The 71,079-nt window shown below is 48.4% G+C and overlaps 3 protein-coding genes and 2 long non-coding RNA genes across 5 annotated transcripts; 4 read left to right on the plus strand and 1 right to left on the minus strand.

Moving 5' to 3' along the window:
- The first annotated feature begins 37,625 nt into the window (after positions 1 to 37,625).
- On the plus strand, positions 37,626 to 38,184 carry LOC135374396 (uncharacterized). Its single transcript, XR_010416881.1, has 3 exons — positions 37,626 to 37,696; positions 38,012 to 38,071; positions 38,135 to 38,184. It is a non-coding gene; the product is annotated as an uncharacterized LOC135374396 (long non-coding RNA).
- An 808-nt stretch (positions 38,185 to 38,992) lies between these two features.
- LOC135374375 (uncharacterized) lies at positions 38,993 to 43,924 on the plus strand. The gene is made up of 6 exons (XM_064607359.1): positions 38,993 to 39,373; positions 40,318 to 40,491; positions 40,816 to 41,025; positions 43,304 to 43,354; positions 43,432 to 43,490; positions 43,879 to 43,924. The coding sequence occupies exons 1-6, from the start codon at positions 38,993 to 38,995 to the stop codon at positions 43,922 to 43,924; spliced, it is 921 nt and encodes a 306-aa protein (XP_064463429.1).
- Positions 43,925 to 45,029: 1,105 nt separating this feature from the next.
- On the plus strand, positions 45,030 to 47,411 carry LOC135374365 (uncharacterized). Its single transcript, XM_064607356.1, has 4 exons — positions 45,030 to 45,249; positions 45,573 to 45,744; positions 46,921 to 47,069; positions 47,167 to 47,411. Exons 1-4 carry the CDS (start codon positions 45,141 to 45,143, stop codon positions 47,349 to 47,351), a joined length of 615 nt encoding a protein of 204 aa, XP_064463426.1. The 5' UTR covers positions 45,030 to 45,140; the 3' UTR covers positions 47,352 to 47,411.
- A 9,384-nt stretch (positions 47,412 to 56,795) lies between these two features.
- LOC135374394 (uncharacterized) lies at positions 56,796 to 58,072 on the minus strand. Its single transcript, XR_010416879.1, has 3 exons — positions 57,615 to 58,072; positions 57,033 to 57,162; positions 56,796 to 56,905 (listed from the first exon to the last, which is right to left on the minus strand). It is a non-coding gene; the product is annotated as an uncharacterized LOC135374394 (long non-coding RNA).
- A 4,971-nt stretch (positions 58,073 to 63,043) lies between these two features.
- LOC135374377 (uncharacterized) lies at positions 63,044 to 64,211 on the plus strand. The gene is made up of 2 exons (XM_064607360.1): positions 63,044 to 63,431; positions 63,481 to 64,211. The coding sequence occupies exons 1-2, from the start codon at positions 63,044 to 63,046 to the stop codon at positions 64,209 to 64,211; spliced, it is 1,119 nt and encodes a 372-aa protein (XP_064463430.1).
- The last annotated feature ends 6,868 nt before the right edge of the window (positions 64,212 to 71,079 follow it).

Raw genomic sequence — 71,079 nt, forward strand, 5'->3', positions numbered from 1 at the left:
GGTTACGGAAGTCACCTCTGGGAGTGTCAGCCGAGGTCCCTACGCATAAGTTAGCACCTCAGGCTTGGAGTAGTAATGAACCTTCCCTGTTGGAAATTCCTACTTGACTCCATATGGTAATATGACACCAGGCCCTACATGATGAAGGAACCTACATACAAATAGCATACTGTATAATTGTGGGTCCTACATCCAAATGCGATCGTACATATAAACATGACCGTATTTGGTTGTGGGACCTACATGCAAATGCGATACTACATATAAACAGGATTCTATTTGATTGTGGGACGTACGTTGGGTCCTATATGCAAATAGGTTCTTACATATACGCTAAAATGGCGGAATACCAAGTCTCTCGTGGTGATCCTGTATAATTTGTGCACCCTATTGTGCTGTGTATATTAGGAAATAACAAATCATGCAGCTTCTATTTCTTTATTGATATGGTTCATCATCCATCAGGCATGTTTGTTGAACAATCACACTCTTGCCTGATGTACAGCGTCTTCAACACCTTTACAGATCATGCTACATGATAGCTCAAAGATATATTTCTTGGAGGCATCTGAAACAATAAAGCGAGTTAGGAAGCTAGATTTAACAAGGGATAATACATTATGTGTCACATAAAATGTGCCAAAACTCGTGCACAGGTTAACCAGATTTCCCACACATGCTGCTACTTGAGGTCCAAAGACAATTGTTTTGTTTGTTAGCAGCAAGATCAATTAACTATGACAACTGGGGCTACAGCAAGGGTGTCAGTAACGCAATGCCTAAACAGGGTGAAAACAATGCACGTTGAGTTATAATATCCGCGATTATTTACATTCTGTGCATATTTCTTCCACATTCGAGGAAAATATGCATGACCCAAGCTGAGTTATTATGAATTAATAACCAAAAAAGGAAGATCTGTATCTTTAGAGCACCGGTACCCTGTAGCAGGGCCGCTGAAGCATCACACATGATATCAACCTGATGTTAAGTGATGATACGGGTTAGGCAACAGGGTAAGAGGATACAGGATAAAGTGATAGGAACCCACACGCTAGGAAGAATACAAAGCGAAAGGTGCAGGAAACATGGCATTACGTGTCACACAACTAACCTTCAATTCACAAAATCCAACAGCTTTCGTTCTTCCATGGTACACACACAGAAACAGGTCCAGATACCACTAGTAAGGCATGAAATACAGTCCCAGCACTCCGGGGCACCAAAACCACCAAACCTACGACGAAAGACGCTTCCCGAACGAGAGCTCTCTGGACATGAGTCCGAACGCTTCTCAGATTTCCCTTCCAAATGAGCTGGAAGAATTCCAAGCTCCATGGGCGCCGCCTGGCTGTAACGGCTCTCCTCCATGCTCTCCTCGCGCCATTGGAAAGAGGACGTTTTCCCCGTCAAAATAAGTCTTCAATCACATTCCTACGCCAACAAACAACCGACATCGAAAAAAATGCCCCCAGCCCCATGTATAACGAGCCGCTGTTGCCATGTTGTCCTCACTCGAGAATGGAGAGAGATAGAAAGATCCCGCAAGTTTGTAGCCGTTCGGTGTTCGGAGTGCACGAATCCGTTAATAGGTGATGCAGATCTCCCGCAGGGTTCAAACCTAAAAACAGGGACCAAGGACCAGGGACCAAGGGACCAACACGCATCCAAAATTTCCAGTACATTGGACGTTAGGTAAGCGAGATTACGGCACTAAAGGAATGGCACCCACGGAAGCGTCTCCGAGCGGCGTCAGCCAGACTTGCTGGTGCCAGCGCGATGACCCTCCAACTCCAAAGCCCATATCTGGGGAATGGAGAGTCGCGCGCTTACGAGATTAAAGCGGTTGGAAAGAGCACGTCAAGAGCTTTAAAACTATGTCAAACACGACTCTGTAGGTGCAATGAAAACGTTTTCAGGAAAACAACAGCCGGCAATCCCATGCATTGGGAGGAGTGTAAACACAGAAACCGGTAGCTCGAGAACCAGAAGACTTTGACAGCTGTAGTAAATATTGCCACCTTCACCGAGTTGCGAGTACACTCCAGAAAGATGAAAACTGTCCGACGCGGGCTTCCTTCCGAAAAGGGGCCTCAAAGTTTAGAAAAACAGAGTTACAAACGCGTCTCTGCCCACAACCCCCGAACCGCTAAAGACCGACCCATGGTTCCATTTGACCGATCGTAGAGCGACTCAAGTCCTACTAGGACTGAAATTCTGGCGTCGACCTGACTAGCGGGGCGTATGTTACGGAGCTCCGAATGTATCGGAAGTGCAGACGGAGGCCTGGAATTTCCAAGTATCTCGACTACTTTTAGGATTTCCTGCGAGCTGTGAGCGTGCACGTGAAGGCGAAGGATTGGGGAATCCGTCACAACAAACCGCGTCCTGATAGAACCGGTTTAGTCGTAGATATTAGACCGAGAACCCCATCGACACCGCAGTGTCGCACGATGGGGTTCAACCGCCACCTCGACCGGTTGCGCACTGCTGTCGATGTTTGTGCTTAAATAGCACTCAAAGGAATGCACGCATCATTGATGTGATTGATATGCTTGATGTTTCGTCGACTAGTAATAGACATACTCTATGCACGTTCCATAAATGAATGCAACCAGACCATTCAGTTGTTTTCAACCTAAAAAAACATATTCATTTGCAGTGGTTCTAATAGAATTCGCACTTGATAACCAGCCGTATGTGTACGCGTTGGCAAACATGATTGAATATGACTAGTTCGTTCTGGTCCCCAGTTTTGAAGGATATAGCTCATAGCCCATAGCTCCTTTTTGATGCCTTGTAGAATCCTACAAGTCTGCTACGTAGTCGGATATAGGCAATGTAGTGTCCTACAACCCTCCTATATTCCTATATGCCGAATATGGGACAAGTAGGACACCACAACTCTCCTACATAGCCTAATATGAGACATGTAGGATCCTTTGACTCATCTATATGTGAATGAATATAGGACATGTAGGATCCCACAACATTCTCACGTGATACAAAATAGGACATAAAGGATCCTACATCAATTTGTATAGGATAAATAGGATCGCATACAACCTATTTGGCTTTTTTTTCAACAGGGTTATCCGCATGGGCCAGGGCAAGGTTACGTGATCCGGAAATGATCTGAACATCAATGATGACTTAGTCCTCAGCACGAAATGCGACCACATCCGGCTTCCTTCTGTTGTGGCGATGGTGGGCTCTCTAGTAACGTCCCATCCTGCCTGCCGGAGACGACCACATCAGTACCCTAACACGTTATCGTGCCGTTGCACGCGCAGTCCATGGGTTCAGTGGTATTTTTGCAGCACGTGCACGAGGCTTTCTGAGATTGGCGTCCTTGATCCCGACAGGAGGCATCCCGCCCGGCAATCCCTGATGTAGTCCTGACCCCTGGCCGTCCGGGCCCTTGTAGGGATGGCATTAGCCCGAATCCTCACAGTATCCACAAACGCCAATCCACGCATTAGCCTCGAGCCATCAGACGCCCAGGAATGTGCCACCGGGACCTTTGAAGCATCGCGCAGAGCCACACCGTCGCAAGACTGGCAGAGTCGACGAGCCCAGTATTTCTTCATTTCCTGCGTTGTACGTATCTCCATACCGTCCTGCCTGACCAGGTTCTGGGCCCTCCGCATCTCCACCTACCGTCGTGATGTCGCCACGGCCTCTCGGGTCGCCGAAATGTCCGAGTATTGCATACGTTCCAGCCGCCGTTGCAGGCGGAGTCGAGGGATTAGCAGTTCCATTGCCGGGATACCTAGACCCCCATCCGCAACTGCCGCATGGAAAAACGGCACTGGTATATCGTGTGGCACCTTCAGCCAAGACCTCACTGCCGCTCGAATGCGTAGGTCCAGGCCCCTCAGAGTCCCCTTGGACAGGCGGCCGAAGGTCAATGAAGGTCACTGATCCATCCGACAGCCAGGCAGAAACTGAACGAGCGCGGGGACTGCAGAGCGCCCGAGGACACGTCTGCTCTCCGCGACAGCCAACGAGCAAGTGACTGGGGCGCCGCGCCGCGGCCGCTACGCATGCGCGCGCTCTTAGCGCCTTCTGCGGCGACCACCTGCAAGAGGCTGAGAGAGAAGAGCATTCCTGCGCCATCTTCTTGCGTTGCTCATTGGTCGTGACGTCATTCCATTGTCCCAAGGCTACACCGTTTTTTTTATTTCACACGGTCGACACAACTGGACAAGGTCCATCTGCAATGAAGCCATGGCATGACGTCATTATGCACCTGCGTGGCTCAAGGACGCGTACGTTCTACACAGGGTACCTATTATTTATTGAATCACTATCCCAAGATTACTTCTTTTATTCTTCTATAACGATTGCATAGGAAACTATTGCGAATTCCAAAGTCTTACTAAATGAGACTTGCAAAAGAACAAAATATCCTAACACGTAACTCCATCAATGGCTAATAAGAGGAATAGGCACTCAACAAATCAACACAAAGTACGGGTAACGAGGAGCGCAGAACGATGCGTCTACTCCATCCGGCAGCCAGGCACGGGACTGAGTCGTAATGCTTTTTCTCCTCTATAAAGTCATGCATCTGTCCCTCTTGCGGCTGATTTCTGAACTAATTTAATTGCAAAATTATTAAGAATTGTTCTAGAACTATTCCCATTCATGGCAGCACTATCGACATCGTCAAGACAAGAATGTTCCTTGTCAAAAAAGAACAAAATACAAAGCGTCAACAAAGGAGAGCATGCATGTCGGGGCGTGTCAGGACACGTCAGGCCAAATCGCACGACTGCTGGGCAACAGAGGAACACAAACACAGAGACACTTGAACAGAGTGAAAAAGTCACTCACCATCATTTTTCACGTTCACCGCATTCCCTCATTGTAAATCCGTTCGTCACAAAATCCACCACAATCGTCACACACCATTCACCAGTGACGAACCACACATGCGCACCCCATCAGAGGCAGACGGAACCCCACCGAAGCTACGCTCTTCCACTAACGGCCAACGCAACTGCTAGGAACAGAATTAATGTGTCCACACCCGTCAAGTGTGGACCCGTGTCCAAGAGAGAAGTGCATCATTGCGTCCCCTGCAGGCCGTGCTCATTGGTCGTGACGTCATCCTATTGTCTCAGGGCTACACTGTTTTTTTTTTTTCACTAATGCTCCTCTGGACAAGGTCCACCCGAAACAATAGTGTGGCGGTATTACATCATCATGCAGCTGCGTGGCTCAAGCACGCGTACGCTCTAGACAGGGGTCCGAGTAGAATTGACTTTTCCTGCTCGCTCAAGATAAATTGAGTGTCCTTTTTCTGCGCTTTCCTCACGCAGGGACACTGCAATTGGGTATTTAGCATTATGCAATAATTATCTGATTGCAGAAATGGGTGTCTTTGTCGCAGTTTATTTGAGTGTGCCTCGTTCTTTTTTTTTTTTTTGTCTCTTGTCGCTACGCGAGCAAAAGTGCGTGTAATGTTTCGCTGCGCTGTTTTATTTTCTCTACTTTTACGCAGAAGAAAGCTTCCTGGTAAAAGCTGAAGAGTGCTCTATGAGTGGAAGCGGGGTTGTTTGTTTGTTTGATTTTATTGGGTGTTCGACATGTTGACGAAGTAAGCAGTGCTTAATCTTGCAGGTTTTTGAGCAGAAATGCTGGTATCTGAGCACGGAGTAGACATTCCCTAAGAAAATTTGTACGTCGTTTTCCAAGCAGACCGCGTTTAGTTTACGCGAAATAGAAAAATGAACTTGTGTATGCTCTATGATGATCCGCCGCAGGCTTAGCCCTTTTCCCCGATCACCAGTGTTTTCGCATTCGTTGTTGCATGTCTGCACATGTTCAGTAGTGTCTTTCTTGCTGCAATTTGTACCCTTCGCTAATATCTTGTTGCTGTCATGTTGTGCTAGCCGCGTAGCGATAGGCGGTGATTCTCCGATTTTCCTGAGCGGTACGACTTAAGCCTTTTCCCTGCTCACTTAAGGAAATTTGTGTATCCCTGTCCTGTGACACAAATGCGTGTAATTTTTTGCGGTTATTTTCTTCTTTCACTGCTTTTACTCAGAATGTAGATGAGAGGGAAAAGTCAGCATCCAGGTAGAGCAGGAGAAAGCCGCTTGGCAAAGGAGAGTTCATGAGAATGAAATTTGTCTGTTTTTGTTATATGTTGTTGAGTGTCAGTATTCACTTTGCTCGATATGTTGATGGAGTAAGCTGTATGCAGTAAGTTATAAGTATTTGTGCAGAAATGCTGGTATCTGAGTGTGGAGGAGAAATTCCTATAAAGCACGTCTCCTTGTGCATTCCTGAGCTGCTGCCTGTGTTTGCGTGCTTTTTTCCTGGTTTGCGACGTCATCATGGCATGTTGGGGCTTGTTTAGCAGTGTTGCAATTTTACCCGCCGCTATTATCTTGTTGTTGGTATCTTGTGTTAGCCGCATGGCGATGTCCGGTGTCTCTGCTATTATTCCTGAGCGCTCCGTCTTAAGCCTTTTCCCTGCTCGTTAAAGGAATTTGTGTGCCCGCCCTTGTCCTGTGCTTTCTTTACGAAGGGACAATGCGGCTGTGTATGTTGCATTATCTGATACCTGACATGAGTGTCTTTTTCTTAGTTTATTAGCATATGCTTCAGTTTTTTGAAGTGAAGCGCAAGTGCGCGCAATTTTGGCTGCTCTTTCCTCAAATCAATGCTTTTGTGCAGAAGAAAGTCGCATGGTAAAGCTGAGAAGTGGATTTCTCTGCTTGTTTGTTAGATGTTGTTAGGAGCCCGCTATGTTGAAGAAGTAAGCTGTTATAATTATCCGTGCAGAAATGCTTGCATCTGAGCGCAGGATAGGAATTCCTGAAGCACGGCACCCTCAGTGTAAATTAATTATTTTGGATGTGAGTCTGGTTGACTGCATGACAAGGCTGAAATGGGAAGAGAGAAAAAATTGGAGCGCTTTATTAATAGCGATCCAAGTAATAGGGCAATTATAGTTTCCATAGAAAGTAGAATTTTAATAGGCTCCTAAAATTATAGTTTTGTAGTAGTAGTTTTTCTAAACTGCAATGCAAGATAGAAAATCACTAATATGGTGGGAATGCCATCATGTTCCCGTAAAGGCGTTCCGTCTTGTGCTTTGTCGTGCGCGAATGGAACTTTCCTCCCCCCCCCGGCTTTAACGCCTTTTTGCTTGCTGGTGTAGCCTCAGACAATGAGTATACGAGCATAGGAAGGGCCATGTATTACATAAGCCTGGTGAAGATGTTGGGTGGTCTCACTTATTATTTTAAAAGAGCAGTGGTAGTTTACTGGTGTTGTAATTCTAAGGACCATGATGAGCCTTTGGGGTGAAAATCGCTAATATGCACCGTGCTTTTTTTTGTTGAATTGTATTGTAAAAGTGAACGTCATTAAGAATCGGACAAACGAAATAATCTTGTGATTCAATAAATAATAGGATGATGATGATTGAGGTTTTTATGGCGCACGGGGATAAATAATAGGAGTCTTTGTCTTTGCCATTTTCTTCTTCAGACAGGATGTGATGACATTACGCAGTCTGTAGCAATGCATTGACCGTTACTGGAAAAAAGTGTAGCAATAGAAAAATGGTGTGTATTCTCCTGGACGGATTTATGATGAGCACTGTTTTTGAATAAGAGGAGTGCGTGTGCTTAGAAATAGTTTGATGTTGGTTTTTCTGCTTTGGTTCGAGTGTTTCTCTTTGCTTTTTTCCCTCTTGTCTGACAAACATGCGCTGACATGCCCTGACCTGTTCTGTCATCCCGGCGTCGGGAACTTGGCGCCCCCATCGCCCGGCAGCAGCCGCACTAGCCCCCTCCTGCACTGACGGTTGGGTCGCGGCAGGAGGGAGACCCCCACGTATAGCTGTGCGTGGCTTTCCCGTGTCTGGGGAAAGGGGGATCCTGGCGGTTGAGTGGACCCGGAGGTTGTTTAGGACCCTTCGGGGCCCCTCCGGGAAAGCAACACACCGCTTTGGCCCCTGCTTCTCATAAACGGGTGGTCCTGGAAGGCCCGGCCAGGACTATTCAGCTAGTCGCCATCTCCCTTTTCATCACTTTCTCTTTCTCCTTTCCTCTTTTCACCTTCTTTGGCGGCAAGGGTCAACCTTGGGCAGTCTTTCACTCTCCAGAAGCTGCGCTTGGGTATAGTGTAGGCGTACCTGCTACTGCGTGAAACGCGGTCCCCTGGTTGGGCTCCGTGGTGGGCGGCAGGACCCTTGCATCGAATTGTATTGTCACCTTTATGGCTTCATCTTCCTTAAAACCCCGAGATCGTAATCGGAAACGGTTCCGCACCGAGTACCAGCAAATTGATTAAAATACCTCATCACCCGAACCATGGTTTGCAAAGTTTCTCGTTGTCCACTCGAATGACGACACAAGACCACTGTCAAAGGTATCTCCTTTTGTAATAGCGAAAGCACTTGAACAGCTGATAGGTAAAGAATACAATGCCAAGAAACTGGGCTCTGGAGATATCCAAGTCCACGTTGAAAAGCGAGAGCAAAGCAGTGCACTTCTTTCACTGACAAGCATCAATGGGATATCTGTCACAGTAAGTTCACACCGGAGTCTCAACATTGTTAAAGGAGTAATTTCTGAGAGCGACCTTCTTGACTGTTCGGAATCGGAACTTCAAGAAGGCTTACAACAGCACGGTGTGGTAGCTGTAAAGCGAAGAGTCATGCGTAGGGATGGGAAAGAAATCCCAACACAGCACATAATCCTTTCTTTCAAGCTCCACAAGCTACCAGACACAATCAAGGCCGGTTAGCTCAGTTGCAATGTGAGGGCTTACATCCCCAGTCCGAGTCGCTGTTACAAGTGCCAGCGGATTGGCCACGGTTCTCAGGTATGCCGTGGGCAGCCCGTCTGTGCTAAGTGCTCCGGCAAAGACCATTCGTCAGAGTCGTGCAGCAATGATTTTCAGTGTGCCAATTGCAAGGGTAACCACCCTGTTTACTCCAGATCATGTCCTTGTTGGAAGGAGGAGAAACAGATCATCAAGCTGAAAACTGAGCAAAATATTACATACAGTGCAGCAAAGGCACAATTGGCGTTCCAGAAGAAAGGAACCTTCTCTGATGTGGTGCGCAGGGGAGTGGCACCACTCAGAGTATCGGTGGAGACCCGGACCTCTGGGGCTCCCCTCCACACTCCCCAACACAAAGAGAGGGACACTGAGGGTTCTCCTCCAGTGGCCTCTCAGACGAACAGCCAGGGAGATGCAATGTTAACCTCAGAGGAGGTTGTTGCATCCCCTTCCGTTTGGGACGGGATTGCCATGGGCCTGTCCCAAAACACGAGTCAGAGCATGGATCTCGATGACGACGACTGCTGCTCTCAGAAGTCGTCTTCGAGTCTACCAAGTCTTTCCATGGGCAAGGAACAGAGAGGGAAAAAAGCTGGCCGAGGACGAGGAGGAAAAGCCAAGGAACAACAACAAAGGGTTCCTCCACCGAGAATACAAGCTCCTTAATCCCTCCGCATTCATGGACAGTTGTCCCACAAGGTCTTTACGCCTTAAAGTAGTCGTTCAATCCATATTCTTTTTCCTCTTCTGTGCATTTCTTATGGGTTCCCAGAGCATTATTCAGTGGAACTGCAGGGGTTTGCTGAAAAAGCTTGATGATGTCCATGATTTGGCAGACAAACATCATGCTGTCTGTTTCTGTCTCCAAGAAACAAATTTGATTCCAGACACCCCTTTCCACCTCCGACGGTGGAACGTTTACCGTAAGGACCGAATAGACACGGCACGTGCTTCCGGAGGTGTGGCCATTCTCACGGCCAGAACACTTCCCACAAGAGACGTTCCACTTTCCACAAATCTTGAGGCCATTGCTGTACAGATCTGCACTGACCGTGTAGTGACGGTATGCTCTTTATACCTACCGCCATCAGTCAGGGTCGAACAGAGACAGCTTGAAGACCTTATGAATCAGCTCCCATCGCCTTTTCTGCTACTGGGAGATTTCAGTGCGCATCATTTGCTCTGGGGTTGTTCCAGAGTTGACACCCGAGGCAAAATGTTTGAGAAATTATTAGCATCCTTGCCAATCTGCCTGCTCAATGCAGGAAACGCTACTCATGTTAATGCTGCTTCGCAGTCCTTTTCAGCCATAGATATGTCGCTGTGCAGTCCATCTGTATTTCAGGACATTTCATGGACAGTGGACGAAAACCCCTATGGTAGCGATCACTTCCCTGTCGTTTTAGAGATCAATCGACCATCAGCTGCTATTAGAACCCGCCCAGCTCGTTGGAAGATACAGTTAGCAGACTGGAACCTCTTTTAAACAAGAAGCCACACTTTCTGTAGAGTCCCTCCTTGGGCTGAACATTAATGACGCAAATAACTATGTAACAGACACTCTTGTAAAAGCAGCAACCAAGTCCATTCCACAGTCATCAGGTCAACTGCCCAGGCGTTGCAAGCCTTGGTGGTCAGAGGACTGTGGAAATACACGAAAAGAGCAGAACCGTGCTTGGGGCAAGTTCCGGCGGTATCCAACCCCAGCAAATCTACTGGCGTTTAAGAGAGCTCGAGCAAAAGCGAGGTAGACACGCCGACAAGCAAAGAGTGAATCGTGGAAGGGTTTTGTCTCCGCCTTGGATAGCAATACCCCAACTAAGGTTGTGTGGGATCGATTAAAGAAAATAAAGGGCAGTTACACAAGCTTCTCTATTCCTCTCTTGGAGAGGAATGGTACGGTGTGCCAAACTTTAGAAGAACAAGCAGGTGTGTTGGGAGAACATTCCAGAGCGTTTCTTCCTCCTCTCACTACACTAGGGATTTCTTAAAAGTCAAAGATGATGCTGAGAAATTCAAAATTACATATGGCACCAATGACAGACATGCTGTTAATAAACCATTTTGTTTGATGGAGCTGCTGCGTGCTCTGTCGTCCACAAAACAAACAGCACCAGGGCCAGATCGAATCACGTACAGCATGTTGCAGCACTTATCAAAAACATCGCTAGAAGTTCTTCTGCACTTTTTCAATTCAGTTTGGAATCAGGGTGAACTCCCATCTCGTTCTAAAGTGGCGACAGTCGTTCCACTTTTGAAGCCAGGGAAATATCCTTCCAACGCATGTAGCTACAGACCTATACAAGCCCTTACAAGCTGTTTAGGCAAAACCTTCGAGCGCATGGTTAACTATCGCCTGATGTACTTCCTCGAAGAAAATGGATGTCTCGACAGGTATCAGAGCGGATTTAGAGCCGCCCACTCAACCACTGATCATCTGCTGCGGCTGGAAACTGTCATCAGGGAAGCGTTTGTCAGAAAACAGCAATGTATTTCCATATTTTTCGATCTTCAAAAAGCGTACGATACAGCATGGCGATATGGTATCGTTCGCGACTTGTACAATTTCGGTGTACGCGGTCGTATGCTCCGCTGCATCGCAAATTTTCTACAGGACAGAACTTTTAGGGTCCAGTTGGACACATCACTCTCACGTTCTTTTATTCAGGAGAACGGTGTGCCACAGGGTTCCGTTCTGAGTGTCACACTCTTCATAGTCAAAATGAACTCTATTGTGCACGCTATTCCGCCATCTGTCATGCACTCACTATACGTTGACGATGTTCAGATATCTTGTTCGTCGCCAAGCATTTCAAGAATTGAGAGACAACTCCAGCTCTGTGTGAACAAATTAGCAAAATGGTCATCTGAGAATGGGTTTAATTTCTCACCTGAGAAAACGGTTTGCGTACCCTTCTCACGAGTAAGAGGTATGTTTCCTGAGCCACAACTTAAAATGAATGGCCAAGATGTTACGGTCAAATCTGAGCATAAATTCCTGGGTATACTTTTTGACCGCAAGCTCACTTTCAACCCTCACATAAGGAACCTAAAAAGTAAATGTGGGAAATCGCTGAACATTCTCAAGATCTTGTCACATAGATCCTGGGGTGCAGGCCGTGAGGTTCTGCGTCGCATCTACACATATTGCATCCGTTCCAAGCTTGACTATGAATCTGTCGTGTACGGCTCTGCACGAAAGTCCGTCTTGAAAGCTCTAGACCCTGTCCACCACCAGGAACTGCGACTGGTCTTGGGAGCGTTTCGCACATCGCCGGTCGAGAGTCTCTATGTGGAGTGCAACGAGTGGTCATTAGAAAGGCGGAGATTTTACCTTGCCTCCACATATGCACTAAAAGTACGAAGTTATCCACAGCACTTAGCTTTCTCTTGTGTTACTCAGACACGCTGCAAACAGTTATTTCTTAACAAACCGTCATGTACACCTCCTTTCAACTTGCGAATCCTTCAGGAAATTGAAACACACAGTTTTTCAGAGTACGATTCTACGCCTGTAGGAACTAGTGGGAGGATTGCTCCTTGGCAACCACCGCCCGAACACAATACATCTTTATTGCAGTACAAGAAACACGAAACCCCCACAGCCGTACTCCTGCAAGAGTTTCTGTCTATAAAAGAAGGTTTTGGGGACCATGTCGCATTTTACACAGATGGTTCCAGAACGGACACCGACGTCTCATGTGCAATGGTTACAGACACATCTTGTAGATCGCATCGATTGCCAAACACAGCTTCCATTTTCACCGCAGAAGTCTATGGCGTAATCTTGGCACTTAATCATATATTACGACTTTCCATCAGGTCATCAGTTGCGTATACTGATTCACTTAGTTGCCTGCAGGCTATATGTAGCCTGCAGCCACCACAAAACCTGCTCGTTCTGCGAGCAAAACACCTGTCTAGCCGCATAATAAACAGAGGTCTTTCCTTGGCACTTTGCTGGGTGCCCAGCCACGTCGGTATACCCGGTAACGAGCTCGCGGACACAGCGGCTACCAACGCACTCTCAGGTGGCATAACCCCCTTTGACGTACCAGCACAGGATCTGAGGTCTGCCTTGCGTAGAGCAATTAACTTAAAATGGCAACACGACTGGGACACACAGACAAATAATAAATTACATTTGATAAAGTGCAACGTAGGTAAGCCTGCAGGAGTTTTCAAAGAGAGGCTTTATGAAGTAGTCATGTCTCGTTTGCGTATCGGCCACACATTTCTCACACATGGGTTTTTAATTCTCCAGAGGGACCCACCTCAGTGTGTGCACTGTGCTGAGCAGTTGTCTATTCTTCACATTCTCATCAGCTGCCCTCTCCAGGAACATCATCGCCAAACTCATTTTTCTGAGTTCTACCGGTATAAAATTCCTCTGCACCCAGCCCTTTTGCTGGGCGATGAGCCGCTTGTAAGTTTTAGCAGAGTTTACAAGTTTTTAGGGACACTGGATACCTAAGAGATATCTGAATTCACATAATTTTTTATGTATATATCAGTTTTAAATTGATCGTTATCTTTTAACTGGAAAAGAAATCATATATCACAGTATTGGCGCATTATAGCCTTAGTTGCTCATGCGCCATAAAAACCCGAATCATCATCATCATGTTCTGTCATGTTTTTCTTCATGTAGTTTTTTTTTGTTTTTAACAAGGAACATTCTTGACGATGTCGATAATGCTACCTTGAATGGGAGTAGTGCTATTCTTAATAATTTTCAGAGAGTAACCGCAAGGGGGACATGTGCATGGCTTTATCCAGTAGAGGAACAAAGCGACATTATTCAGTTAACTGCCTGGCTCTCGGTAGGGATGGACATGTGTCGATTAGCTCGTTGTATGTAGGCATTGAAGGTGTTAGGATATTTTGTTCTTTTGCAAGACTTTGGGAATGAAATGCTTAATTCCTACAATCACCTCTCATGTATGGTGTTTTTCTGCAGTGTTCCCTATGCAATCATAGTAGAATAAAGAAAATAATATTGAGATATTGATTCAATAAATATCAGGCCCCTGTCTAGAGCGTAGCCAAGCAGCTGCATGATGACGTAATACCGCCATACTATTGTTTCAGGTGGACCTTGTCCGGAGGAGCATTAGTGAAAAAAAAAAAAAAACAGTGTAGCCCTGGGACAACAGGATGACGTCACGACAAGGTAATCCAGGAAGTCCGAGGCCAGACCAGCCGATTCAGCAGCTTCACAGATGGCGTCATTGGAGACTTTATCAAAAAGCCTTTGCTAGATCGACGACGGCGAGATAAAGATATTTTTTCTGTCTTCTCGCTTCGCTCAGAGCAGTCAGTAGAGTGACATTCTCGCCGCATCCGTCTACGGAAAGGAAGGCTAGCTGCCGGTAGTTAAATTTTAAGTGTGTCGAGGCCCTCTTTGCTAAAATGCGGTGAAACAGTCGTAGTATAACCGACGCCACTGTAATGGGTCTAAATTCACCAGGATCCTTTGCGTCAGGCTTCTTTGGTATGAAGATAGTTCTTGCATTCCTCAGCGAGGTAGGAACTGTACGCTGCAGCATTATTAAGTTCAATAGAATCCTGGGTACGACTGATGGAACTGACCGCAGGCATCGTGACGTAAAGTTATCAGGTCCTTCTGCTGAACTGATGAACTGGCGGAGTTCTACTGGTAATTTTCTCCACCTCTCGCAGGATGGCGTGATGTGTTGATTGGAGTGGTTGGAACTCCTCTTCTTGAATCGGAGGTGGCCCCGAAGTAGCCGTGTCAGGATCTTCACCATTTGGCGTTGTACTAATTCTGGCGGTCGGAGGTGCAGGCTCCATCAGTCCTAGAACCAGCTGTTTATAAGCGGGGTCTCGGCTATGGGATTTAATTGCATCGAAGGATCGCCCAGGAAAAAGAGACTGCAGTTCCACGTTGACGGAGCTCAGCTGGTGAAGATCAGTACGTAACCGTACTTCTGTTTGGGCGAGTAGAAGGTTGTCTTCGGTAGACCACCGCGGTCGCACCCTCTTCGCCTGGATGGCTTTCTGGTACTGGACCGGATGGCGGGCCTTACAATGAAGACCTGGACCGTTCTTTGTGGTGAAGGCCGCATCACAGTAACTGCAACGGTGTCGACCGATACCCGATACCGTCCCAGGGGCGGAGGCAGCAAGCAGCAGGTCACAGGGGTCAGCCGTAGAGGAGGTCGAAGAAGCCATCACAGGAGCCGAAGCGGTATAAAGTTGGTCACAGGAAGTAGCCGTAGCGGAAGTTGATGGAAGAGGTGAGAACCATGACTGGTGCCCCACTGAAGTTGCAGGCAATGTCGAGGGCCCCGGCGTAATGTCTAATTCCAGATCAGGAGCTTCACTGTGGGATACAGGAACCACTGAGTGTGGAACAGCAGGGTCTTGAGTAGTTACGATCTGGACTTGAACATTCGAGGTGCTTGAAGTCGTCAAGGTTTGGGTCAGAGAGTGTTTCTTTAAAGAGGCGTGGACCTTGAGGCCTTTAGTAGTGGTGAAGGTCTTTCCGCAGGTGCACCCGAAGGAAGGGGCCGGTGCAGGATCCTCTTCGTCAGGAACCGGAGAACTGGGGGAGTGCAGGTTGGCACCAGGAGCCGGCACCACTCGGCGTCGGCTTCCTCTTTGATTCTTTTGTGTCTTCACGCCTGGCAGCATTTTCACTCAACTGGGGCGGCAACCCCAGAAGAGCGGGGGTGGTGGGACAGAGCTCCGTTCGTCCCCGAGGTCTGCGAAGACCAAGGGTTATCAGGTTGCACCACGAGAAGGTGGAGTTGACCACTTTCGAGGGAGAGGCTACGTGTTGCGCATCCACCCGGCTTGTGACGACAGGCTTAGTCAAGCTGACCCTAGTGACCGGGCCCCCCCGCGTCCAATACGCTGGGTTACGGGTGGCAGCAACGCACACCCGGCGACAGTGGGAGGCACAGCCCATAGGCAAAGGCGAGACCAGTACCAGCGTCAGGCCCGGGCCGAACCTGGCGCCCAACCAAAAGCAGGGTATTCTTACTTCCGCCTATCACTCGTCTTTGAATGGATTGTATTTCAAACACATGGTGGGCATTATACTTGGTCATCCTTTGTGGCATTTAGCTATTTGTTTCTTTAATATAACTCTCTTTGCATGCTTATACAGGGAAGAGAAACCCAATAGAACAATGAGAAGAAACAAAATCCTGCAACCACCCAACACGTCAATGGCACTCACGGTTGAATTGAATCACGGAGGTAGTCCTATTAAATACTCTGAAACAACGAACACCACCCTGCAAACACCTGATTGTCAAAAGTTTAAGATCTTGCTTGCTCATACCAAGGTCTAACAGACTGGCAGCGCTTGACTTAGACCACACACCACAAAAGTTCATTGTTACAGAAGTCACTGTTAGGGCCCGCGCACGACCCTCACTCACGGCCTCCAGTACACCAGGCACCGTATAGTCCTGAACTTTACTGGCGTGGGCACACTCACTGGGCAGTCCACACCCCAGCACCTGGGCATCAATGATTACTGTATCTTCACCCTTATGGGCCACAATGTCCGGAACGTAGAGCTGGCCAGTAGGTGTTCTTATCCTCGGCTCGACCTTGACGTGCCACTGGAGTTGGAGAAGGCAGTTGGAGACATACTTCACGAAATTGTTATGTCTTTTTATGCGGACCTGGTGGGTTCTATGGCATTGCTGTAAGACATGGGAAAGTGTTTCATTTTTATCGCAGCCGGCCCGGAAGAGGGTTGACGTTTCTCTACCCCGCTTCGTCCTTGCCAGGGTAGGAAGGGCATTAATGCGAAGCTTGTTGATGTCAATAAACTCCTTACCAGGAAGGAGCTAAGTGCCCTCCCTAATAAAACGTTGGGCAGCTGGAACATCTTTAAAGTTCTTGAGTGGCCTGCCATCATTTGAAGAATGTAAGGATGCAGACCATTATGACATAGCCCTTCGCTTCGAAGATAAGCAACTTCCTTTAAATGGCATACAGCGCTTGGCATGAGATACCGTGTTACACAACAGGTCGCATTGCGTTGTCTTCCTCACTAGCTCCGAAGTGGAGTCCTTCATTCTCACCATGCGGTCACGTGTTATGTAGGGTATGGCTGTTCTCAAACATGGGATTCCAAGTCCCCCTTCAGCTACTGGAGCATAGAAGTAACCTACGGGCGTATCGTGTGGTAACCGAACTTCTGACAGACGCTCGCACGGTGGTATCGATTTTCATTAAAAGGGCAAAGGGCTCTCTTTCTTTCGTTATTAAAAGGGCAATCTTCCAGGGGCCCAGCACCAAACGATGGTTTAACCGTGGTAACAGATAACCTCGCAGGGCAACAAGGCGCTGCTGGGGTTTCAACGGGACCTTGTGGAGTCGTCCCAACATGCTCACAACCTATTGAACGAGGGGTATTGGCTTCACAACACCTGTTATAGAATAGTGCACCCCCAAGTACCGCCAGATACATTTGTGTGACATGTGACATTTAGCTATAATCCCTTTATTGCACAAGGTACAAATAAATCCTTCTCTTTTATTAATGGAAAAAAGATTAAAAACGATTTTCACGGAAGGTTGCCCGATAGAATGTGCGGAAACAGTATACCGACATTAGCGCGGCAGTTAGCGTAAGAGAGGTCACCATTCTTTTGGACCATCCGAGAGAATGAAGAAAGGCAGCCCCGATTTCTCCATAATCCCCCGCTCGCTGAACGTAATCGGTTGGTGGACCACCACCTGGCAGTCGGTTAGGTCCCCTATCTTTTCTTCTAGGCTAGGGACTCCATAGTTTCTCTTCTCGTTGGCGAAGGAGGTCAGCGTCTTAAATTCTCCTCGCACCTGAATATCCACTACGAACGCCTGGTTGTTCCTGCAAAAAAACAGATCTGGTCTGAAGACAAGGTCGTTCACCTTAATTTGGGGTTCTTTGTAGACTCTCGTGCCGTCCTCCTCAATCTCCTTCTTAATTCTGTTGACCAGGTTATCATGGCGCTTAACCCGCGCTCCATGGGTTCTCGGGCAGCTCTGGATGTCATGAGACATAGATTCGGCCATGTTGCAGCCCGCACTGCATCTTGTGTTCTTACTCCGACCCCTGGAGCATCTGAGCCGAGTAGGAAGAGCATGCGCACGGAGTTTCACGAGGTCAATGTACTCGGTTCCCGAAACAAATTTTGGTGGCTCACGGATCCATATATGCTTTGGTCCCTTGGCTGCCTCGACGAGTCATCTACCATCCGCCGTGGCATACAGGGTATTTCTCCAGTAGTTACGCTGCGCCATCGGTGAATCCAGGATGGCATTCCCCCGCAGTAGCATGTTCCGAAGTTTGGTGATGTCCTTCAGGTATATGGAAGACGTTGAAACTTCTCCCAGTAGTTCGTCGTCCCTTCCTGCCACCCTGTTTATCCTTCCTGGCCAGACGATTCTTGGGAGGGCCAACCTGAAAGATGGTACACCGAGACCTCCATCACATATAGCACTATAAATACATTCATTTTGCACGTCATGTGGAAGGTGCAAAAATGACCTCACGTAGTGCGTAATACGCCTGTCCTACAGTTGTAGCCTGGCAATGTCCACCTCCGAGACGGAGCAGTCGTCGATGAGCCGAGGAAGGAGGTAGAAGAGAAGCATAGTCGTCTTTTGGTGGGGTTTTAGAGGGCATCCGCGCAGTGCATCAAGTTGATGTATGATTTCATTGATGCGATGGGAGATCCTAGCAAAGGAATTTATATCCACGCCTAGATATCTTAGGTTGTCGCAGACTTGCAAGACTGGAATCTTCTCGTCTGCCACCAAGTACTTCCTTGGGACTACCTTTGTCAGCTTCTGCATCCCAGAAGGACTGATAGAGAGCGGAGCGCACTTTCCGACGTTGATGTGGAGCCCCCTTGCGCTCGTAAATAACGTGAAGTTATCCAATAGGGTCTGGAAACCTTGAGGAGTTCGCGCAACCAGGATCACATCGTCGGCAAAGGCTAACGGCGAGGTGTTATGGCCCCCAATATCCGTACCGATATCCGATGGCATTCCTGCAATAAACTCATCAAGGACCTGGTTAAACAGGAGCGGGGATAACGGGTCCCCTTGCGGACCCCCTTTGCCGGCCGGATAGTCCTCTGGGTATTGCCCATCTCTAATATCGTTGCGCTACTCCCGTAGAATGCCATGAGGTAATCAAGAAACACGCTGTCCACACGTCTCCCTGCCAGCGAAAGTCTTGCGCGTACAGGGAACTCGCGCAGACACTAGGCCGCGCCAAGATTAGCGACCCGACGGGTGGTAGTACTCTTGAAGGTTCTCCAGGCTCGGACGGTGCCCTCCAGAATCTTCAGCGTCGCAATCTTGAGTTGCAGGGTAGAGGCCGACTCGAAGACCAAAGGCCACGGAACGAGGCTGTTGCGGACGTGAAGCAGACAGGCGTCTCAGGAGACAATGATGCCCTCAGCTGATCAGCGATCTAGGAGCGCCTTATCACGATGCAGAGTGTCGAGAGCCCGTCCACAGCCAATCACTTGTACGTCGATGACGTGGACTTCCCCTCGCCAGTATAGGATGAGGTCGGGTTTTCGCAATCACTGAGACGTGGCCAAGTGACGCTCCCGCTGCACATGCCAGCCCTTCCTCCTTAGGCAGGATGCGATGAAGATGGCCACGCCATCGTGGCGACGGTGGCGGGAGCCATTCGATGTGGGGCAGTGCTGGACGGCGTGTGCTAACGTCTGCACAGCCCGGCAACCCGCTCGGCAGCGGCGGTCTTCTTCCGGGCGACGCCTCGATGATCGGGACCTGGTCGGGATGACATTCCCTCTGACCTTAGGATGTCAATAAAGTCTCTCCCAGAGACCAGGGACGATCGGTGATCCAGGAATGGACGAAGGGGACCACCGCCGCCCCACGCAGCCCTCTACCGTCGACGCAGAGGCCAAGCTTTCGTGCCCAGTACTGACGGACCTGCGGGGAGTCCGGAGCAGAAGGCCATCCCAGGTGGCCGCACGACGTGCCCAGGAGCATTCAGAGCGTATCGGGGGGAGGCGGTATGCCTCCGAAAGCAGATTATCCTTACTTCCGCCTATCACTCGTCTTTGAATGGATTGTATCTCAAACACATGGTGGGTATGATACTTGGTCGTTCTTTGTGGCCTTTAGCTAACGAAAGCAGATTATTCTTACTTCCGCCTATCACCCATCTTTGAATGGATTGTATTTCAAACACATGGTGGGTATTATACTTGGTCGTCCTTTGTGGCATTTAGCCATTGGAACCTTTTATTACACTCTTGACGTACTAACTAGTACAAGGGAAGAGGAACCCTGAAAATGAACAACACAGATGGGAACAATAAAAAAAAATACGCGACAATACAATGCGCGTCAGGTACCTGCGCGAATGACAACGCGAACAAACGCGAGACACAACGCCCAGTACAATGCACAGTAAGAACGGCCCTCCTCAACCATGCAATGCACTCAATGCTCTCTGTGGAACCTACTCACAGCAGTCGTACGATTAAAGATTCTAAAGCACCGCAGACCACCTTGCAAACATCTTACAGTCATCAGTTTTAGATCTTGTCTCGACAAACCAAGGTCCAGGAGACCACCTGCACTGGTCTTGGCCCACACACCACAGTAATTTAATGTCACGGACATCACCCTGGGGGGTTCAGCACGGTCACCTTTCACTAGATCAAGCACAGGGGGCACATCATAGTCTCTCACTTTACTTGCATGTGCAAGTTCCAGGGGCAGTCCACACCCGACCACCTGCGCGTCGATCACTACAGTGGCTTGTTCTTTGTATGCCACTATATCAGGGACATACGTTTGCCCGTTGGAAGCGTGAAGGCGTGCCACTCCAGCTGAAGCAGGCGCTGGGAAACGAATCTCACCAGGTTATTATGCCTCCTTATCCTGGCGTGATGGGTACGATGGCACTGCTGTAGCACATGAGACAACGTCTCATTCTTATTGCAGCCGGCTCTACAGGCGGCCGATGCGTCCCTGCCCCTCTTGGTCCTGGATAGCGTTGGGAGGGCGTTGATACGCAGCTTATTGATATTAATAAACTCGCTGCCAGGAAGGAGCTTCGTCCCTTCCGCGATGAACCGCTGCGCACAGGGGACCAGAGAGCAGTCACGAAGTGGTCTTCCATCGTTAGACGAGTGCAGGGAAGTCGCCCAATAAGCTAGGGCCCTTTTCTTCGAGGTAAGGGCCTGTCCTTTGAAGGTCGTACACTTCAGGGCATGAGCAGTCGAGTTCCTGATGAGGGCGCAGGACCCGCCTTCTTCACTATTTCCGAAGAGGAATGGCACAGGCGGGACAGTCTGTCATGTTATAGGTAGTGGATCACCGTTCGCAGACAAGGGATTCCCAAGCCTCCTTCAGCAACTTGGGCGTAGAAATAGGCAACAGGCGAGTCGTGCTGTAAGCATAACCACTTCCGGACCGCGGCCATAATGGTGGAATCCAATTTGCCCAAAAGACCACAGTTCCAAGGTCCCAACACCAGTCTATAATACAAGCGGGGTAGCAGAAAGTGACGTAGATGTACTAGGCGTTGTTGCGGCTTGAGGGGAGCTTTCCGCAGCCTGTCCAGAAGGGCATTCAGCTCTTGCACCAAAGAGACCGGCTTTTCGCGGCCACCAGGCGAATATCGCACCCCTAGATAACGCCAAACACTTGTTGTATGAAGCGACGGCAGGGCCAGGCCATTCACCAAAAAGGCAGTATCCACCCATTTTACTTTCGACTCCCGTCCCGAGGGTACTAGGGCCAGGGTAAACGACTTAGCCGTATTGATCTCTAGCCCTTTTGCAGAGAAGAAGTAGTAGGCCTCATCGAGGCGAGCCTGCAGGCCTTCTGCTGTTGAGGCGAAGATGAGTAAGTCATCTGCGAACGCAAGAGCGTCCACAGCCAGGTCGCCACTTCTGAAGGCCAGGTCCCCCATCCCATCATTAAACAGAGCGTCAATCACTAGATTGAATCGGAAGGGGGACAGGGGATCACCTTGACGCACCCCCTTTGATGGTTTGGCCACTCTAGATTCACCCATAAGTGACAGTAAAGTCGAACAGTTCTTGTAGGAGAATTCGAGATACTTTAAAAAGGCCTCAGCCAAACCCCGCCGTCGGCCAGCCTCAAGAATGGCTTTGAGGGAAACACTGTCGAAGGCGCGCCTGAGGTCCACGCTGGCCATAAAGAGCGGTCTGCATTTGGTCTTAGCTTCGTGGAGCACAGTAGCCAGAAGTAGCACATTCTCGCAGCACCCGTCCAGAGGCTGAAACGCACGTTGTCGGATGTCAAAGTCAATCATCAGCGAAAGTCGGCGAGACAACACCTTATGGAAGAGTCTCAGTAGGACATGGCCCACCGGGATTGGCCGAAAGTCTTTAACCTCAGTCGCGTTGGAACACTTTGGAATAAACACAGTACTAGCGCCGAGAAGACTCACGGGGGGTTTGCCACTCAACATTATCAAATCCAGTACCGTCTGTAGTACCACCACCGGAGTTTTCCTTAAGTCACCCGGCGTAAGGACATCAGGGCCTGGTGCACTGTTATTCTTGGCGTGTGCTTGGTGCACTTCTTGGGCAGATACCGGCCTGAAGGGGTCCAGGATGTGACGTGGGGATGCAGTGTCCTCTGAAGGAACTGGAGGCGTTCCCCCTTCCATTACTTTGCTCCATTCCCTCAGGAGGTCCTGCGGGTCGCTAATGGAAGCCTCGTTCGGGCCATCCAGGATACGACGAATACACTCCGCCTGGCGGTGCTTATACAACTCCTGGATTTGAGCGTATTGACGTCGTTTACGCTTCCTCCAGCTGAGCTGTCCAAAATGGTCAGCACCCTCCCGTCTTGGGTTCCTTCTAGCAGGTGGAGTATCCCGGAAGAACACATCACGGATGTAACCGTTCAGTAAAGTTTCGAAGGGGTGTCCATCGACAGCTAGTCTTACGACATCCCAGAGTCTAAAACCCTGGGCACCTTCCGGTGGGGTTCTCTCAAGACGACCCCTCAGGGCCATAATAATTGCTTCTCTTGACTCAATTCCGATAGGGGCCTCTGCTACGGGATGATCTGGTTGAACTTCATCAACCTCATCTACTGATGGCAGCACTGCAACCTCCATCTGGGAAGACCCATCAGGATCCCGTTGGGACAAAACAGGCGGGTGGGGTTGAGCTGACAATTCTTCCAGCATCGCACGGTAGGCGGTCTGTTTCCTATGTGATTTGTTGCTCTCCAACGATCTACCAGGAAAGAGCCTCACAAGTTCTTGGTTTATGAAGCGTACGCCCTCCAATTTGAGGCGAATTTCCTGTCGCGCCAACCGACGCGACTCCTCTTCAGTCCATCGGGGCCTCACACGTTCCGTCACGATCTCCATGTTAGCTTGCGCCGGATGGGCAGCCCTCTTATGCAGTCCCAGACCAATAGACGATGTAAAACTTCCTTCACAATGAGGACAGGCAAAGGGTAAGCCTCTGGGCGGACCCGCAGAAGCATGAGGAACTTCATCTTCCAGTGGCGCATGGCCGGCATGTGTCATATGGACGCTTCGTCCGCGCTGAGTGGTAAAATTCCTTCCACAGGAGCATTGAAACATTGTAGTAGTCACTGCCGCACCACAACGGGTGGGTTCCGGTTGAATGCAGGTTATTCTTACTTCCGCCTATCACTCGTCTTTGAATGGATTGTATTTCTGGCACGTGGTGGGTATTATTCTTGGTCGTCCTTTGTGGTATTTAGCTATTTCTTCTTTTATTCCAAATTTCTCCACTCGGTAGGAGGCAACCAACAACCAGCAACTGTACAACAATGAAGAAGAACGAAAACCTATCATTAACAACATGCTCTTTCCAGGCTACGCCCCCTTTAAGCCCTTGACCTTGTGGGCAACGCATTTATTCTGATACGAATAGCATCAAGGAAGGCAGCTCCTGTCATCAACCTGGTGCCGTCCGTAACCCAGGAATGCACGAAGGGAACTTTCCTGCACTCCCTCAGACTAGTCCCATCAGTCGAGAGATGGAGCCTCCTGGCCCAGTAAGCTTGTTGCTGTTTTATCGTATATCTTGTAAGGTCTGCCTGGATCGCCGGAACAGCTACTGCCTCACGGAAGAGCATCTCCTTGCTGTTGGCCAGTCGTTGAATCCTTGAAAGGCGCAGCCTCGGAATTATAGTAGCTCAAGACATGGGACACCAAGGCCCCCGTCCCTACAGGCTGCATAATAATAACCCAGAGGCGTATCGTGGGGTAAGTGAAGCCACTGCCGAACCGCCTTACGTGTCTCCAGTCTTCGCACAAGGCTCGCTGACGTTCTCCCCATGAACAATTTGTAATAAATCCTCGGCATCAAGAATGTCTTTAAAATATGCAGGCGCTGTTGCGGTTTCAAAGGCGCCACTTGCAGCTGATGGAGTAGACTGCTCAATTCCTGGCAGCCCTGCACCGCCACTCCTTCCACTGTGTGTGTCAGGCCAAGATAACGCCATTCATCTGTAGTGCCCGTAACTGGAAGGGGCACTCCACTGATGTAGAATACGTCACTGGTAATCTTTACTTTCTTTTCCCGTCCAGTTCCAGACGGCACCATGGATAGGGTTAGGCACTTCGCAACTCCGAACTCTAGACCACGGGGGGCAAAGAAGTCCACCGCACGGTCGAGAAGGAGCTGTAACCCCTGCTTCGATGCAGCGACCAGCACGAGGTTATCTGCAAATGCTAACGAATTAACGCGAGACTGGCCCAGATTAAAGCCTATTATATCCGGCAGGCGCTCGAGGAATTCATCAACTACCAAATTAAATAGGTATGGAGACAGAGGGTCACCCTGTCTTACTCCTCGGCTCGGCGTTACTGTCGAGCACACTCTTCCTGAAGAGATGATGGTCTCATTCTTCTCGTACAAGTGGCCCAGGTATTCCCGAAAGTCCGGTGGGAACCCTGCCCTGATGATCGCGGCCATGATTGCTGGGGTGGAAACCATATCAAAAGCTTTTCGTAGGTCCAATGTTGCCATGTACAGGTGGGAGAGACGCCTCCTGGACTCCGTTATGAGCGCCTGCAGGCGAACAAGGTTTTCCGCGCAACCGTCACTACTAACGAACCCTCTTTGCTTCTGATTCAGATGGCAAGCTCGGACAATCCTCTTCGCTCGAACACTGTGCAGCAGCCTCAACAAAACTGGCGTGATTGATATCGGTCGATACTGGGCCGGTGACTGGGGATGCTGCGTCTTTGGTACAAAGGTGACCCTCGCCTTTGTCATGTACTCTGGCAGCCTCCGGTTCTTAAGCAGTAGATTAAAGATGAGTGGAATTACATCTGCCGGTAGCCTCCTCAGGTCCTTTGCTCTAAACCCATCAGGACCCGGGGCCGTCTGTCTTCTCGGAAGGTTTTCTTTAACCTCCGAAACCGTGACAGGGACCCAAAGCTCCAACTTCACAATTCCCTCCCTCAAGGCAGGGCAAAGGGGCTCAGTAGGTGCAGGTGAGGTAAAAGTGGCAACCCACTATGCCACAAAATTGAGGTCGTTACGATCCTGGTCCTCACGTGGCCCATCCAAGATGTGGTGCGCACATACCCTTCTATTCTTGACGTACAGGGTTTGGCTCCTGGCATAATCTCTCCGGCGCTGCTTTCTCCTGCTCTGGGTTGGCCGCGATGTAGGATTCCGGCGAGGCCGAAACACTCTTCGGGGTACCTCCCCCATCAGATGACTGTCAAGGAACACTCCCAGCTCCTGGTTATAGTCCAGGTCCCAGATGGCAAGGGTGGCTAAAGCCCGTAGGTCTGTTCCAAGAGGAGAGTCCGGAAGGTCATCCATCAGCTGAAAGATCGCCTCGTCCAACTGTGAGCTTGGTGTGATCGTCCCACTGACAACCAGGCCCACGTTCTCCCTACTGGTCAGGACAGGGGATGACTCCCACCCTGTGGGCCTTGCGAGCTGTTGGGTCAGTGGTTGTGTCAAAGGATACTCCTCTTGGCGTTCAGAATATGGCGACTGCCTCGACGACTCTTGACGAGAGCCAGAATAAGATTCACCACTTCGATTCCGGTTGTCTTGGGGACTTGATCCCCCTAGTTCCTCATCGCTATTGGGATGCAAAAAATCCTGATCACGACCAGACCCTCCAGAAGCTGATCGAAGCAGTTCCTCCACAAGACATTTATGTTCCCTATTTTCCTCGTACTCTTGAGGGCTTCAAATGATCTATCAAGGCCCAAACGTTGAGCTGCCTCAAACAGAATTTGATTCAGATTCGTCGGCCGGACCCCCCGGCGAATGGAGTCCGCTTCAAGCTGGGCAAACATGCGGCACTCTTCCGGCGCCCACCTCGCTTTCTTTCTTCCAGTCACATTAGCCGCATTCGCTTCTGAAGGGTGGGCTCTCCTCCGATGTTGACCAAGCCCCTGAAGAGGCCTGAAGGCCCTTAGGCACCCCGGAACGTCACATACAGCAAACTGTTGTTCAGGCCGCGTCTCAGAAGTCACATCTTCTCCTTGATTCCCAGGATCCAAGCCATTGTCATTGCCATTATCACTTGTGCGAGGCTGGATTGGAGGGGGTGGAGGTTCAACCACCGGGCAACCCCTCGTGTGCGCCCATCGACGATGCTCGGCTAAACTTCTTTTGCTGGGGAACCACCGATCACAGGAATCAATCCCGCAGCTGAAGCATTGGGTGCCCATAGACGGATGGCTCGGTGAGGGCGCTGACATAGGCGCAGGCAGGGAGACTCGGAGACCTCGCTGGGCAGCAGGGCCACAAGCTTCAGAGGAAGCAGCGGCAAAATCTCGAGCACTCATATATCGACAGTCCATAATGTGCCTGCTGATGATGGGCGACGGGATAGGCAGCCCCGTTGCCCCAGGGTAGGCCAGAGCTCCGTTATTTCCCTGGCCCGCAAGCGGTACAGGGGTAACAGGTAGCACCGCGAGAAGGTGGAGTTGACCATTTCCGTGTGAGAAGCTGTATATTGCGCATCACACGACTTGCAGCAAGGAGAATCGTATAACCACTACCGTCAGCACGAACCGGCAGCGCCCAATACACTGGGTAACAGATCGCCGCAACGCAATCCCGCTAAGGCCGACAGGCACCTCAGGGCCCTTCCTTATCCCTCCACACCAGCCTCCAAGTCGGTAGATGACAGGGTGAAGCCACTCATCCCCAGCTATGAGGCAGAGGTCGTCACCTCCCTCTGCCGGGCCTCCATGTTGCTGGATAACAGGGGGAAGCCACTCGCCCCCAGCCCTTGGTGAGAGGTTACAGAAAGAGAGTCATAGTTACTCCAGCCGTTTACCCAGAAAGCAGATTATTCTTACTTCCGCCTATCACTCGTCTTTGAATGGATTGTATTTCACTCACACGGTGGGTATTATACTTTGTCGTCCTTTGTGGCATTTAGCTATGAAACTGTTTATTCTACCGCGAAGGACACGGTGTCACCCAAACACTAAAGAGCGTTCAGCGCCCAAAACTCAAAACATGCAACGCCCTAACATTCACAAATACCCCACCAGCCTAAGACCCCCAACGGGCGGCTGATGCTGCTCGCTCGGTGCTTCTATTAAACACCTGCCAGATCCTGGCAGATTATAGCCTCCGTTGCTGCTGCGCCATTAAAATACCAATCATCATCATCATCATCAGATCCTGGCAGATCCCTCCAGGGCTCTCACTGCTATGATGGTGAGGTCTCTCTTCTTGAGTCCTAGGTGCAGCAGGCCATCCGCCGACGGACGACTCCACACTCCTCTGTAGTTGACAGTGGCTGAGCAGAGCAAGGGAGGCTCAGACCTCGAACCCTGAGCGTAGGCCAAGACCTCTGGCTTGAAGTAGTATTCTGTCTTGTCCCGATGAGCCAAACCCAGGTCCCTTGCTCCACCCACCACTTGGACGTCGAGGATGATGGATTGTTCTCCCCTGTTGGCCATGGTGTCCGGATTCCGGCTGCCCTCCACTGTCCTGATGACGGGTTCCCTGACGGCATCTGAACCACACTGGCGCAAACGGCTGCAGATATAGGCCAAGATGTTATCGTGCCTATTCACCCGCAGGCCGTGGGTGCGATGACATCTTTGAAGCACGTGCGCCAGGGATTCCAGGGCTGGAGATCGGGAGTCATGGAGAAGACAGCCGGCTCTACAGTTCCGCTCCCGATACTGGCCCCTCGAACATCGTGACCGGGTGGGCAGCGCATTCACCCTGATCCGAACGGCATCCACGTTGGCGGATCCCCTCTTGAGGCGGGAGCCGTCGTCTATCCATGAGTGCGCAGCTGGTACCGCAGACGCCTCGTTAAGGGCAGCACCATCGTAAGAAGCATAGAGGGCATCCACCCAAAAGCGCCTGGAGTCCGCCACGGATTGTAAGGTCCTCCCCTGGTGGACCAGCATTCGCTGGACATTGCGCCTCTCGTTCTCCTGGGAGGGCGTGTGGGACATCTCTTTGAAGGCCTGGACCTCTGACGCTCGCATCCTGTCCACGCGCAGGAACTTGTTCCGGGGGATTGCGTGTTCCAGCGATGGGATGCCCAAGCCGCCGTTTCTGGTCGCCGCATAGAAAAATTCGAGTGGGACGTCATGCGGAAGCCGGAGCCAGGCTCTGACGGCCGCACGGACCCGGGAGTCTAGGCCACGTAGGAGACCCCGGGATAGCCTTCAGCGGGTCGTGAAGGCGGAGCAGGAGATGCCTTTTAAGGATGAATACCCTCTGCAGGTGGTGCTTTTGTGAGCCGGCGAAGCATGTCGGCTAATCCGCAGTCAGAGGGCGCCTCCAGTCCACCCGTCCCGAAGTCGATCCCCAGGTAACGCCATGTCCCATCCCAGTCCATGGAAGGGATGATCTGTCCGCCCAGATGGAATGATGTTGGCATAGCCCGGATTTTCTTCTGCCGGCCTGAAGGAACGAGAGACGGGTCCGGCACTTGTCAATTCCAAACACCAGGCCTCTGGGCTCGAAATAGTGAAGAGCCTGGTCCAATAGCATCTGGAGACCTTGCGCCGTCGAAGCAACCAGTACGAGTTCGTCCGCGAACGCCAGGGCGTTCACCCTCGCATCGCCGATCTGGAAGCCGATGGCCTCTGGCAGATTCGACAGGAGCCCGTCCACCACCAGATTGAAGAGATACGGAGATAGGGGGTCCCCTTGGCTGACTCCCCTGGACAAGACCACTGTGGTTGTGTGGCTGCCAGAGGACAGGGCGACCTCTCCTTGGTACATATGCCTTGTAGGTAGGTCCGCATGGCGAGTGGAATCTTACGGCTTGGAAGGCGTACTCCAGCGCTGACAGGGAGACAGTGTCAAACGCCTTCCGGAGATCCAGGACGGCCACGTGTAGAGGTTGGAGCCGCCTTCGTGATTCCTTGATGAGGGCTTGTAGCAGGGTCAGGTTCTCCGCACAACCGTCTGAGTTGACGAAGCCCCGTTGGCGATGGTCCAGCTGCGTGGCCGTCGCTAGGCGTCGACCCAGGAATCGATGAAGAAGCCGCAGGAGCACCGGGGCTATGGCAATGGGTCGATAATCGCCATGGGAGACCGGCTGTAGAATCTTGGATATAAAGGAGATCCGGGCCCGTCGAAGATACACCGGAGGATGGCCCACGTTCATGATTAAGTTACAAACAGTCGCCAGGACCACGGGATTGTAGTGGCGTAGCCGTCCAGCAGTGAATAAGTCAGGCCCGGGAGCCAACCGACTGTCCGGCAAAGCCGCCATGACGTCCTCGCAGGTGACCGGAACCCACACCCCCGCGAGCTCTGGACCCGGCTCCGGGAGATCCAGTGGCGGTAGAGATGGGGAAGTGAAGATGGAGACCCAGTATCCAAGGAAGGCCCGGTCGTCCCTCGGCGGGAGCTCCGCTCTTCCATCCAAGATCTGATGGGCGCAGGCCCTCCGGTCCTTATGGTACAAGGTCTGCACCCGAGCATACTCCTTGCGTCGTCGCGCTGTCCTGCCCAGAACTGGAGGGCGATGGCGTGGAGGACCGCCTCTGGCAACTAGGCGGCGTGGAGGCAGCTCGAAGAACTGCCGCAAAAAGTCCTCAAGGAGGTCGTCGAAGGGTTCTCCGACAAAGGCGAAGGCCAGAATGGCCCTAAGGGCAGGAGTCGCTTCATGGTTCACCGGCAGACGATCCCACAAATCTTGTAGGGCAGCCAGGAAGGGGTCGTCTAGGCGGTCACCGCTTCACCCAGGGCTGTCTCCAGGCACTGGCTGAGGAGGAGTCGGGCTCTCCATGTCGGGACCCTCTTCACGTTGAGTAGTAGCAGGGCCGGACGCCTCCCACGTCACATATCTTTGCTCCACTTCGTGGACAAGTTGTCGATGTTGAAGGCAGCGCCGTCGCCCCTTGACTGCACCCAAAGTTCGAGGAACGTTCCTGGCCCGAAGGACATTCCAGATGGCTTGGTTGATCGTAGCCAGCGGAGCACCGTTCCGCAATAAGGCGACCTCCGTCTCAACTAAGAGTCTCTGCTCTTCCTGTGACCACCTCGCCTTGCTTCGGTCGACTTCGACAGCAGCGTTGTAGGCCTCCGGGTGTGCCCTCCGACGATGTTGGCCTAGGCCGTTAGAAGTTGAAAAGACCCTGAAGCAGTCTTCCACGGTACACCGGAACCCAGATGCAGCACCAGCTGCAGGTGGCCCGGACAGCGGAGGTCCTCTCGAAACAGGGATTGTAGCATTCTCCGAAGTAGGACGACCCGCAGAATCCGCCACCACAGGACGGACACCGGCCTCAGGAGTCCGAGGTCCAAGAAGGTCATCAGGCAGCACAGGAGTAGTGGCAAACGCTGCGGCACCGGTAGATGTTGAAGGTCCTGTAGGCGTTGAGGGTCCGGAAGTCGGCCCAGTAGTTGTTGTTGGCTCAGTCGTTAATCCAGTATTAGGCATGTCAGTCAACGGGAACCCCGTGACAGCTTGACTTGGTGATCCCACGGAAGGATCCTGAAGGTCCACAGGAGGGTCCCAAGGGGGGTCCTGGGGCTCAGCACGGCGACGAATACGGCACCACCGGTGGTGTTGAGACAGGCTCCTCTTAGACGGAAACAGGCGGCCGCAGCCTAGCTCACAACACAGGCCCTGAAAATGGCCGTGAGGTCCTGATCCGACAGCAGAAGGAGGGGCAGTAGCAGCATCAACAGCATGAGCAGCAGCAGCAACAGCACAGGCAAGAGAGTCAGGCAAAGAACGCTCGTGGACTCGCTCGCGTGGACTCGTGGAACGCTCGTAGAAAGCAGATTATTCTTACTTCCGCCTATCACTCGTCTTTGAAGGGATTGTATTTCGAACACATAGTGTGTATTATTCTTGGTCGTCCTTTGTGGCATTTAGCTATGTATGCCTGGCGCGGAGCGCCCCCACTCGCAGTACAGGACCACCGGGAGACACCCCTTGCCATCTTTCGCACACTTGATGACTCGGCAGTGATGACAGGCAGACCCTGAGAGAGGCCCCAGCTGGCCGAGATACGTGCCTGGCTCCGGCCCAACACCGGCTAACGCCCTCGCACCACACCACTCGATGGATAGCGCCGGGGGTTGCCAAAGCCCCCCGCACCCCTCTGCTTACAGGCTGGATGACAGGAGGACGCCACTCCTCCTAGCATCCCTGAGGGCCCCTGTGGAACGGGGAAGGGGACGGAAAAACTTTCCCCTCACCACAAAGCGGTCCCGGTGAACTTAAACCCAGCAAAAGGAAACTGGGTTTTGCCCCAACAGCTGCTGCTACAAGAGGCCGCCACACCTCCCGGTATTCGTGTCTTGCAGGCTAGGTTCTGGCCCCCAAGAGGCTTGCTACAACCACACGCCACGGAAGTTAGCCACAGGAACTGTGCCCGAACACCGGGTACCACCGGGGAGCGCCGCCGTTGGCGACGTGAAAGGACACCAGTGATGAACACTAAAAGAAGCCATCACGTTTCCTGTCTCCCGGCAGGGAGATGCTGCGAAGCACGTCGCCTGACGGCCTGTACAAGGGTCCACTCCCTTTCCGACTCAGGTCCATGTGGAAAAAGCAAACCAGAGATGGGTAGCACAGGGATAAACCCCATACCCCTCAGCCTCCAAATATGCTGGATTACAGGAGGGTAGCAATACCTCCCGGCTTCATCCGAGGGCACCGTTATAAAAAAATAGTTAAAATCATAGTTAAAGTCCGGCATAGTTAAAATCCGTAGGCACCGTTACAGAAGGCTGCCATAACATCGGACGAACCGAGACCTCCCAGTACTGGTATCCCGCAGGCTAGGTCCCGGCCCCCAGGAAGCTGGGTTACAACCACACGCCACTGAAGTTAGCCATAGGGACTGTGCCCGGGCGCCGAGTACCAATGGGGAATGGCCACTCCGGTATATACCCTATCACGACCCTTCGTCATCCTGGAGGCTTCACCAGTTTCGGTTGTCCCATTGGGTACGCAGCATCGTAGGGCAGCTACCTCCCACTGCTCATTCGCCTTCCAGAGCCCCTTTAGCCGGACAGGGCGTAATGCCTCTGTGCGTTGCCCAGGTGCTACCACGTGGAGGCGGGGTTGGTTGGCCCGGACAGTCCGTTTCCGTAGCTCACCTAGAGCTTTGCCCAATAACGGGCCCTCAGACACCTCTGAGGACACCAGGACCCAGGAAAGCAGATTATTCTTACTTCCGCCTATCACTCGTCTTTGAATGGATTATATTTCGAACACGTGGTGAGTATTATAGTTGGTCGTCCTTTGTGGCATTTAGCTATCAACTCTTTATTGCACATAAATACAATAAATTCTGAGCTCTTTGTAGCGGAGCTTGACCCTGATTAGTAACGGTTGGTAGACCTGTGGAAAAAGTTAAAACAATGTAATGACCCTAAGCATACAAACAAGCACAACAGGGCCAAACAATGCTCCGTCAGTCCTAAATCTTTCAATACCTTACTGGCTTTCTTTTCTAAGCATCCTCTTTCTGAAAACGTGATTGGTACATGGACTACGTTGGATACCTGTGTTAACTCAATAATATTTTCGTTGAACCCTTGAGTACAGTATTTGCGGATCTTGTCCTGTGCAAAAACAGCAAGAGGTTTATAATCACCCCGAACTTGTACATCCATGATGTACGCTAGGCCGCCCTTACACACAACAAGATCTGGTTTATATACATTCTCCTCAACAATAATCCTAGGTTCCTTCCGAACTACAGCCCCCTTCCCCACTAGCCAACACTGAAGCTTAGTAACAATGTTGTCATGCCTTTTTACGCGCGTGCCATGGGTCTTTGGGCAACTTTGAATCACGTGCGCCAAGGTTTCGGAGTAGTGACAGCCAGCACTGCACCTTGTGGTTTTAAATCTTCCCCGAGCACAGCGTACTCGCGTTGGAAGGGCATCAATTCGATGTTTCAGTAAATTCAGACAGGCTGGAGGCTCCCTGACCCAGAAGGACGATGGAGAGTTCTTCATTTCCTTCAGGCCCTGTCCATCCGTGGTGGCCAGAAGTCGGTCTCTCCAGAATCGTTGTTGTTACGTTTTTGTTGTGAGGTCGTGGCTCCCATTCTGCAGCCTATGAGTTAGTAGCGTAGTGGAGCTGTTGTTGTAAAAGCTCTCTAAATACTCGATAAGATGGGAGTCGACACCTCGTGCACGTAACGCCCGGAAAATTACGGCGAACGGGACGCTATCGAACGCCCGCCTAAAGTATATCGTGGCGAGAGCAAGGCCCCTGCATTTTTTACGGGCTTGCTTGATAACATGTCGTAGTAGTATCACATTTTCAAACGTGCCGTCTGTAGGCCTAAAAGAAGCCCTCTGCTGGTCACTTAAGGTCGCAAACTTGCGAAGCTTGATGTCTAGTATCTTGTGGAAGACCCTGATCATCATACTTGCTATCGTAATTGGTCTATAATGCAATGGGTCAACACTTATGTCCTTTCTTGGAAGAAAAATTGTACGCGCCGATGTCAAGGAGGGTGGTAACTTGCCTTGCAGCAGAAACAAATTAAACAGCGTGGCCAGGTCGTCACAGGGGAGGCGTCGTAGATCATCACCTGTCACCCCATCGGCTCCGGGACAGGACTTCATACCGGCGACTGCTGTCCGTACCTCATCTGCTGTCACAGGGTCCAGATGCATCATTGTTGTGGGTTCGGGCGTCGCCTCCATCAGCATCTCCTCCGGAGCATCTGTTAGGATCTTGGTCCAAGCACGTAATATTTCCTCAGGATCTCCTCGACTCACCTTCTTCCCTTGGAGCAATTCCGCCGTCAGCCTCCTTTTGTCCTGGTTGAATAATATCTGACATCTGGCATATTCTCTTCTTCTCCTTGTCCTTCCGGATGTACCAGGCCTATTGTTTTCCAAGGTGACGGGATGCTCCGGCCTCGGCGGTCTTGGCTTCATCAGGCTTTGTACCCAGCGGTCAAGGTCTGCATAACTAAAATCATTGCGTAGAACATGATTAGTAATTCTCTTAAGCTCTCGTGATCTCTCCCGTGTGGTTACCGTCGCGCAGTATTCACTGAGAGCTTCTCTTAGCCTTGCTTCCGTTCCCACTTCCTCGCTGGGGATGCCAGATAATGGTTCCGCAGAACAGGTTGCCAATGAGTCAAATCTTGAATCATAGGTGTTCGTGGGGCTTACCTCCCTGCTTCTCGGTAAATCCGTGCTTGTACTCTGAGTTGATTGGCATTGATCCTCCAGAACGAATTCTGCAATTTCTTGAGCCAGGTTCGAGAGATCTGGAAGTTCTTCTGGTCCCCTCACCCTTCAGGTTGTCCTTTCTTGGTCCGTTAGCTCGGTGCTGACAGTCGTGCACATCTCCAGCCCAGTGATCGGTCGTTCCGCAGCTATTTGTACGGGTGTGCCACCTGGCTGACTGGTCCTTCCTGGGCACTCTTGTCTAACGCTACGAGCACTGTTACTCGCGCTAACCCTAGGTTGTTGAGGTGTTACGATAGCTGTAGCATTCCCTCCATCACTGTCCGCTTCACCTCCATTGTCATTTTCCGCTCGTACTTCAGCAATGATAGCATGATAAGCTGCTGATTTCCTCGATCCTGTTTCTGCGGCTTCTCCATGAATTGGATACCCTGGTTCGGGCTGCGATTCGTCGTTGGCTACGCCTGCTCTTGGACCTGGCGGTGCCTCTTATACCTAATTTGTTCGGCCGTCCGCGTCACAAATATTTCCGCCAACGCTTGATTGATGAACTTTGGTGGCGACGGATTGTTCAAGAGCTTTAATTCTTTCCTGGCCATTAATATCAGTTCTTCCCTGCTCCATCCCCTATTCACTCTTTCTAAGACTACGTTAGCATTGGCTAGCTCTGGGGCCCAAACTCTGAGATGTAAAGTAAGTCCCCTTTTCTTGTATATTCGACTACAATTGGGGCACTCGGCGGTCTCCGCAGGACCCGTCGCCTGACGGGCTGCCATAGTTACAAGGCTAACTGTACTGCCTGCGGTATTAATAATACTAACACACAGGCCAAAACCTCTGGACCACTCAGGTCCATCAAGGCAAAATGGCCATACCAAATATCTTGCATCAGTGGAAAAAGGGGACGTAAAAGCCACAAGAAAATATGCACACAAAACATACCATGCACAACTCATTTATGCTAAGCACTGGCGTAGTCTGGTGGGAACAGTTGGGATCAATATTCAAGTTAAAAAAGTGTGGTACCAACCTGTAAAAAGCAGACTTGTGTGAACACACAGCGGCGGGTAGCCTCCCACCAGACTACGTCGGTAGAACGGTGCGTAGCTCTTAAATGGATGTCGCGAAGCACACGATTGGTTGGTCGTAGATATGTAAATGACTTGTTTGCAGCGCCCTCTAGGCCTTGCAGGCGTAACTCCACCTGGCGGTGACAAACTGTACTTCACGGACCCTGCGCCTTCTGGTGGCCACTGTGGCCAATATGACGTATACGCCACCCTCCTATCTTCGGGATTCACCCCACTAAGTGTCCGTTACAATAGGCCACCAGGGACAACGTATAGCGGCTGTTTACAAAAAGAAGAAGATCCGCTGCCACTTGAGGCTCCCGTATCCGACAGCCGTTGTTGCAGCCTGCTCCCAAAGTCCGGAACACCACTGAGTCACCACGGGCCACTCCAGGACGTAGTCCGTCTTCACTGCATCAGCCGATGTTGTCCAACCTTTCCACACCATCCACGCACCAATCTGTAAAAAGCAGACTTGTGTGAACACACAGCGGCGGGTAACCTCCCACCAGACTACGTCGGTAGAACGGTGCGTAGCTCTTAAAGGGTCCCTGACCAGTGATTTTGGAGCCGCTTTCGCGATTGAGATCGATGGAAGGCATCAAGATGAGCTTCTCCACCAATTTGCGTGCTTTCAAGCAGAGTAGTTTTTCTAAAATCGAATTTCCAAAATCCTGCGTCAATCCCGTTCAGCACGCCAAGCGTCAAACCGAGGAAGCGCCCGCGTATAAATTAAAACATATGCAAGTGACGTGTGCCGTGACGTCGAGCCGTACCCAACCACAGTCTGGAATTACGTAGGTGTGGTTGTGACATCAGCATGAACTTGTAACCCATTATTTGTACAAAATGATCCTTGTACGTGCATTTTTAAATGTTAAAATGTGCAGGAATAAAAAGTATACCCAGTATCTCACATCTTTGTCGTGCGTTGTAATTACTTCGACCCGCGCTAATCCGATTAGCGCGCGACGGAGAAGATTATTGCAGACGCTACTTTCGGAAACCGCGGTGCTTTGTTTTGGAGTTTGTGTCTGCAGTTTCTTGCGTTTCTCACAGTTGATCGTTACTGATCATACGTGATACGATAAGTGATCGTGCTGTGAACGCTCACTGTTCGCCGAATATGCCTGGTTACGGATCTCTGGTTGAAGGGTGTCCGAATGCGGCGTACTCATCGGATATTCGGTTTCATGGTTTACCGAGTTACGACCAGCGGCGGCAGCAATGGCTTGCGAAAGTCCCGTCACGACTCTGGCAAGGTAGAAAGCTGGAGAACATTCGGTTCTGCGAACGGCATTTTACACCTTCCGACTACGTGATGCACCCCTCTGTGTCACGACGACTCGGACTGCAGCGACAGATGTACCGCCTGGAGAAGACGGCAGTTCCTTCTTTGAATCTAGCTGCAGTTGCAGAGGTTAGTGTTTCGCCTGATGCTGTTGTGTCTCATCAGCACAGTATGGACATTTCGCGAACTATTATTCGTCAGTCTCGTTCACTTCAAACAGCTAATCATCGGACGTAGAGCAGATCATATGAAAGTAATCATAAAGTATAGTTCTCCGTGTTATAAACACGCAATTTATAGACGACGGAGGTTTCGGTTTTTAGGCTAATACAGATGAACACTTCCAAGGAGGTCATGCTGTTCTTCTAACTGTACTTTAGGTGAAACATCAGACTTGTTATGTTTTCCCTAGGGTGAACAATGAACAACATGGAAAATGTAGCACATAAGCTCTTATTTGTCAGATGAAGAATAGGTAAAGACCCTTGTCGTCTTTTTGTTCATGGTTCTCAATACTCAGGCTGATCGTCACATGGAAGTCGAAGACTCTCAAGCTGACTGGCCGGAAGTGGTCACATCTCGTGAGTCTCATCAGGTACGCATGGAATGCACTGAATTGATGTGACAAAACAAGCAATGCTTGTAATAAAGTGTGTTCTCTGTATGTCTAGACTACTACCACTAGCCAAGCTGCCTCATTAGTGGAACTTTCCCACCTGGACCTTCCTGTTGGACATGAGGTATGCAGCACATATCCTTTCACATTGTGCACTTGAATACGTAACATTTGTGATGATGAAACGTTTGCCTTCTGCCCACAGGAAACTGCAGGCGATGCAAGTCCTTCTGACCTCGAGATGGACTACTACGATCTGGCAATCCCACTTGAGCATGAGGTCTGTGACAATTTGTGAAACTTTGTGTTTCTGATACATGTGGCTGGCATATGTCTGCACATGGCCCAATATTGCTGGAGTATCTCCCCCTCTCGAGGGAGAAAATAAACTATGGAAGGATAAGTGCATGACAGTAAGCAAGAGGGTGGGAGCTGAAGTCGAGGGGAAAATGACAGGCAGAGCAAGGAAGATGGCTGAAACAAGGACAGGGGCACTCCGCACATAAAAAAAATTGTTCCATTTGAGAGTCAGACCAGTTTCACGTGGGTACCCCTTTGGTTATTACATAATGTGTTCTTGTTCATTCCATTACAGGAAGTGGTATCTGCCAGCCATGACCTCCCATGCTACTCAGGAGCTGCATCTCCAACTAAGGTAAACGAGCTACAGCAACAAACTCTTTTTCTTCATTGAACACTAATTTCAACCTCCAAACAGCACTGGGCAACGGCAGCACTAGAGGTCCCGGCTGATCCCTCTGCACGTATACATGAGGGAACTGAGGTAATAATACTGAGAGTGATCACAGGCAAAATATGTGACAAACAATTTCAATCACAGCTGACATAAATGGAATAAGCATAAGTATACCACAACTTTATTGTCGTTTCATTTTTACTTCACTGTGTTGACCGCAATTGTAGCAGTCGTTTATCACATGCACAGGTAGTCTGGAGTGCTTTTCAATGTATACACACTAGCCACAAAATTCTTCAACATTTCTAGTACCAAAAGTGCCTCGGATCATGTGGTGCTTGTTGTACAAGACGGAAGGGAACAAGAGTAGCTACACAGACAACAGCATCGGACTTCAGATCTGCTGGCTTGGTCAGCACCTGTGAGTGTAAACATATTTTCTATTTCACCAACAAATAACAATGACAATCACCACTGTAAGCTTCACTGTACGATCTTCTGTGCAGCCACCCAATGCAACATGGAGCTGGAGCGGTTGGTAGCTCTAAGGTCGACCGCTGTGCAAACGGATGACGCCACTCCTGCCATGGCAGCCCCTCTGACACCATCACCAGTGCGTCCCCGTTCACAAGAGCTTCCACCATGCCCAGAGTCTCCGATCCTGCATTCTTCACCAGCTGAGGCAGGTGGCAGTGAAGATGAGGTCGACGAAGGAGACCGGACATATTACCCTTCAATGGATGGGAGCACCTTAGAGTACGTTGTGAGCAGCAGATTATGCTGTCCCTCTCTGACGTTTAATTTTTGCATAACAGTGAATGTCACTATCCATTTCCTGCAATGTTATGACCATGCTATTTCCTGTGTGACGGATGTGCAATGTTACCTCATTCCAGGGAGACACAAAGCGAGACAAAGCTCTACGAGGAGCCAAAATACATTGTTTTCGAGAGCTGCCTCACCGAGCTGTTCAAGACATGCCGGGAGTGCTTCCAGCCCTGCAGATGCTCCTTTACGACCAGTGGAACACTGGTGACAGTGCTGGCGGAGTGTCACCAGGGTCACACCTTTCAGTGGACGAGCCAGCCACACATAGGCAAAAAGGCAGCAGGGAATGCCTTGCTTTCTGCTGCACTTCTGTATAGCGGCTCGAGCCCCACCTGCACTTTACGCATGCTGAGGCAAATGCGTGTCCAGGTGCTCACAGACCGCCAGTATTACCGGTATCAGGGTGCATACCTATTCCCTACGGTCAATAAGGTATGAATAGTTGGCATAAAAAGCATGCAAGCATTTTTGTTGTTCATCATACGAGGGTGACACAGATGAAAATGATGAAAGTGAACTTCCAAAAATGACAGTCGTCACGAGTCTTGGTAACGATGTAGCCTTATCTTCAAAAAGCGATCACTATATAGGTGGTTGGAACACTATGCCACGGATCTGCAATCATTTCGAGATGGCTTTTTCTTTGGACTCACCCTCAAAGAAACCAAACATCCAACGCAAATACACGTCACTAAATAACACAGAAGTAAAAACTAATTTTGGTGGAAATAGGACTTTGCGGCTCCCACAATAAGCCACCACAGCCGACCATGCTCAAGGTGATGGGAGAAAAAGCTTAGGCACCTGTCACCTGAGTATGTCTAATTTATATACTCCCATATATTTTCACCAGTTATCTTAGGTGTAAGCTGCAGGAGTGACATTTCTAGTACACGGAGTGCAAAGCGCTGTTAATCCTATTTTGCAGTGACAGTAGTGCATACATTTCTTGTCTTCCAGGAGTGTTTTCAAACTCTAGTTGCACCGGCCTCGGTGGCTCAGTCGGTAGCGTGTTCGCCTTCTGATCCCGAGATCGCGGGTTCGAACCCGGCCGAGGACGCCAGCAACTTGGCGGCAGGGTACAAGTTGCTTAGACACGCCGTCTTCCGCAAGGGACGTTAAATACGGGGTGCCGTGTGATGAGCTTTCATCGCACGTTAAAGAACCCTCAGGTGGGCAAAAGCAATCCACAGACCGACCGCTGTGGCGTCGCTCATGATCTCAGTTGTCTCGCGACGTAAACACCCAATTATTAAACTTTAGTTGCCCTGAAATCTGCAGCTGTAATTGAACTAAAATTTTTCCAAAGTAGGGTGTTGCGTGTGGTGGTGCAGGACAGTACCCATTAACGAAAGTGCAATGCATTTCTGCCGCAGGTGTACAAACAACAACAGCAGGGGCTCCTCGAGGACCTGGGCACCGACCCCACTTCTCTTGCCTCAGATGGCAGGTGTGACTCGCCTGGCCACAGCGCAAAGTTCCTGACTTACAGCTTCTACTCTGATAGGCTAAACAAAATTATACACTTTGAACAAGTTCAGGTGAAGGAGGTATGTGCCGTATCATCTTTTCGACAAAGCACATTGCTTGAATTTTCGAGATAGCATAGCTTTTGAAGATTGAAAGGGCAAGCAGGGTTCATAACACATTATTCATTCTCCAGAAGTATAAAGCCACCATCATATTACCAAGTGACTGGTCAGGATATTTACTGTGCCAAAGTACAATTCAATGCAATGAATTTGATGCCTTCACTAAGTTCCCACGATTATTGTTGGTGTTGGACCCGCACTATTGCTAACAGTTAGAGTAAAAAAAATTATGGTAGGAATAGACTACTTATTGTAAAAAGCTGCTGATATCTTTGATTGCAGTCCACGGAAGTGCAGGCTAGCAGCCATATGGAGAAGGAGGGTCTTGTGCGAGGACTGAAGTTTATGGAGGACAACCATGTCCATGTGGCCTCTCTGACGACTGACCGGCACCCGGCCACAAAAAAGTACATGCGCACCGCCAAGCCAGGCATCAAACACTATTTCGACGTGTGGCATGTGTCGAAAGGTGGGGACAATATGAAGAACTCTGTATTACTTGGTCATTATGGTCATATTATTACTTGGCGTTTATGAATGGGCAAGGCCCTTCTTTTTCTGCTGCGACAAACCTTGACCTTGAGTTCCTTAGCAGGACTCCATAAATACTGCAATTTTCTGCGGCAAAAGCAAAAATAAGTGCTTGTCCAAAATGCCTTATGGTTTTGCAATAATAGCACTGTGCTTGCAAATATCAGTTCATCTGGACAGAGGAAACATACAGCTGGTTCCGTTCCCCTCCCAATACCCAGATGGTGCTCCTGCTGTTTCGGTTGTATGAGCAGGATGAGCACTGGTACACGTCACGCACAGACCCAGCAGTTTAAATTCATGCTTCATGACTCCTAAACAAGTATAAATTACCAAAATTATTTTAAAAAATGAATCCATTGGATGCAAAGGTATGACTAGAACAGCTGGAAACTATTCTATAAAGATGACTTCCTACAGTGCCTATGTGCACGAGGTGAAGCATGCTTTAGCAAATACTATCGGGAACGGATTCCAGTAATGTTCAAGAAAACCCAATCAATTCAGGAAGACCGCATCCAGTTCTCTGCTGTGTGAACTAAAATATAAATTTATAATGACTAGAAATGTCATAATGTGCTAAAATTCGGCTCATTTCTCATTACCATACCAAGAATTGTGCAATCACAAAAAATTCCACCACGCTGTACCTCACATTCTGTGGCAGACCCACAATTCCACAAATTTTTATGAAAAAATGAGGCTTTATAATGGGTAAGGCCCAAAGTTTACTGCTGTTCCGAATTGCTCAGTGGGACTTGCCTCTGCCCCCCCCCCCACACACACAGACAGAAAAAAATCACGGTGGCACCCCTGTGTAATAGCAAACATTATTTAACTGCCTGCATCAGACCCATTTTCACCGGCTTAGTCATTTACAGCCATGCATGAACATTAAAATTTTCCTTGTTTGTTGGAAGAAGGAGAGACTGTATGCAATCTCTCCAACCCTACTACATTTTTTACCATCATTTTAAACATCTTTCAATGTTTTTTTTTAAGTTTAACTAAACATATTTGTAACGTCTGTAAAGTGGGCTTCGACCCCTGCACACAAGCGTTGGGGGAAGCCCACTTTACGAAGCTGCTTGGAGCTCATCAGGTCATTATACTTTGTGTGCAACAGCCAAGCTGTAATCGTTTTGCCTTTTCCTTTTCATTTTTCTTTTTTTCTCTGAATTTTAGTGCATGGTGCTTGGTAGACAGTCATGATGCACAAATTGAAACTGCTCAGTCCTCATGAAATGCATAACCACCCAGTCAACACACATTGTTGGTAGAATGCAGGAATTAACGTTGAATATTGCTGAACAATGTAGAACGCAAAATGCGAACATTGATTCCGCGCTGACATTACGTAGTCAATTCAGCATGTCAAATTTTTTACGTGAATATAACGTGGATTTGTTGCACACAAATTAACAGTAGATTGTCATACGTGAAAACAGCGTCGATAACTGTAATGGAAAGTCACAGAAGGACAGACGTCGAATATACAACGTTGCCTTTGCGAAAATTTTGCCTTATGCCTTTAGCAAAAAGCATGCTCAAACAATGGATCCGCCGCGCAGGCCGTTCAACAGCGCTTTACCGTGGTTGCTTTTGCGTGACTCTACTACTGTTAACATTGCAAAAGATCGTACAAAGAAAATATTAATATGGTAGTAATTCGATACGTCGGAAACCTACAGCTGATGGACAGCCAGTAAGTGCTCACCCAGTAATCCAGGACGGGTATTTTATCAAATTCAGAGCATCTTGAAAACCCTACCCATAATCAAATTCTATTCATTTCGAAGAAGAATAAAAGTTTGGGCGTTTGAGCCCCCTTTTCTCCGCCATCCGCCTTCACCCCATCTTCTTAACTCTGCCCCCGTGCCAGCTGAGACCCCCACACCACCGTACCACCGCCATGGCGCCCGGCCAGCCGGTCACAGGAGAAATCTGCGCAGAAGGCGTATTTTTTCGTCAGGCGCAGAAGAGAGAATCACGTGATGCCCTCGCCCGTTGCAGCGGTTAATTTCAAACTGTTCGAGACACCGCTGGAGGATGGAGCAGAGGAACATGTCGGCGTCCTGATAGGAGTGCGGTAATTTCCAGCGCGAACAGCTCAAGCACAGGTTGAGTGAGTATCCCTCGTAGGTAACGGATGCACCACATGCGGCCACAGTCTATACAGGTAAACGGGCGTGGTGTCTTTGTTTATTAGCGTTCGTTTGAGACTCTATTGTTCTTCCAGTGGATTCAGCCCACCGAGTTCATGAAAATGAAAACGATCCTGGCTATGGTTGTAGGCACATTAGCGTGGTGTGCTACTTTTAGTTTGTGGTCGATTCACTGTAGTTTCCATCTTACATATCCTTTTAGGACTCGGAAAGTGTCTCTTTCAGCAAGCTTGGAATCATTTACCGTCTAATGCGCTACAGGTAAGATTGCTGCGTAAATCGGAAAAATCTCTAACGTCGAAATGTCTGCATCATGTCTGTGTCGTTTTTCTCAGTGTTCTTTGACGGCGGAACTTCTACTTGGCCGGTGAGTTCCAGCGATTGGAAAACACGAGGGAACAATGAAATCGGTAGCCGTTCATAAGGCAACAAGGGACCAGAGGCTACAGTTGCGTCGCTAGCAGGCAGGACCCGAGCTAATTATACTGGTGAGTAACATCGACGATCCTTCTTATTTACATAAGGTGGTGATATTGTGATCGTGATCTATATAAACGGACCTCTGTGATTTGCAAACATAAATAACCACAAAGTGGTCTTGACACAGGCATGAACAGCTCATCAGTTGACACTACACGATTTTTTACAGATGCAACATCCAAGTGCCTACGTGTACAGATAAGCAGAGGTCCTAGCACAACCACAAGCCAATAGTGCAGAAGATAAACACGAGGGCTATAGCAAATTCAAGTCAACGCTTATGCCATATGTGCTTTGGGTAATAAAGTGATTATATTTCCCACTTTCCTGCGAAATTATTTTTATACCAGACTTGGGATGTCTAAATGAACATTCAAAGTGTTAAGGGGATATACTAAAATACATGTAAAATTACACTGAACGTGTAATTTTTATCGTCATGGCAGCGTTGGAGAAACGTTGTCAAGCGCTGTTTATTTTATGCTCTCATGTCGTACAGTCTGGTACGTTGTATTCACATATAAACTGCATTTCATATACGTTAAATTTACGTCGATCGGCACTTGTTAAATTAACATGTTTTCGAGCGGACATTTGACATCATGATTTCACGTTTGCTTTCATCGTCGATTCAATATTCATTTCGTTGATACAACGTTTTTTCTACGTTGAATTTACAATAGTGTGTTGACTGGGCAGTTCCTTAATAAGAACTGGTCCTCTCTCATCCTGCCCTATCAGAAGTAGCACAATCTAGGCAACAGCTGTAAGTTTTCTCTGTACATGGCTACCAAACCATAAGAAATGCCTGAGCAGGCACACATTCTTGCTGTTGCTACCGAAAACGGCACAATTTGCGAACCCGTGCCGCACAATGTAAGACTAGCTGCAGCAGAAAACCACGAGCCTCATTAACGGGTCATGTCTGGCCACTGCTGAATTGCTTGCTAAGCTCAAGATGACAAGCCCTTGCTATCATACTAATTGTGACATGGTGGTATGAAATGGTCTTAAGCAGACCTTTGTGTGTCCCCCTTCACAAATGCAGCATCAAATGCAGGTCCCTTCTTTATGGGGGATTGCATATTCACATTTCAGTACTTGAGCTACACCAGTGGCTCCTAAACAGGGCAGGTGTCCCACACATATTACGCCCAATCCAAACTGAAAAGCAATTAATCCGCAAGCCTGACCTGAGCATTTCAATGAGACACCCTTTCTCAGTGAGGTGCTGTCTTTGCTGGTGCAGTTTAAATTTCTACATATTTCTGCATTTTGCACCCATGTCTGACTACAGGCATAAAGAAGAAGCTTTCAGCCTCCAGCAACACTGTAGCCACAAGGGACCTCAAACAGTGGATACCAGCCACCGTCAACCATATATATTGGTGCGCTGCTGTGAGTGGTGGTGACGGTGACTTGCTGGCTGCCATGTGGAAGAGCTCCGTAAATCACGTGGCTAACATCCATGAGGGTCATGACCCCAGCTACCCACGTTGTCTGCACAAGCCCAACCAGGAGTCAGCCTGGCTTCAGCCTGGTACTGTACACATTATAAGACTTGTCATTCGTGGTTCCCTGTCAATAGAATTATTTCCATTCTTTTTTTTTCTCGGAGGGGGAGGAATTGGCATATGACACAAGCTGCTACAATAAAGGATGAAACTTACACCCTCATTAACTCAAACCTCCCCAGTATCCACTGTTTGCTTGGGTACAGCTGTAATTTGAGTTATTGAATGAATTTTACAACAGAGTAAATATACACCATGAAAATCATGGTGTATACAGAAAAGGAGTGAAACATTGAGTCCAAGTAGTAAATTTGTGTCTCTAACCCTCGTGGACTTGTGCTTCTTGCAGGATCTGTAGCACATGCAAAGTTCAAGGCCATTGTTACTGCTCCCCTCCTGCTGAAAGATATACCCCAACTGTCCCCTGCCACGCAGACATATGGCCTAGAAAGTTTCCATAGCGTGCTCAACAACTTCGCACCAAAGTCAACGGCATTTTCCCCTGAAGGAATGTTGGAGCGGTACGTATTAACGCATTATTTGTTCACTGGGTCTTAAATAGGCAATGCTCATTGCAAAAACAAGCTTATGACTACCAACATAGATGTAATTTTTCCCTGCTGCCATAGTGGCTGCAGGGAAAAATTACATCTTATGTTGCTAGTCATTTTGGGGATACACAAAAGTTTCTCAGTGTTAATCAAAGTACAGTAGACTTGAGTTAATTCAAACAAAATCCAAATTTTTGTTTGGCCTAGTATGTCTTTAATACATTTCGTATCCGCTTCATTCGAACCGTGCCTTCGGTTAATTTGCAGTTTGTGGCCTCTAAGGCAGGTGACACCGAAGACCACTGCTCTGCCGAATCGAAGTCGAATAGCGATATTCGGAAATTCGAATAATTTTCGAGTATTTCTGCAGTTGTTCTGCCTGTAAAGTAGGCTTCACGTAATACAAGTGACTTGCGGGAAGCCAACCTTACAGGCGCACTTCTGATGCATTGATTAAGCAAAAGTGGTGATAATTTTACGCTTGCATAATTGTTTTGTTCAGCAACAACAAAAAAAAAAATCTGTTTACCAGTGCAAAAGTCAAATATAAAAAAGTGTCAAGAGATGCAGTAAATTCATAAACAGAGGCCACTGTTCACAATTACATTCATAGTTGCTACGGCGGACAGAGGCTTCACGATACGCAAAACAAATGAGAGAAGCAGGGAAGCCGTTCATTGGTTATTATCATATTTTGCACCTAAGTGCTTATAGATGCACTTTGTGTGATTTGTATCAGTGACTGGCAGCACAAAGGATGGTACGAATATACCGCGTGACCGACGAAAATCTCTGCAGCCCATTGTACAGATAAATCGATAAACGGAAAACTGAGGTGCTGTTAGTTGTACTTGACTCAGAAACAGGTTCTACACCACGAGTAGAACCGGTTTCTAACTCAAGTACCACAGTTGTCGCCTCTGTTTTTCGTTTATCGATCTATGCGTACAATGAGCTGCAGAGATTTTCGTCGGACATGCGGTATATATCTTGGTGGATTTCTGATAATTCAAACTTCTGATAATTCAGGCTAAAAAGTGCTGGTCCCCTCAAGTTTGAATTAACGACAGTCTACTGTAGTTCTCTTCATGTGCCTATCCAATATAAAAATATATTGTTAACTGTGAATAACACTTTCTGCGTCAGAACATCCCTCGCCATTCTCCACTTCAATGAAAATTCCTGCCGCAAACAAGCACAGACTTTGACTGCTGAAGAGCGTTGGAAACTGAAGGTGCCAAAAGGCAGGGGAGGGCACATCATTGCATGCCCAGTGAAGGAGGATGCAACATTCAGTGAGTATGCGATGCCCAAGGCACTAGCACCTCGCTGGTGTGTTCTGTATAACAGCAACTCACTTGTGAACATGTGGAATTTTGTGCTTATTCACAGGTTATGTTGACATCCTCCTCGACGAGACACTTCTAAGATGCTCCTCCCTACCTTCATTTAAAGCAGCACTTGAGGAAGCAACCCCACTTGCCACCCCACCAATGACCTCTGACACCTACCCACGACAACGCCGGGAGGACATCATTGAGGCCCGCAAGAGCAGATTCGTGCAGCATCCCCAGTGATGGCTTGGCCAACAGATATGAGCTGGCACTGGCAGCACCTCATGACATGACTACGTCTGCTTTTTGTTTTTTTCTTTACTTCACTGTAAGATGCTGCGAAGCAACTATGGTCATTAGCGGCAGATAGATGGGGACAGGTGGACAGCCAGCAGCAGAAGGGAAGGGAGTAGGGAAATAGAGGGAAGGATAAAATGTATCATAATTTGATGAAGTTATTGCTAGATGCCGGGTTCATCGGCATTACAGGAGTACAGAGGGCCATCAAAAAAAATTTCAGATTAAGACATCTGATGAAAGTGTGTGTGCCACTATACCGAAAAGTGCAAAAGGTTTTTATGTGTGCCATTTGTTTCCCAGAAAAAAAAACTCACATAAACATAGCTCCGCGCGTTCATCCTTAACTCGCCACTCCAACTATAACGAGGATGAGGAGGTAATGATGAGTAAACCTGTTCTGCCAATTCTCCCGGAGAATTGGGGATAGATGGAGCGGCCGAAGCATCACAGAGCAAGGAGAAAGGCTTTATCAGAACCCCGAACAGCCGAGTAGCAGACAACATTTCTCTAGGCCAATCAGCGAGCCTTCTCCTTATAGCGTCAGTGCGAGGTTCCAGGCAGATCACAGGCTGGTACTGCTCTTCACCACCGTTGCGCATGGTCGCTTTTTGCGGCGTATTTTAAGTTCAGTTTCTGCGATAATTATGAATCTGTGGTGGAAATTACTTCGCATGGTGCATCTTACTGGCCTACTTAACAGAAAAGAAACTCAAAATGCACTTTAGAATCACAAGTCACTGTGCTGAGTCTGCGGAAAATGCTTTCTGCAGAGTCAATCCTCTATCAAAGTTTAATCGTTCACTCAAAATTTTACCAAGGTCTCTTAGGAGCACAAAAACTGGAAAAACTAATCTCCTGAAGCCCTAATAACATACTGATCAAAGTAATTGGTGAAAAGTAATGTAGTTACTCAGTATGTACAAGCCTGGCACGTAATAATTTTGCACACTCATTACGTTTCATTGTAGCATTTTTGTGAAATCTGCCACATATGATGTCGCAATAGTGGTGACAAAGATGATGGGCCCGGCGTCGGGAACTTGGCGCCCCCATCGCCCGGCAGCAGCCGCAGTAGCCCCCTCCTGTACTCACGGCTGGGTCGCCGCAGGAGAGAGACCCCCACGTATAGCTGTGCGTGGCTTTCCCGTGTCTGGGGAAACGGGGATCCTTGCAGTTGAGTCTTCTGAGTCTTGAGTCTTGAATCCTTGAGACTCGGAGGTTGGTTTGGACCCTTCGGGGCCCCTCCGGGAAAACAACACACTGCTTTGGCCCCTGCTTCCCATAGTCGGGTGGTCCTGGAAGGCCCGTCCCGGACTATTCAGCTAGTCGCCATCTACTTTTCACTACTTTTTCTTTCTGCACTCTCCTCTCTTCTTCTTTCTTATTTCACCTTCTTTGGCGGCAAGGGTCAACCGTGTGCAGTTCTTTCACCTCTTGCGAAGCTGCACTTGGGTATAGTGCGAACGTACCTGTTATCGCGTGGAGCGCGATCCCGTGGTTGGGTTCCGTGGTGAACGACAGGGCATTTGCACAGAACATTGTGTATTATTTTATGGCATCACGTAACCCCAAAAGAAACGATCGGGACCGAAAACGGTTCCGCACCGAAGGACGAGTAGTGGATTTTTTAGAAACACCTGCGGAAACGTGGTTTCCAAAGTTTTTGATAATTCATGCTGAAAATGACACTGGTACTTTAGGCAAGTTATCACCATTTGTGACAGCCAAAGTTATCGAACAAGCAATAGGGAAGTCGTATCAGGCCAGGAAACTTCGTACAGGGGATATCCAGATTGAGGTTCAAACCAAGCAGCAGAGTACAGCTTTAGAGTCACTGAAACAGATTGGCGATATACCTGTGACGGTAACGCCTCACAGAACACTAAACACAGTGAAGGGCGTGATCTCCCAAGACGAGCTGCTGGACTGTTCAGAGTCTGAGATTGAGGACGGTTTGACGGAAGAGGGTGTTGTTTCTGCAAAAAGAATAACCATGCGCAGAGAGGGCAAAGAGATTCCCACTGAACATGTAATCCTTTCCTTCAAGCGTCACACACTCCCATCGACCATAAAAGCCGGCTATCTCAACTGTCACGTTAGACCTTTCATTCCCAACCCGAAGCGCTGTTTCAAATGCCAGCGCTTTGGGCATAGCTCGCAGACTTGTCGGGGACAGTCGACATGCCCGAAATGCTCTGGAAAGGATCATATGTCAGAAACCTGTCAGAATGACTTCAAATGTGTGAACAGCCAGGGTGGGCACCCAGTATATTCCAGGTCCTGCCCTCGATGGCAAGACGAAAAACAAGTCCTCAAGATTAGAACGGAACAGAACATCTCATACAAAGCAGCTAAGGCCCAACTAGAGTTCCAGAAGAAAGGTTCTTTCTCTGAGGTGGTGCGCAGGGCAGTGGCGCCCCTCAGAGTGTCCGTGGAGACCCAAACCGTTGGGCCTCCACTCCACGCTCCCCAACAAAAGGAGAAGGACATGGAAATGTCCCCTCCTCCAGTATCTGCTGCCAGCCAAGTGGCTGGTAGTACTAACGAGGTGGCAACAGCTTCCGTAGAGGCTGCTGGCAACGTCTCCATCTGGGAGGACAGCACTCAGTGCTCGCCTCTAAATGCAAGCCATAGTATGGACGTCGACGACGATGACTGCGCGTCGCAGAAGTCGTCGTCGAGTCTTCCTTCTTTTTCCCAGGCTATGGAGAAAAGGGAAAAGGGCAGAGGCAGGGGTACAAAACCCAAAGATCAGCAAAAGGTACCTGCACCTAGAGTACAGCCCCCTTAACCACAATACAAACATGAGAAGACAGTCAATGTCCGCACACATCCGAGGTACTGTTCAGTGTTATGCGCTTCTATTTCTTTTGCCCGTCCTTTTCCCTGCTATGGACCAGGTTATCTGGCAGTGGAATTGTCGAGGATTCTATTCCAATTTAGAAGATATTAAGGACATTCTAGACAAGAATAACACTATTTGTGCATGCCTACAAGAAACCTATCTGAGTGCACAAAACATGAATCCCCTCAGGCACTATAACATGTTTAGGAAAGACCGCATGAACAACGCACGAACAGCTGGCGGTGTGGCTGTGATCGTACCACGGTCACTTCCGGCTAAAGAAATATCTGTTGCAAGTGAGCTAGAAGCTGTTGCAGTCCAAATCTGTCTAAACAAACTTGTAACTGTCTGTTCTGTGTACCTCCCTCCTTCAGAAAGAATAGTACAAGCGGACATTGAGAAAGTATTAGAGCAACTCCCACCTCCTTTCATTGTCTTGGGAGACTTTAATGCACACAACTATCTTTGGGGGAGCGCTAAAGTCGATAGTCGGGGGAAAATGTTAGAGAGGATCTTACTTGCTCGACCCATATGTCTTCTTAACACAGGTTCACCAACATACCTCCATACAGCCACACAATCTTGCTCCGCCATTGACTTGTCCTTTTGCAGCCCATCGCTGTTCCTAGACATTGCGTGGGCAGCGATGACAAATCCGATGGGCAGTGATCACTTCCCAGTGAAGTTGACGTATGTTTCAAGTACAAGCACAATAACAACACGTCAGCCTCGCTGGAAGCTCCGAGAAGCCAACTGGAGTTTATTCAAAGAACAATCAGAGTTCACTCCAGTATCTTTTAATGGAATGTCGATCGACGACACCAATAATTTTATTACCAATGTTATGTTGGAAGCTGCTGTTCAGAGTATCCCGCAGACCTCCTCCCGTCTACCAAGGCATCCAAAGCCGTGGTGGACAAAGGACTGTGAGGACACACGGAAGCAACAAAATCGCGCTTAGGGTGTCTTTCGTAGGTATCCCACAGCACAGAACCTCTTAACTTTCAAAAAGGCACGTGCTAAGGCAAGGTGGACACGGCGCCAGGCCAAACGGTCCTCCTGGCGCAATTTTGTCTCGTCTTTAACGCACAAGACCCCATCAAAGATAGTGTGGGACAGAATCAGAAAGATCAAAGGAGAGTACAGAAGTTTTTCTGTCCCTCTGCTTGAGGTAAATGGAATTCCATGCCAGAGCCTAAATGAACAAGCTGATGTATTGGGTCAGCACTTTCACAATATATCAAATTCCTCCCATTACACAGACAAATTCTTAAGTGTCAAGCGACGTGAAGAACAGCGAACTGTCACAACAACGGGAGATGAGAACTGTGCATATAACCAACCTTTCACTGCCCGTGAGCTCCTGCAGGCACTATCATCAGTAAATGTTAGTGCTCCGGGCCCAGATCGAATCACCTGCTCCATGCTTGTCCATTTATCAGAAAAATCCAAAGAAGGTTTGCTCAAGTTTTTCAATGACGTCTGGGGTAGTGGGCAAATGCCGTCAGCATGGAAGGTCGCTACAGTAATTCCTCTCCTGAAACCAGGAAAGGACCCATCAAACCCTACAAGCTATAGGCCCATTGCTCTCACTAGTTGTATTGGAAAAACTTTTGAGAGAATGGTCAATAACAGGCTGGTGTATTACCTCGAAGTGAATAACTGCCTAGACAATAATCAATGCGGTTTTCGAGCTGCGCGTTCTACTACAGACCATCTTGTCCGCTTGGAAACCGCAATCAGAGAGGCATTTGTCAGGCGGAGTCACTGTGTCTCGGTATTTTTTGATCTAGAAAAAGCGTATGATACTGCATGGCGGTATGGTATCATACGAGATTTGCATTCCTTAGGCATAAGAGGCCGACTTTTACGTTGTGTCGTAAATTTTCTTCACGGGAGAACCTTCAGGGTACAGTTGGGTTCTACCCTGTCAAGGCCATTTGTTCAGGAGAACGGAGTACCGGAGGGTTCAGTTCTGAGTGTGACTCTTTTTATTGTGAAAATGAATTCAATAGCTACCGCAATTCTTCCTTCTGTGTCTTACTCGCTGTACGTCGACGATGTGCAAATCTCCTACTCCTCGACAAATTTGAATACATGTGAGAGGCAGCTCCAGCTAACGATAAACAGACTTGTCGCATGGGCTGACCAAAATGGATTTAAATTCTCCCCAGAAAAGACTGTGTGTGTCCTATTTTCCAGGAAAAGAGGACTACTTCCAAGCCCAACACTGTCCATAAATGGTCGGGACCTTGCAGTCCAGGACGAACACAAATTCCTGGGAATGGTCTTTGACAAAAAACTCACTTTCTTGCCACACATCAAAGAACTGAAGACAAAATGTATGAAATCGTTGGCTTTGATGAAAGTTATATCACACAAGACCTGGGGAGCAGACAGAGATATGCTGTACAAAATATACATCTCAGTAATTAGGTCCAAGATGAACTACGGTTCTGTAGTATATGGTTCCGCTCGACCGTCTGTCCTTAAATTAATTGACCCTATACATCATCAAGGGCTACGGTTAGCTCTTGGAGCTTTCTGAACCTCACCAGTGGAGAGTTTGTACGTAGAGTGCAACGAATGGTCTTTGGAGAGACGTCGTTGCTACCTCAGTATTCTCTACGCCCTTAAAATTAAAAGCTATCATCAACACCCTGCATTGTCTTGTGTCCAGGGCACACAGTTTTGTCGACTTTTCATAAGTAGATCATCAGTTGTACGTCCGTTCAGCATGAGGGTATCACACTATCAAGAACTCTATGATTTCTCTTGTCGGGATTCCTGGATCTTAGAATCCGGACTGGAAGTTCCCCCGTGGCAGCCAAAACCTGGCTACAATTATTCCCTAACAAAGTATGACAAGAAGGCTACTTTGCCCCTGGTTTTTCAACAGGAGTTTGAGGAATTGAAACACTCCTTTGGGGATCACGTGGAAATATACACAGATGGATCACGAACCTCTAGCAGCGTTTCGTGTGCCATGGTCTCTGCAGCAGTGACAAGGTCGCATCGCCTAAATCCAGTCGAATCTATTTTTACGGCCGAAGTGTACGCAATTATCTTAGCCCTCAATTTTATCTTGCAAACTAGCATTACATCTGCTGTAATCTACACAGATTCTCTGAGCTGTCTACACGCCCTGCACAGTCTGCAGAGAACCAAGAATCTGTTGGTTAAGAGAGCGCTTTCCTTGGTAAGTAGAGTCATAAATAGAGGTTACAGACTAACGTTTTGCTGGGTGCCCAGCCATATGGGTATCCCAGGAAACGAGCAGGCAGATCGAGCTGCTTCAGCAGCCCTTACCTTAGACATCAGTCCATTTGACATGCCCTTTCACGACTTCAGACGGGTGCTAAAATGCGCCATTAACGCAAAATGGCAAGAATTCTGGGATTCACAAACACAGAACAAACTTCACCTGATAAAGCCACACATCAGTCATCACACGCACACATTGGAACACCGCATCTGTGATGTCCTGTGGCACAGGCTCAGAATTGGACACACTTACCTATCACACGGCTTTCTACTTCGTGGGGAGGAGCCGCCACAGTGCACTCTCTGTGACGAGCCCATTTCTATTGTACATATTTTGATATCGTGTCCAAAACACCAACCTCATCGAAATCGTCACTTTACTGAGTGCTACAAGTACTTTTTACCTCTTCACCCAACTCTTCTGCTGGGTGATGAGCCTTTTGTTCCTTTCGAGAACATTTTGAGTTTCTTTAGAGATATAGGAATGCTTAGGAACTTGTAACTTTTAGCTAAATTTTTTATATCCACTTCTATGTCTAGATTTGCTTCTCTCTCTTAATTCCATCATTTTTACTTTTACTTCTAAGTTGAGTCATTTACAACCATAGTTTTTGGCGCTCTATGGTCTCAGTCGCTTTTGCGCCAAAAACCTCCAATTATCATCATCATCATCAAAGATGATGGGCTTCACTTTTGTTGTTACATGCGAGAAGGCGGCTGTACCTTGTAATCACTAATACTTCATTTTGTATAAAATTCTTGTGGATATTTGGACATGGTCTGATGCACCTGTGTTCATTTTGTGCATTTCCTGTAATGTGCTATTACAATACACCATGGCCATGGAGTTAGGTGTTATGTGACACGAAGTTTGTGGCACAAACCATACCTGGCCCTTTTCTTCTCACCATCATAAAATGAAAAATTACGTTTGCCTTCCTTTGTTGTACTTGTTACCTGCCTGAACAAATAGGTGATAAGCCAGTTGAGAGGTTTTGCATGTTTGAATGTATGAAGTCTGCTTTATGTATCATTTTCATATTAGTCGGGCATACACGTGGGCAAAGGTAGATAATGAAGAAACAAGCTGGCGTAATAGGCAAGCAGTACACCACAATTTACTTTGTATGTCAATCCACATCTTGCGTGAATGAGCATGACATGGAGCTGTGGGCATAGAAGTGCTTCTTCAGGCTGGAGAAGGCCTACTTATTAACGAGCAAGTCCTTGATGGTCTGCATAAGCGTTCTAACGTGAAATAGTACTGTATCACTGCACCCAGTCACACCTACACACAGTTGCACTCTGCGTTTCATTCAAAGGAACCTTTTATTTTTGTCACTGTTGTCCCATAACTGCAGTCTGGCAAAGCACTGCAATCAGCCACATCTGTAATCAGTTGCGTGCCCATGGAAGATGCACCAACAACGTGGATTGAAGCATCTGGTTGTTGTAGAGTCTTCATGTTGTACTTTTATGATGCTCACTGCCTCGCCAGAGATTGAGTAGATTGGGGACACATGCTTTGGCCACACATCCAAGAGCAGTGTTGAGGATATGAATCTGCACATATGACTGAAGTCCTAATTTTAAAATTGCGGCTTCCGAGTTCATTTAGCAAATGAAAGCTCTCAACGTGGTCTCGCTGACTACTGCTTTCCTGCTATTGGGTTCCATCAATTTCTAACTATTTTGTGGCTTTACATCGCATGACAACCATGATCATGAGCTTCACGACAGTGGTCAACCAGTGGATAATTTCGCCCTCGTGCCAGTTTTTAACATGCGAACAGACCTTCGCAGACTGCGTTCTGTAAAATTATAATAATTTGGGTTTCACACCACGGGACAACTATGACTATCAGTGACGCCATAGCACGTCTGTGAATTAATTTTGCCCACCTGAGGTTTCCTTTATTATAGCGTGTGTGTGTATGCACACTGGAAACAGCATTTAGCATCCCTCCTGGACACGTCATGTGTAAAGAACCCCTACCAGCCACCGAATTGCTAGCCTGCTCGACAAGGTTCAAACCTCGGGCGGGATGGCATTCTGTTATCAACATTCCGCGCCTAAGCCATCCGTACCCTCCTGGTAGCTAAAATAATAATAATTCGGGGTTTACACCGCGAGACAACTATGATCATGAGCGACACCACAGTGGTCAGTCTGTGGATTAATTTTGCCCACCTCAGGGTTCTTTAACGCACGTGAAATCTCACACACGGCTTAATGTCCCTTCCAGCGTAAGCAATCCGTACTCTCTACCGAATTGCTAGTACCTAAAATAATTGTCATTGCAATTTTAAATCCAGCCCCAAGTTCATTTTGCTCTACCATCATTCCTGTTCAGATTTGAGTCCAATTTGTACCAGTCCAATCCCCAACACTGCTTTACGAGCACACTGCAAACAGTTCTTGCCATGACTGCAGCACACTTGTAGCAGTCCATCATCCAGTGTCATCACGTGGTGGTCTTGTTCCAGTTTTAGTGCCTGGTTGGGAGCATACTGTCAGGAATTAGTATCTTGACACCGGCTAATCTTTTGTGCAATGCAGCACTTCCTGTAAAACCCTTTATTTCCGCGCGCCATTAATTTTTGCTAATTTCGCAAATTGAAGAACTTCGCGAAAATTTTAATGTACACAAGATACACAGTGAAAAATACGAAATTCGCGAAATTCAGCGGTCGTGAAACTACCCCAATGGCCCATTCGCGAAAAATAAGGAGCGCGAAATTTAAGGGTTTTACAGTACGACACGTTACAAACATCAACAATGCCTTTGATTACCCAGGCGAAAATTTTTTGAACTGGTACCAGTTGAACTGTGTTATCGAACAGGGACCAGTTCAGCCGGTCCCAGATCAACTGGTACCAGTTGGGACAACTGGTCCCTGTTCGATAACACAGTTCACCCAGTCCCAGTTGGAACCGGTCCCAGTTGAGACTGGGACCGGTTAGAAACCAGTTGTGCCAACTGGTACCAGTTGAGACTAGGACCGGCCAGAAACCAGTTGGGCCAACTGGTACCAGTTGATCGAACTGGTCCCTGTTCGATAACACAGTTCGCCCAGTCCCAGTTGCAACTGGACCAGTTCAACTGGGACTGGGTGAGCTGTGTTATCGAACAGGGACCAGTTCGATCAACTGGTACCAGTTGGCCCAACTGGTTTCTGGCCGGTCCCAGTCTCAACTGGTACCAGTTGGCCCAACTGAATTCTAACCAGTCGCAGTCTCGACTGGAACTGGTTGCAACCTCATTGTTGAGCTGGGACCGGTTGAAGTGCCTTCACTTAGAGCGGCCTGTTCGGACAGAGGTTAGCTTGTATGTAACCGGTGCCCCTTTGTAGGATTGCTGCTCCCAGCAACGGCAGATCCAAAGAACTGCAATGCAAAATTGTATTTTATTTGTAGTCAAACATTACACATATTTCAATGTACATGTAGTGTAACTATAATGTAATTAAATTATAGCAGTAGATGAACTAGAGTTACATGGAATAGATAATACTTCATGGTTGATTGGTCCCTTGCTTGACTGCCTTGTGGACATCTTGAATCATTCAACAAAGTATTTGAGATGTTCTTAATAGCACATAATGGATCGATATTTTCCTTTGAGCCCCAGCAGCTTAAGGTTTCTGGAAAGTTGAAAGGGCACAAGTGAATATGCATTCAATTACAACATGTAATTGTAGTGTGTGCCTGGACAGTCACTCAATCTGAGCGGTCGTGGCCCCGGAAAGTACGCGAATCTTTCAACATTTTCGTTGTGCAGTAGTTGGACCTTTCAACTAAGAGATTCGCCAGCTTTCGGGGGCAATGAGTACTACTCTGGCGCACTACGCTAGTTCGACAACATCCGTGGTGTGAAGGATCTAAACAACGAGAATGAACGAAAAAAAAAAGCAAAAACAAAATCATGAATGAAAAAAGTTGCTGGTAGCGTTAACATAAACCGGATGTTACTCGTAAAACGCCATGCATTTGCAGGTGCCACGAATGTGACGCGGAACAAAGGGAAGAGGTTCTAATGGAAGTAATATTTCTAAATGGTGCACAACGGAAAAGCACTTAAGTATATAGTACTCACGATATAAAGCGGTCTCCACAGTTGTAGTCAAGCTGCAATCCTATAACACCCACCCGCCAGCCGCTGGCGCTCATTGTACTGTCGCACTGTCGTAACTTGCAGACAAATCATTTAGATTATAAAACCAACGCCTATGTCACACATCACGCTAAGAACATAACGGGCAAAAATCGCTGTACAAGCACGCTGCTAAGCAAGCGACCGTTGCACAGTAAACGCATCATTCAACGCGGGAGCAGGAACGCACAAAATACAAATATAAGAGTTCCAAAATAACTTTCGTTAACACTAACGAACTTTACCAAAAATTGAAATATAATTATTTCTACTAATAAAGTTACTTTCTGATCGTTTTGATAACTTCGTCTTGCAATCTTCATATTAACCTGTCCTGGCACTGAAACCGAAACTTCCTCCCAAATATGTAAACGGGTCCAGTTCGAACTGGCACCACCTCACTTCCAGATGCTGCCAGTCCAGCTTGAACTGGTACCAGTTCGCTTTCCAGTTACCGCCAGCCCAGCTTGAACTGGTACCTGTTCACTTCCCAGTTGCAACCAGTCCAGCTTGAACTGGTACCACATAGTGCCCAGTTGCCACCAGCCCAGCTTGAACTGGTACCAGTTTACTTTCCAGTTGCCACCAGTTTGGTACCAGTTGGTTCCAGTTGACCACCAGTTGGTGCGAACTGGGAACGAACTGGTACCAGTTGGCTTCCCAGCTCAAATTTTCGCCTGGGTACTGCCCTGTACCCAGCAGGGTACACTGGCTAGACAAGAAACTGTACCGACGTACACACCTTGCTTAGTACCTTGCATATCTGAAGCCTGTCCTTGACTCTGATGGAAAGGCTTCGCGAATGGTGTTCACAGCACAAGCTGGAATCACCATGCGCTTGTTTTTTCCAAGCTTGTGCCACACCCACCTCGCGAACTGGCGGTATGCTGTGTATCGGTATCTCCTGCAATAATACACAGAATGAAAAAAGAAATGTAATGCCACTTTGGTATTGGACACATCATAACCAGAAACAAACGTAGTCGTAAAGTTGGAATCATGCTTACTTGTGAATATGTGCGCTCATCGGTTCCCGCTGGCCCCGAAGTTCAAAGTGCGCCACCTTAAGGACGGTTTGGTTGAGGCATAACAATTTGAAATCTTCGTGCTCCGTGATACACGAGAAGCTCAGTGGTTCAGCGGTTCCCTGGAGCTCCTTACAGCAGAGGCACCCTTCTTCAGTGGGCATGGCGACGCATGACCCACAACGGCACCTGTAATCGAGAGGTGCTTAGAGAATCCGTCGCGGTACGAACCATCCGTTTCTTGCGCTATATGATAATGAATTGCCAGCCATTATTTACCAATCTGTGGAATTCAGGCGGCTGCTGCTCCCGCACGCTGCCGCGTCAACATGTTCGTCCCGTTGAGCTCGCGGAGCCGGCGACGTTTCGAAGGCGAGGCTTCCAAATTCCGCCGCCCGTAACAAAATTTGCCTTTCCTTCGAAGATAGGTTGTCGAGAAGATCGCTCCCTTCGGCAGCTATTTCGTCAGAGTAACAAACACAACAAACACGAATGGGTGCGAGAGTAATTTTCCCTGCGTTGGGTTCGCTGTGACGAGAGTGCAGTCAAGTACGTCTCGACGTCACACCATGGAAGCCTGCATCGAAGAACACTTGCAGCAGGCTAGAGATCTGCCGAGTTGAGGGGGAAAACCGGAACCAATTTTCATGGCCATGGTTTTAATTGCTTTCTTCACCGTTGACTCGTGACACCTCGCGTGGTTCATGGCGACTGTATGTACTTCAATAATAACAAAAGACCCAAGGTAAGGCGTGGTGACTGGTCAGGGACCCTTTAAATGGATGTCGCGAAGCACACGATTCGTTGGTCGTAGATATGTAAATGAGTTGTTTGCAGCGCCCTCTAGGCCTTACAGGCGTAACTCCACCTGGTGGTGACAAACTGTACTTCACGGACCCTGCGCCTTCTGGTGGCCACTGTGGCCAATATGACGTATACGCCACCCTCCTATCTTGGGGATTCACCCCACAAAGTGTCCGTTACAATAGGCCACCAGGGACAACGTATAGCGGCTGTTTACCAAAAGAAGAAGATCCGCTGCCACTTGGGGCTCCCGTAGCCGACAGCCGTTGTTGCAGCCTGCTCCCAAAGTCCGGAACACCAATGAGTCACCACAGGCCACTCCAGGACGTAGTCCGTCTTCACTGCATCAGCCGATGTTGTCCAACCTTTCCACACCATCCACGCACCAATCTGTAAAAAGCAGACTTGTGTGAACACACAGCGGCGGGTAACCTCCCACCAGACTACCCAGCAGATTATTCTTACTTCCGCCTATCACTCGTCTTTGAATGGATTGTATTTCAAACACATGGTGAGTATTATACTTGGTCGCCCTTTGTGGCGTTTAGCTATTATTTCTTTATTGCACACTTAGATACAATAAATCCTTCTCTCTTATATAAGGAAAGAGATTAAAACCTCACTTACAACGGTCAGTTGCCGGGAAGAATACACGAAACCAATGTATCGAACCTAAGCACACAAAAAGACTTAGTAAGGCAATATTCCGTGCTGTTAGACCAAAGTCCTTTAATGTTGCACTTGCCTTTCTCTCTATACACCCCCTCTCTGAAAACGTGATAGGAACATGGTAGATGCAGGCAGTCACTGTCATCTGCAGAATACAATTGTTGATGGAAGGGGTAGAGTATTTACGAATTTTATCATTCGCAAGGACTGAGAGGGGCTTGATTTCCCCCCGGATCTGAACGTCCATTACAAAAGTAACCCCATCCTTGCATACTAACAGATCGGGTTTGTACACTTCATGTCCATCATGAATGCTGTGCTCTCTAAACACCGTTGTACCTTTCTGTTGGAGCCAGTTTTGCAGCTTAAGAACCACATTGTTATGACGCTTTACCCTGGCCCCATGCGTTTTAGGACACGCCTGAATAACATGTGCAATGTTTTCCGAGCGGATACACCCCACACTACAGCGTGTGATCTTAAAACATCCTCTGGCACATCTCACCCTTGTAGGTAGTGCGTGAATCTGTTTTAACTTGTATCTACTAGTGTTTATTCTGTTTTAATCTGTTTTAATCTGAATGTTTTAACAAATCAACCCATTCATTGCAGGATAGGAATGATGGAGGATCCCTTATCCAGAAGGGTGATGGAGCAGCTGCCATTTCCTGAAGTCCCAGACCATCGTGGTGGCGTAGAGTCGCATCTTCCAGTACTCCTGCTGGCCAGTCTTGGTTGTGAGGTCGTGGCTACCCACTTGGAGCCGATGTCTCAGGTTGGAGCACTCACTCGCATATCTTGGGGAGGATGCCAACGCGACCAGGTACGGATCCTCAGCCTTAATGCTCACTGCTTCAAGACGTGCCAGGCGCAGTCGTTGTAGGTTGAATTCTACACAAGGGATTCCTAAATCGCCGTCGGATAGCTTGATATATAGGAAGGTGTTAGGGATGTCATGAGGAAGATGTAAAAATTCCTTCACAATTCTCCGTACTTGCCTGTCGTACCTTTGTAACCTAGGCAGATGGATGTCCGCCACAGACCATTCGTACGTCAGTCGAGGCAGCAGGTAATATAGGAAAAGTACCAGTTTCTGGTGGGGCTTCAGAGGGCTACAACGCAGCGAGGTCAACTCCGTGGACGCGTCTTCTGTTACCGGGTGGATACTTCCAAACGCGTCAACCAGCAGACCCAAATACTTCAATCTGTCGGCGACTCCAAGAGCTGGAATGTGCGCATTGCCCACGAGGTATTGATGCGGAACCACCTTGACAAGCTTCTGCCTCCCAGACGGTACCATGGTGAATGAGGCACACTTGGCCACATTGATCTCGAGTCCATTACCTGCCATGAATAGGGTGAAATGGTCCAGAAGTTTCTGGAGCCCTTCGGCCGATTCCCCCAGCAAGATGAAGTCATCGGCGAATGCCAGCGCGTTAATCTTCGGCCCTGGATGTCTGGTCCGATGTATTCTGGAATGGAGCTGAAGAAGTCATCCATGATCAAGTTAAAAAGTAAGGGGGATAGGGGGTCCCCCTGCCGTACTTCTCCTGTCGGTTTGAGGGTCCTAGAGATGCCTCCATGTTCCAATGTAACAGAGCTCAGTTCGTAGAACGATCTAAGGTTTTGTATCAACAAGGGATCGATACCCCGTTTTTCAAAGCATTGAAAAACAATTTCGTGGGGCACGGAATCGAAAGCGCGACGTAGGTCCATAGACAACAATGCCAATCCGCGGCAACCCTTCTTAGATTCGCGCAGAATAGTTCGAAGCAACAAAATGTACTCAAACGTACCATCCGTGGGACGAAATGCCCGCTGAATTGGGTGGAGCATGATGGCCTGACGAAGCTGGCGATCCACCACCTTATGGAATATCCGGAGGACCACAGGAGCAATGGTAATCGGCCGGAAGTCACCCGGGGCGCTACTGATGTCCTTCGGCAGGAAGATGCTTCTGGAATTAGTCAAGGACGGGGGTAGTCGCCCAAGAAGGAGAAAAACGTTACATAACGCTGCCAGATCATCTGCCGGAATCCGCCTGGCCTGTGTGCAAGTCATTCTGTCAGGGCCAGGGGCGGACTTCATACCATCCAACGCTGCCTTGATATCTTCCGGCCTCACCGGTTCGAGTTGTACTAATTGAGGATGGTGTTGAACGTTATCTGATAAAAGAGCCTCCGGTGGGGTGGTGAACACCTTTCCCCAAAAAGCCAAGATTTCTTCAGTTCTCCCTCTGTCCGACTTACAACCATCAAAGATCCGAGCCGCCAGCTTCATCTTGTTGACTTGAAAAAGCCTTTGATACTGCCGGCGTCGGGAACTTGGCGCCCCCATCGCCCGGCAGCAGCCGCAGTAGCCCCCTCCTGCACCAACGGTTGGGTCGCCGCAGGAGGGAGACCCCCACGTATAGCTGTGCGTGGCTTTCCCGTGTCTGGGGAAAGGGGAATCCTGGCGGTTGAGTGGACCCGGAGGTTGTTTAGGACCCTTCTGGGCCCCTCCGGGAAAGCAACACACCGCTTTGGCCCCTGCTTCCCATAGTCGGGTGGTCCTGGAAGACCCGGCCAGGATTATTCAGCTAGTCGCCATCTCCCTTTTCATTACTTTCTCTTCCTTTGTCTCCTTCTTTCTCTCCTTTTCCTCTTTCCACCTTCTTTGGCGGCAAGGGTCAACCTTGGGCAGTCTTTCACTCTCCAGAAGCTGCACTTGGGTATAGTGCAGAGGCAAGTGTTAGCGTGTGGGACACGTTCCCTCGTTGGGCTCGATGGTGGGCGACACACCTCCTGCGCTGAATCAGTCTTCTCTCTTATGGATTCATCTCGTATAAAAAAACATGATCAGCGCCAAAAGAGGCGCTGCACCGATGCACCAGCTATGCAAATTCTCGACTTGACTCCTGAACCTTGGTTTGCGAAGTTCCTCATAGTCCACTCGGAAGATGAGACCAAACCCATGGCTAAGGTATCCCCATTCACTATTGCAAGAGACTTAGAAAGGACAATAGGGAAGTCTTATAATGCTCGAAAGCTGACCACAGGAGATCTCCAAATTGAAGTAACCACAAGGCAACAAAGCTCCGCTCTCCATTCACTTGACAAAATTGCCGATATATCAGTCACTGTGACCACACACCGAACACTTAACATCGTGAAGGGCGTCATCTCAGAGTCTCAACTCCTTGACTGCTCAGACACTGAGATCGAGGAAGGGCTTAAAGACCAAGGCGTTGTGACGGCGAGGAGAATTGTGATGCGTCGGGATGGTAAAGACATCCCGACGAGGCACATTGTCCTTTCCTTTCAATTGCACAGGCTTCCTCAGACCATCAAAGCAGGCTATCTTAACTGCCATGTACGTCCGTATATCCCGAATCCGCGACGCTGTTTCAAGTGCCAGCGTTTTGGACATGGTTCGCAGGTCTGTCGAGGACACGCGATCTGTCCAAAATGTGCTGGACCACTCTGCAGAGTCCTGTGCAAATGAAGTCCGCTGTGCAAACTGTAAAGGGAGCCACCCAGTCTACTCCAGGTCCTGCCCCCGTTGGCAGGAAGAGAAAGAAATACTCAAAATGAAAGTAACGCAGAATATCTCATACAGAGAAGCAAAGACACAGGTAGAATTTGCCAGAAAAGGCACGTTCTCCGAAGTGGTGCGCCGGGGAGTGGCACCACTGCGGAAATCTGTGGAGACGCAGACTTCTGGGTCTCCACCCCACACTCCCCCCACACAAGAAAAGCCTGCGGAGAGCTTGCTTCCGCTGGCACCAGCTGCTCAGGTGGGCAGCCGGGAAGTAGCGGCCACAACCTCTACGGAGGTTGATGGCGAGCTGTCAGTTTGGGACGGGCTCACAGGGGGCTCATCCCAGGCTGCCACACACACGATGGATGTTGACGATGATGACTGCATGTCGCAGAAATCATCGTCAAGCCTTCCCCCCAATCCTTCCCCATGGAAGGAACAGAGAACGAAAAAAGGAGGCCGAGGCAGGGGTAGTACGTCCCTAGGTAAACATAAGCCCCCAAGGGTTACACCTCCCACATAATGTACAGTCTCTCTTTGTTGCTATTTATCACTACTTTCTTTATGGGACAGGTAATCCTTCAGTGGAATTGTCGAGGCCTCTTTTCAAATATAAATGACATTCACGACCTTTTTGAAAAATACAATGCAGTCTGTTTTTGCTTACAAGAGACATATCTGAATGAACAAAGTGTAAACCCATTTCGGAGACACAATGTTTTCAGAAAGGATCGTATTAACACCACACGTACATCTGGAGGTGTGGCTGTGGTCCTTCCACTATCCACACCTGCAAAACAGATCCCACTCGTGACACGTTTGGAAGCAGTAGCTGTCCAGGTATGCCTGGACAGGGTCATTACGATATGTTCACTGTACCTGCCCCCTTCAGTGGTAATAGAACAGAGAGATTTGGAACAGCTCTGTGACCAACTTCCACAGCCATACCTAATTCTAGGTGACCTGAATGCCCACAATCCCTTGTGGGGCAGTTCAAAAGTAGATAGCCGGGGAAAAATGGTAGAAAGGTTATTCCTTTCACGACCAGTCTGTCTACTAAACACAGGATTACATACATATATAAACTCCTCAACACAAAGTTTTTCATCCTTAGACATATCTCTTAGTAGTCCTTCCATTTATAATTGTATTGACTGGACCGTTGAACAGAACCCTCGTGGGAGTGACCACTTCCCCGTAGTCCTGACAATTCGTGGTTCCACAAACACTTTTCTTACACGACCACCACGATGGAAACTGTCCAAGGCTGACTGGAACTTGTTCCAAAAGGAAGCCAGTCTTGTGGCATCATCCTTAGCTGGTAGGTCTGTTGAAGATACAAACCGTTTTGTCACCGGGATAATTATAAATGCTGCTGAGCGATCTATCCCGCAGACATCTGGCCGTCTCCCCAAGCGTCCCAAACCTTGGTGGACAGATGAATGCGGGAAAACGCGGAAAGATCAAAATCGAGCGTGGGGTATCTTTCGTAGGTACCCGACTCCAGACAACCTGATCCGATTTAAGAGAGCTCGAGCGAAAGCTAAGTGGACAAGAAAAGAAGCTAAACGTGCATCGTGGAAGAGCTTCTTGTCATCTTTGAACAGCAACACTTCTTCTAAAGTGGTTTGGGACAGAGTTAGAAAAATTAAGGGCGATTACACAGGATTCACAATACCACTCTTACAAGTTAATGGAGTACCTTGCAAAAATATGAGTGAACAGGCCAATGTCCTTGGCGAGCACTTCCAAAACGTCTCCAGTTCGTCACATTACAGTAGAGACTTCATAAAAATTAAGCAAAGTGCTGAAAAAGCAACAATTCAAAGCAGTGGAGGTGACAGGTGCCTCTACAACATGCCTTTCACAATGATTGAACTCTTGAAAGCGCTGTCAATAACAAAGCAAACATCACCTGGACCAGATCGTATAACATATTCCATGCTCCAGCATTTGTCTAAAACTTCCCAAGAAGCACTACTATATTTCTTCAATTTAATTTGGCAAGAAGGGCACCTTCCTTCCAATTGGAAGACTGCAACAATCATACCGCTTTTGAAGCCAGGGAAAGAAGCTTCAAACCCAACAAACTACAGGCCTGTAGCACTCACGAGTTGCTTAGGAAAGACATTCGAACGAATGGTGAACAGCCGCCTCGTGTATTACCTAGAACAACATAACCTGCTTGACAGATACCAGTGTGGATTCCGGGCTGGCTGTTCTACCACTGATCATCTTGTTCGTCTGGAAACTACTGTTCGCGAAGCCTTCATTAAAAAACAACTCTGTGTATCAATCTTTTTTGACCTAGAAAAGGCATATGACACAACTTGGCGGTACGGCATATTGCTTGATCTCAAATCGTGCGGAATACGCGGGCGCCTTTTCCAGTGCATTTCGGACTTCCTCACTGGAAGAACGTTTAGGGTGCGACTCGGTACAACTCTTTCCCGCCCGTTTGTACAAGAGAATGGCGTACCGCAGGGATGTGTGCTGAGTGTCACCCTGTTTCTTCTCAAAATGAACTCTGTTGCCAAAGCGTTACCCGCGACTATCACATACTCACTCTATGTCGACGATTTACAGATTTCATGTTCATCCTCTAACTTAGCCACATGCGAAAGACAGTTGCAACTTGCCATTAACAAACTGAGTAAATGGTCCACTGAGAACAGCTTCAAGTTTTCAGCAGACAAAACTGTGTGCGTGCCCTTTTCAAGGCGGAGAGGGGTGCTTCCTGATCCATCTCTTCATATGAACGGGATATCTCTTGCAGTCAGGCCGGAACACAAATTCTTGGGCCTGATTTTTGATAGGAAACTCACTTTCTTCCCACATATAAGTAACCTGAAAGTGAAATGTACAAAATCTTTGGCTCTGTTAAAAGTCCTCTCACACAGATCTTGGGGAGCAGATCAACACACTCTTCACCGTATTTTCACCTCTGTTGTCCGATCAAGGCTAGACTATGGAAGCATCATCTACGGATCGGCACGGCCCTCCACATTGAAACGTCTGGACCCCATACATCACCAAGGGCTACGACTAGTCCTCGGGGCCTTCCGGACTTCACCAGTACAAAGCCTATATGTTGAATGTGATGAGATGTCCCTCGAGAGGCGACGCACTTATCTCGCTATCCGTTATGCGTTGAGGACGAAAAGTTACCCTCAACATGCGGCGCTTCCATGTGTCAAAAGTACACGTCTCAGACAGCTGTTTCTTAACAGACCCTCTGCTACATGTCCCTTGTCCATGCGTATTGCACACCAGGTTCAATGTTATGATTTCAATGAATACAATTCCTTGGTATCCGAATCTGGCAAAGATCTTCCTCCATGGTCAGCACCAACACAGTCCAACTGCTCATTAACCAAGTACAGGAAAACCGATACTTCCCCAGTTGTGCTACAACAAGAATTTCAACACCTGAGGAACAGTTTTGGTGATCATGTGGACCTTTACACAGACGGATCAAAAACAAGCACAGGCGTATCGTGCGCAATGGTAACGACGACATCGACAAGGGCACATCGTCTAAATCTGGTGATGTCGATATTCAGCGCTGAAGTTTATGCTATTATTTTGGCGCTTAACTTTATCTTGCAGAACCATATCACATCATCAGTCATCTACACTGACTCTCTTAGTGCCTTGCGAGCGATATGTAGCTTCCACAAAACAAAAAACTTCCTTATTCAACGTGCGAGACACTTAGCATCATTGATCACTAGCAAAGGATACAAGTTAACCATTTGCTGGGTGCCCAGCCATGTGGGCATTGCAGGAAATGAATGTGCTGACCGGGCTGCAGCTGCCATCCTGCAGTCCGATGATGTTACTCCTTTTGATGTGCCGTTTGAGGATTTAGTTCGCGTGCTAAAATACAAAATGAAGGCAAAGTGGCAGCAATTTTGGGGAACTCAAGACAATAATAAACTCCGTCTCATAAAAGGTAAAATTGGGAGGTGTATTTATCCTCTTGAAAACCGGCTTCAAGAGAGAACACGCTGCCGGCTAAGGATAGGACACACACATATTACACATGGGTTCCTACTTGAGGGAGAGGAGCCGCCGCATTGTATGAACTGCGACACACAACTTTCCATCATACACATTCTCATAGAATGCCCATTGTACAACACTCATCGCCAACAGTACTTTCAACACTTCTATAAGAACTTTATTCCTCTTCACCCAGCTCTTTTACTGGGTGATGAACCTCTTGTTCAATTTGAGAACGTTTTTAAGTTTTTTAGAGACGTAGGTATTCTCGACAAGTTGTAAATTTTTAATCCCCTTTGTTCTTATTCTAATTCCGTTATTTTATCTATGCTACCTTGTGGTTTTAAGTACATCATTACAGTTTTAACTTAAGTTACATTACATCACCAAGCTTGGCGCATTATGACCTTCGTTGTCGCTGCGCCAAAAAAATCCCAATCATCATCACCTTTGATACTCTGCATAGATTCGACGCCGCAGAACGCGGGCCGAATGCTCGCTCCGGGGAACACCCTGACGAGGTCGTTTGTTACATCTTCTGGTCTGCGACTGGGATCGCTCCTGCCTCTGGCTGGTATCCACAGCTGCTGTTAGGAGCCAGCGATCGAGATCTGCATAGGAAGTGTCTCCCCTCAAGATCTTACCAATGATCTTCTGCAGACTGGAGTGCCTATCGGACTCGGGATCAGCGCAGTACTGGAGAAGCGCCTCTCGGAGCTTGCATTCTGTAGACTGTACCACCGGTGTAGCAGTCCGCTGTGGTTCCACTTCATCACCGCTCGTGCTTGATGAGGAGGCATGGTGTGTAGTCCCGGTAGGATTGGCGTGGGAATGTCGATCCACGTGCTGCTGTATAAGATCTGCTAGGGCGAGGTCCTCTCGTCCAGTAGACCTGAGGGCTCCGAAGGACCCCCATTACCCCCACGCAGGGATTCAACTAGTTCCTTGTAATCGCGCTGCTTCCGTCGATTTTTAATCTGTTCGGTGGTGCGGTTGGGTACGTGCTTTGACAACTCAATATTGATCCATCTAACATGAGCTAATTCTATCTCCTTAGTCGCCATCATAGCTAATTCCTCCCGTGTCCAAGCTACATTGCGTCGTTCTACGCTAATGCGATTGTTATACCGATCTGGGTCGCAAACCCTCAAATGAGCACCTAGGCCCCTTTTTTGTAATGTCTTCCACATGTAGGACAACTGACCGTCCCCCCGGGGCCCGTCTCCTGACGGGCGGCCGTAGTACTACTGACAACAGAGTCCCCGAGGATGATGATCACTAACAACAAGACCAAAACCCTTGGCATGCTAAGAAGCCCTAGGGCCCCATGGCCAATTAAACAAAACTTAAGGAATAGTGCCGGACTAGTACTTCACTGGTAAAAAAGGGGTTAAAAAGGCCTAGTGAGGGTAGCATAGACGTGGCACAACTATCATCAACACTACAGCACATACATAAGAAGCACTGTTAAGCACCCAAACAGCTCGACGGGGCTTTAAGCAAAGTAAAATGTACACTCTTAGAAAAAAGGTTGTAGGAATTACTACTCAAAGTGTAGTATCGGCTTGTCGCAGATTTTACTAACATGTTAGTAACTGAGAGTAGTAACGACATAGGAAGTAAATGTCACTACCTGTGCATTTACTACATCTTGGGGAGAAAGGTAGTAAATGCTAGTTTGTGCCTTCCCCTGTGCTCCTCAGGAGCTCCCAGTGTGGTGAATGTTGCTGCATTGTGTACATGAGGGCTGACAGCACTTCCCATCCCACCATGTGTGGCTTCGTGAATGAATATGCATGTAATACTGAAAAGAACATTGCTCAAGAACAATATATAGAGGACAAGAATAGCTTTATTGTTGTCTGAGGCACGTTACAAGTCTCCGCACATGAGGCGATAAGTTAGTCTACTGTAGACCGAAGATGTGCTCCAGGAGAGTTCACATGTTTTGCTTTTTTTGTTGTACTCTACATTGAAAGTCCAGTACAGCTCCATGACTGTTGAAACACCATTACTGATGTTGTCCACTTCTATATCCATGGCTTCGAACTTGACATGAACTTCTAGTGTCTCGTGCAGTTTCACGCCCCGGTACGTGATGGAAGGGTATAGACATCCTTTATAGGTTGGAAGGGAAATGAACGTCATGTTATGCCAAGTGCACAGAAACCTATTTAGACAATCAATGTGTAAAACAGCAATATTGCTATATCACGCCAGGGGAACTGCAATCAAACAGTGAATTGTGACATATAGATATCAGAAAAATGCTCATCTTTCACGACTACATAAGCAGTATCAAAGGGGTGTACTCACACAGCTCCTAAAAAAATCTTGCTGTTCCTTCAGAAGTGATGGCAGAGGCCAAAGAACATAAATTGCGAAGCAGTCTATGGAAGAAAGGTGAAAAGTTAAGATGAGGCTCTCGCACTATGCACGCTCAAATCACGCCACAAATGATCTGCATGAATGACTTCCTTCGTACAACTTACATGCTATGCATTCAACCACACAGTAAATTTGCTTTGTTCAACTCTATTGACTTCTTACATTACTTTTTACATGACTTCTTACATTACAAGTGAATGCATTTTTCACCAATGGAATTGATGATTTCTAGGAGCTTGTCATCTGCTTTGATACCAGTCAGGGCAGTAGACTCCTGATGCACCTGTCAATACAGGAAATGATGTACATAAGATATCACTATGAGGTTAAGATCGTGTGCACTGTTCAAGGTGCACTGAGCAACGGTATGCATACCATGCCCAGTACCGCCAGTGCAGAAATACTGCTGCAAAACTTCAGCCATTGTCGGGTGTGTCTCCACAATCCACTGGTGCCTGTGTCGAAGCGTTTTGCCCAACATGCCACTTAATTTGGGAATGTCTGGCACTCTTCGTGCAGTTTGGCGCTGCAACTGTTGCTTAAACTGATCAATTTCATTTGCTCCGTATGCTGCCTTCTGAACCAGTACCATCTGTAAGGGCACCAAACTGAAGTTACAAAAAATTGTTACTGGCAAAATAAGCTCAGGCTCATTGCATATGTGCTATCTCATGCACTGAGTTTAAATCATAAGTTCAAAGCAATGCTACAGTCCATGGAAACGTACTATAGGCATCACCAAGGCATTAATCGAGTTTAAACTTCATAACTATACCACGGTAAAGCAAAAGGCAGCACCACAATATTTGGGCATCTCTGTCTATGACATAAACTTCTTGCATATTTTATAGATTACAGCCATGAATAAAGGCACACTTACCGTACGATGTGGGCGTTTTGGAGCATTTTCGGCGTTCATGGAATGCCTTTTTTGGCCAAATTTGTCGTGGCCTCGTCTGCTGCATTGAGACCAGTCTGGACTCCTCAAGTATGCCAAA

This window comes from Ornithodoros turicata, unplaced genomic scaffold, assembly GCF_037126465.1.
Source record: "Ornithodoros turicata isolate Travis unplaced genomic scaffold, ASM3712646v1 Chromosome55, whole genome shotgun sequence".
Classification (NCBI taxonomy): Eukaryota; Metazoa; Arthropoda; class Arachnida; order Ixodida; family Argasidae; genus Ornithodoros; species Ornithodoros turicata.

What these genes read in the sequence shown, in the direction of transcription:
- LOC135374377 (XM_064607360.1), top strand. Translation starts at nt 63,044, where the DNA reads ATGCAAATTCTCGACTTGACTCCTGAACCTTGGTTTGCGAAGTTCCTC. An exon ending in AATTGTGATGCGTCGGGATG is followed by an intron (nt 63,432 to 63,480) that starts GTAAAGACATCC and finishes TCAATTGCACAG; the next exon opens with GCTTCCTCAGACCATCAAAG.
- LOC135374365 (XM_064607356.1), top strand. Translation starts at nt 45,141, where the DNA reads ATGTGGAAGAGCTCCGTAAATCACGTGGCTAACATCCATGAGGGTCAT. An exon ending in GTCAGCCTGGCTTCAGCCTG is followed by an intron (nt 45,250 to 45,572) that starts GTACTGTACACA and finishes TGCTTCTTGCAG; the next exon opens with GATCTGTAGCACATGCAAAG. An exon ending in GAAGGAGGATGCAACATTCA is followed by an intron (nt 47,070 to 47,166) that starts GTGAGTATGCGA and finishes GCTTATTCACAG; the next exon opens with GTTATGTTGACATCCTCCTC.
- LOC135374375 (XM_064607359.1), top strand. Translation starts at nt 38,993, where the DNA reads ATGTTACCTCATTCCAGGGAGACACAAAGCGAGACAAAGCTCTACGAG. An exon ending in GGGACAATATGAAGAACTCT is followed by an intron (nt 41,026 to 43,303) that starts GTATTACTTGGT and finishes TTGTTCTTCCAG; the next exon opens with TGGATTCAGCCCACCGAGTT. An exon ending in AAACGATCCTGGCTATGGTT is followed by an intron (nt 43,355 to 43,431) that starts GTAGGCACATTA and finishes ATATCCTTTTAG; the next exon opens with GACTCGGAAAGTGTCTCTTT.